The sequence below is a fragment of the Heterocephalus glaber genome, unplaced genomic scaffold, assembly GCF_053883595.1.
Source record: "Heterocephalus glaber isolate CG9 unplaced genomic scaffold, H.glaber_assembly_v1.0 deba00001429, whole genome shotgun sequence".
NCBI classification, from domain to species: Eukaryota; Metazoa; Chordata; class Mammalia; order Rodentia; family Bathyergidae; genus Heterocephalus; species Heterocephalus glaber.
The window spans coordinates 18,563,036-18,635,124 of NW_028258294.1; the positions used below are offsets into that span (position 1 = coordinate 18,563,036).

Genomic DNA, 72,089 nt, shown 5'->3' on the forward strand with positions numbered 1-72,089 from the left:
TCTGATGGGCTTTCTTTTGTATGTGATTTGTTTCTTTTCTCTCACTGCTTGTAGAAATTTGTTCTTCTGTTGGGTTTCTGGAATCTTTACTATTATATACCTATGTATAGATTTTTTTGATCAAGGCTATTTGGAGTCCTATATGCCTCACTTTTCTGTATCTCAAGCTCTTTTCTCCTGCTTGGGAAGTTTTCTGCCATCACTTCTGTGAATAATTTTTTATGTCATCTGCAGTCTCTCCTGTTTCTTCACTGACTCTGATCAGTCTTATGTTAGTCTTCTTCGCATTGTCTAGTTGCTGCTGGAGTTATTTCTTGTGGTCTCTTACTATTTTTAAGAAATTTTTCTTTTCCTGGTCACTAATTGCAATCTTATCTTCTATTTCTGAAATTTTGTCCTCACATTGGCTAATTCTGCTGTATAAACTTTCAATGGAGTTTTTAATCTCCTGGAAATCTGTTTGCATCTGTTTTATGGATTCCATTTGTTTCCTATCTTGGGATTCCATCATGTTCCCCAGCTCCTCTCTTTTTTTATCTGTGTCTTCTCTAGATTTATTAATCACATCTTGCACTATGGGGGCAATCTGCTGATATCGGAGAAATTATTCCTGTTTTCATTTATTCCAGATCCTCTTTCATTGCCAGTTCAGGGAGTACAGGTGTTTTGAGTATCAGATTGTTCCATCTTGTTTCCCTTTGAGGTTACTTTAGGTGATCTGGAAGTCTGGTTTTGAGACTTGTTTATGTGTCTTCTTATTTCAACAGTGGGGTGGTGGTGGTGGTGGTGTGCTGCTGGGACCCTTGAGGTTCACCTCCTTGGTGCTGGGTGGGGCTCTGCTCCTCTGCACTGGGGACAGTGGTATGGCAGCCTGAAAGACTCACCTCCTCGGCACTGGTCTAACTTACTTTTTAAATTTTTTTTATTTTTTATGGTACATTTTAGGTATACAATATAATGACATTCATCATTGAAAATCTGCACCTTTACATAATCTCTCTTGGTTCTTATTTTTCCCCCTTTCCCTGCCCTCCCTTCAACCCCTCCATAGCTCCCTATTTACAAAGACTTTGTTTCCATTTTTTCATTTTCTCATATTAATTTCATTCCCTTCTTTCCTTTCTCCTACCCTTCCCACTTCCCATTCCCCTTTGCCCCTTTTCTCCCTATTTCACATTATCTATTATACCTTTTAGTCCTTATTTACACTTTCAGTTTCTCACACTAGAGAAACTATTCAGCATTTACACATGTGTGTCCTATTTATTTCACTCAAGAGTATTGCCTCAATGTGCATCTGTTTAGTTATAAATGTCTCTAATTTGACATTTTTTATGGCTGAGTAATACTCCATTTTATTAAAAAAACACATTTTCTTTATCCAGTCTCCAGGTGATGGGCAATTGGGTTGCTTCCAAGTTTTAGCTATTACAAACTGTGCAGCTATGAACATGGGTTCACATATATCACTGTGGTATGATTCTTTTAGTTCTTTGGGGAAGATACCCAGCAATGGAATAGCTGGGTCAAATGGGACTTCCAGTCCTAGTTCTGTGAGGTATCTGTTGGTTGGGAGTGTCAACTGGTTCAACCACTGTGGAAATCTAACTTGCTTTTTAAGGGTACTTTGGTTACTTTAGTTTTTGAACAATATAAAAACAACTTGTAGGAAAAATTATTTAGTTTTTTTGTGGACATAAGTTTTTATTTCTATGTTGTAAATGCCCAGGAATGCAATTTCTGAGTATATGTTTAGCTTTTTTTCCAAACTGCCAAACTATTTTCCCAAGTGTGCTATTCTACATCCCCACTGCCAATGTATGAGACTTCTGTTTTTCCATATTCTCAACAGCACTGGTGTCAACACTACATTTTTATTTTAGCTATCATAGTAGGTGAGCAGCGATCTATCACTGTGGTGTTAATTTGGATTTTCCCAATGGCTATGTTGAACCTCTTCTCCTGTGCTTATTTGCTAAATATATAGTCTTTTCTGTGAAATGTCTCTTCATGGCATTTACTCATTAATTGGATTTAAATTGAATTTTGGGGCTATCTTATATTGTCTGTATATGAAGCCTCATTCAGATATGGGGTTTGCAAATATTTTTGCTCAAGTGTGTAGCTTTTTTTGTCCCATTAATAGCTTTTATCATGGTGTAAAAATTTTTAATTTTGATAAAGTTCTTGGAGGTCTTTTCATTGCACGATACAAAAGTGTACAACTTTTTTCAGTGCATTGAGTTTAGTTGTATGGATGTATAATCATTTAACTTGTCCATAAGAGAAAGACTTATGTAGTGTACAGTCAGTAATTTTCAATAATTTATAAAGAAAAACAGTTCTACAATGATTATCTATAAGTATTCAATTTGTATATGTGTATAAATCTTTGTATATCTTTTGGGTATATTCCAGGAAATAGTATTGACTGTATCAAGAGATGTGTGTATTTTAATTGCCCATCAACTACATTCCAACAGTTCATATCTGGATTATCAGAACAGGAAAATGTCAAATTCTATATTTTCATCACCAATAAAAACCAAATGAGGGGTGTCGCTTAGTGGTTGTATATGCTTAGCATGCATGGGGCCCTAGGTTCACACCCCATCACCACAAAAACAAAAACAACTCACTCAAATTGAAAAACAGATCTCAAAACTTGGATGATCTGAAGGGTTAATGAAAAATATCTCAGTCATTTTTTGGTGATATTGGGGATTGAGCCCAGGGTAGTGAGCCACATTCCTACCCCTTTTTTCACATTTTACTTTGAAGACAGTGTCTTGCCAAGTCACGAAGTTGCTTTTTTTTTTTTGAAACAAGGTCTTGCTATGTAGTCCAGCCTGGCCTTGAACTCACTATATAGCCGAGGGTGGCCTCGAACTCACAGAGATCCTCCTGCCTTGGCCTCCTGAGTGCTGGGGATTACAGGTGTGTGCCACCACACCCAGTTGAGCACAAATTTGTAATCTTCCTGCCTTATCCTCCCAGAGTGCTGGGATTGCGCCGCCATTCTTGGCTACTTTAAAAAGCTTGTTTCTTCCATTGTGAGTGTGGTTGAGCATAGATTCCTATGTAAGCCCTCCTTCCTGTGGGCATGAACTCTTCATTTCTGTCATTTGACCACTGATTTTATTGGTTATTTTCTCACTAACATAAAAAGTTATCAACATTGAAGAAGAAAACAATCCTCCATAAACAGTTTTTGTCTGTTTTCCTTTGTTTATAGTATTTTTGGCCGTATACCTACATTTTTATTTGGTCTTTTTTTTTTTTTTTTCTGCTTTCTCACTGTGAATTCTGGGGTTGTAATTTATGTAGAAAGGAAAAAAAATATTTAAAAAAATAACCCTATGTTTTCCTTTGGTGCTGTTTAGTCTATGACATCTATTCAGGTGAAATAAATCCTTTTCACTAAGTGTTATTTGGAGCCTTCCTGGGGCTCATTAGAAATGCAGAATCTCAAGTGTCCTGAATCAGAACTCCTAGTGATTCACCTGAACAATAAAATAAGCCAAACACTGGAATAGATTTTCTATGTTTTTCCCTTTATTAAAAAATTCCCAGACCCTACCAGATAGACAAAAGAGTACCTTTTTAGTGCACTGCAGTTTTCATTAGGTGGCACATGGAGAATTTTAAATAATGCTAAAGACTTGAAGGTTTAAATTCAGAAAACTATGAAAACAAAGCTTGACTTTCAGGTTCTACTCAGTGATCAGTTTTATGAGAGATCAAGAGAAACCTAACCCAGATCTATGCTTAGGAGGAAGGGACCACAGAACTGTTAGTTCTGTGATTTTGTTTTATTCTCTCTGGTCGTGGTTTTGAATATTTTCTCACTGCCAGAGCGGGATTTTTTTTCTAATAAATTCATAGAGATCTGTGAAGTCTGTCCAGCTGCTATCAGCTTTAGAAATGGGGATCTTGTCCTTGCTTGATAGGATTACCTTCTTTAATAACCACTCACTCCAAGCTAAGCTTGGCTGGTACTGTAGTTGGCTAGTCATGCTCACTGCCCTGGATTTTTATCAAGCACAGGGTAATAACTGTGTTCTTCCCTCACTCAGAGCTCAAGGAGCAAAACCAGAGGAAGTGATTTATGGCAGTCCTCCTTGGGAAAGAATAAATCAGGAATTGTCTCACAAACAAACACTTCCCATTCTTCTGACCAGCTAGTCATGTCAGGCAATTGTCACAGAGAAAAGAAGCTGTCTATTCTCATAATATTCTTCTGAGCAAATTCTCTTTCCAAGTTGTTTGTCAAATTGAGTTAATGAGGGTGTAAGCAGATTTTGGAACCCTCAGAGTTCAGGTGGGTGTTGGTCTTTTTCTGGGAAACAATATTTCACAACTGGCTTTAATCACTCATGATAGCATCCTAAATCCTCAGCTAAGAGTTTTTATCTTCTTTAGGAGTTGGGTGGCTGCTCATTAAGAAGCCCAAGTGAGTGTGAGGCTGGCTTTTACTTGATAAACATGAAGCATATGGGGACTCTTGGGCAGAGAGACTGCATGGGCAGAACTAGCTGCATTCATTCAAATCATAAAGGTAGATTTATGAAATCAGATTCATGAACAGTTGCAGAATTCGAGGTTCCTCACCTTGGTTGGCCTTGCTCTCTCTGCTCCTAAATCATTCCTATTGTAGTCACAATGGAATTAGAACAAAAAGAAATGGGGCAGGAGGTGGGGTGGGGCCATACAAACTAGCGTTGTTTTAAAAGTATGATTTCTGGACCACTAATGTCAGTATAAACTGGTGTGTTAGCTGTTTTATTGCTGTGAAAAATAGATTGGAAAATCAACTCAGAAGGAGGAAAGCCTTATTTAACTTACAGTCTTGGAGGATTTAGTCCATGGTCAACTGATTCCATTGCTTTTGGGCTTGTGGTAAAGCAATACGTCATGGTGAGAACTTCAGGCAGAAGAGTAAAGCTGCTCACCTCATGCTGGCCAAGAAGGAAATAAAAGGGAGCAGAAGCTGGGGTTCCAGTATCACTTTCAAGGGCATGCCCCTAATAATATGACATCTTCTACTAGGCCGCATCTCTACACATTTCCACCACTTGCCAATAGTGCAAGCTGAGCACCAAGCCTTCAATATATGGCTCTTTGGGATCCAAAGTATAGCACCTGGGAACTTGTTAGAAATTAAGATTCTCAGATCCTTTCAAAAGCAACTGATTCAGGAAATTCTGCAGTGGAGCCTAGTCATGCCCATTTTAACAAGCCCACTGGGTAATTTTGATACATTAGCATTTGAAAGCCACCATTTTAAAAGTCAGAGCTTCCCAAAGAAAAGCTGTAGACCAAAAGCAGCTGGAAACTTGTTAGAAATGCAGAATCTCAGGGCCCCATCCTCCTGAGGTTCTGATTTAATTGGGCTGGGATGGAAGAACTCACTTATTAATAATTTTTAAAAGCTTCACATATGTTCTAATTGTATATCCAGGGTTGAGTATTACTGTACTAAGAAACAGTTAAATGCAGATAGAAAAAATGGCCCCTTATTCATAGATATTAAAATAGGTGGATGATTTTCCTTTGTAGACTCACTGAGTTGAGCTAGAGTATCTTAGTTATCACCTCTTTCTTGAAAGAAGAGAGGGTGCAGAATGTCAGTACAAGATGGCTGGGAGGAAGGCCAGGTTTTGTCAGTGCAACAATAGTCAATCATACTTTCAGGTTCCCACTCTCAGGGGAATGAAACAAAGAACTAAGATCAAGCTACTATTAGTGTGAGGAGAAGCTATTAGCTGAAATATGGAGTAAGAGAAGGAGAGCTGAGCAATCCAAATTTAACTCCCATCCAGCCCAGGGTCAAAACCCTGCATCCAAGGGGCAAATAGATCCTGTCTCAGAGTGACAGGTGATAAGATGTAGTGTAGGTCTCCCTGAGGGCTGCCCATTAGCCAAGCAGAATGGCCCAGGGAAGGGAGCAGTACCACTGGGAGGGCATCAAGACTGGCCCAGCCCACCAGGTGGCAGCACTGGGCATCAGCTTCCTCAGGAAAGGGAAAAGGCACATCAGAGACTGGGGTGTTCAAGCTCACCTACCTGTGTGGAGATGTGAAATCCTAAGGAGTGGCAGCTCCATGCTCTGTGAACACCTGCTTTCATTAAGGCCTGCATCCAGTGTCTTACAATTCCTAGGTGACTAGTACTTATATCTTTGGGTATTAAATTTAGACAATGACCCCCTTCTTTGGATTATATAGGGCAGTGAGATATATTTTAATTATTCAAACCAACACTGTTACTTTAGCCTTGTATCTTATGGAAAAAAATGCAGGGAACACGAAGACCATGTAAGCATCATTGTGACATTTTCTATCTCAATCCAACCAATACTTCCAAGGCCTCTTCAGTATTAGACTCTGTAGCCATATAAAGATGCCGAGGGCATAATTTAAGAAGCTTGTCATGAGACTAAAATAATCCTCAACAATAGCAAAAATACAAGTTCTAAGGTTAAGATTGTTATATAGAAAAGAGCTGTAGTAAAAAGAACACAGGACCACTAGCCAAAATATCTAAATATGAATTCCATCTTTGCTTTCAGCTAATGTACATATGAGTTTTGTTCTGTGTAAGTGGATAAAATGAATTTTTTTCTTTCTGTATTTCTTCCTTATCTTAAAGGGTTATCTTGAGAACTGAATGATATCATAGACATGGAAACAATTAGTGAAATAGAAAGTTTAAATTGCCACTAGACTGCACAGTCTAGGTCCATGGAAATAACATAGAAGCCAATATTTTCAGCATTTTTATTATGGTGAGGAAACCTCAGCCTGAAAGGGTGGAGAATTGAGATGCTCGTGTTCCCCAGCACCTCTTTGACAAGCACATTTCACAGGAAAGTCTTCATGAACTGATGCAGGTGCCATAGGGCCCAGCATAACCTGGGTTACTATCAGTTGTCATTTGCTATGCTGTAGGATTGCTTAATGGGGAATGTACTGTGTCTTTGCTTTTCCTTTACACACATTGAGAAAATAAACCACAGACCTCATGAAATCAGAAATTCAGTGAAATACGTTGCAGAAGAACAGGAAACACATCGCAATGGAACCTGTTGGGTACAACGGCAAGTCTGAGGGTAAGCAGGAGAATTTGATTCTTATAGATAAACAAACAAATGGGTGGAAAGGGTCTTTGTTTTGCTTTGGGTAGTGGTAGTGAGTACAGGACATGATAGAATGTTAGAACATTCCTATTCCACCAGAAGATGGAAAATGTAAATATATGAGACAGCATTTCAATGCTAACATTTATTATTTGACCTTAGGTGAGAAAAACTCCCACGAGCATCATTTCTTCATGTGTTAACTAGCAACTATTTACCCTTTTACATTGTTATGAGGATAAATGAGATGACATAAATAGCTAAAGCATGTTTTAAGTGTTCAGTAAATGGTCATTATTATTATGATTATTTGTAAAGTAGCTTGGAACTGTTACCAGGTTTTGGAGTGCTGGAGTCTCCTTCTGGAGGTGGTTTCTAGGTTCTTTCCACCTCAAACAAAAAGTTGACTGAAATAAGCAAAATGGTGGCAGTTTCACATTTTTCTGAGATAGGAAAAATTTAAGAGGTAGAATTAGGGAGAAACTGGCTCTGCAGAGCAAGTTTGGGGAGAGTAAAAATTTAAAAAATAGGAAAAATAAAAGTACACCCTAGGGAATATAGGGTAGGCTAATGGGGGTGTGACATTAATGAACTCTTTATGCATCCTGTCGCCTTTTTATTCACTCTACACATCACACTTTCTCATGAGAATTCCATATATGGGGCTTTGGGAACTGTTGTGTGCATATGTTGTGGGATTGTGTAATGAACAGGTCACATTTACTCCCCAGCTAGCTTGGCTACACCCTACCTTACTATCTCAGAATTGTCTTTAAATAGGAAAGATAGGGGACTAAACATATCAGAACTCATTTTCTACATGAGTGTCAGTCAGAGTAGGCACTCCTTTCAGGAAGTGTGCTGTTTCTGTCACCAGGAGCTGAGTCCAGAAAGCAGGATATTGTCCTAACTGGATTGCAAGACCCTGGTGGAAAAATGTTTTTAAAGAAATATTTTCTGTAATGTAAAATTTTATTCTTTAGAATAAAAGGATTTATTCTTTTTTGTTTTTCCTAAAATATGTTCCATCCTTATGGAAAAAGGAAAATGTCAATAATGTTTATAATGCTTATTGAAAAGAGTCTCAATTGCACACAAACTAGAAACTCAGCTGGAAGACCATTTAACAGGTGGTGAGGCAGAGTTCTACCTTTTAGACAGTAAGTTTCTCATGATGGCAGTATCAAAGTTTTCCCATTTTACTAATATTTCTACATTAAGAAAAAAGGTATGATTTTAAAGAAATAAAACCATGCCTATCTTGTTGGCAAGGATGATTTCATGTAATTTTGAATGTGCTACTGTGTCTCAACCTGGGAAGTCAGGACTAGTGCTTTCCCACCCCTCTATCCCTCCTCCTGCAAAGTGTGCTCATGTTCTGGTTTTGAGGATCCAGTAGAAGGACTAAGAATGCTGGTAAATCATGCAAAAGGAGGTAGCAACCTCAGTAACGCAGAGCGTGGGGAATGACCACTCAACAGGAAAAATGTGGGCATGCACATTCTGTGGAGATTTAAAGATGTACTACAGAGTTTAACCTGTTGATTAATGATGGGGGATCAATTCTCAATTTCTTGCTTCTATCTGGGTCATCACTCGGGTGACCTATTTCAATCCCTTGTTTCTACATAATGGCCACTCTCAGATAATATATCTCCACATTCAGACTCTTCTAAGCACAAAAAACTCTAAATATCCAACTGCCTATTGGGCATCTTGATTTCCTCCTCAAAGATGTTCCTCTCTCGAACTTTATCACCTCCATGAATGGGCAGTCCATTCTCTCACTTGTTCAGAAAATAGAGATCTGGGTTACAACTGACTCTCTTCCTGTCACACTACACACCCTATCCATTAGTAAATCCTGTTGTCTCTACCTTCAAAAATAGCCTCAGATTATTTCTAAATTATTTCTAATACCGTCATCTACCATGTGGATCTTTTCAGTAGTCTCCTAACAGAACTTCTAGCTTAACTTTTTTGCTCCTGTGGTTTATTGCTCTCAAACATCCAGAGCATTTAAAAATATTGTCTCTGATTAAATTTCTCTAGATTCCAAAGTCTGTACAATGGCCTCTAAGATCTTAGATGATCTGTCTTGGTGATACTTCTCTAACTTCATCTCCAAATCCTCACTGCATCTCTGGCCCAGTTTCTCCACAGCCACAGGAGTGTCTTCTCATTTCTTGAGCTAAGCACAGCACATCCCCACCTCAGGGCCTGTGCATGTACTGTCTTCTTCCTGGAGCACTCTTTCCCCTAGGTATACTTTCCTTCAGATTTAGGTGTCAGGTCTCCACAGAAGGCTCCATGTATGTAATTCATTCTGGAACACCCCACATTTGTCGCTTTCTTTATTCCCTTACCCAAAGCATCAGTCAAGTATCAACTAGGAAAACAAAAATGCAGTGTTTGATTCAAGGATCATTTAACTCTGTAAATTAGTTAAATTTGTGATAGAAGAGGCTGAAAAGCCAAATTAAGGACACTGAGGCCACACAGGAAGTTATAGCCTCTAGGAATCCACTAGTCCCTTCCTCCCTGGGAGGGAGGGATAATAGTGTCCACATTCTTTGGCCCAAGCAGGAACCATATTGGCTGTGGTGGAAGCTGCAAAACTGAGAGACACAGCCCTACCACAGATGCTTCCAAGAGAAGGAAGTGGAGTCACAGCTGGATTCTCCCCTCCTTTCCACCTTCACTTCCCTCAGTATTTCCTCTTGGAGCAACTCACCAGAGGTGGCTGATGCTGAGGCTGCACTCTGTCTGCAGGGGGCAGCATCCACCACTCTGTTCCCAGTGGAGTCCTGGGAGGGCTGGGAACCAATCTAAGGACAAGCAAGCCCAGTACTTGCACTGCTTGTTCTATTTTTTCATCAAACAATTTATGATCTTTGACATATTTGCAATTTTTCATTAATTTTTGATGTCTCTACCTTGGCTAGAATGTGAGACCCACAAACACAGGGGCTAGCTGCTTTGTTCACGGCTGTACTCTCAGCTCCTGACAGTGCCTGACAAATGTAGGTATTCGGTAAATATCTGTTGAACTAACAAATATATCTCAGTGCATTTGACTTACAGCAACCATGTAATCAATATCTATGGAACAACCCCCAAGGTAGTTGTTATGTGAAAGATAAAAAGGTGCCATCTTAGCTGAAATCTATCTCAACAGATTTATTTACATCACATTACAACTCCTCTTCATTTGGGGTAGCTTATAATTTATAACACATTTTAATATGTGATTCCTTTGAATACCTAGTGTATCACCTGAGGGATTTTAGACTCAGAAAATTTCTATCCATCTTCATGAATTTGTCCCACTGACATGCTCCTTCTTGATTCATTTTGCTTCTAGGTTTTAAAAAATAGTTCAGGAAATCTGAAATGCCAAACTCAATTTTTCAGAAAGATTTTTTTAAAAGTAAAATAAAACAACCTTGAAAATAAATGCTTGGACTATTTGTTACTAATAAAATTGCACACTGTAATTCAGAAAATGGGTTATTAAAATAAGTTATTAAATGTCAAGATTAAAGTGAAATCTGGCTTTTGGTTAATTAAGCAATAAACACTGTAAGAAATTATAAATAATGGTCAAACTGAAACATTTCTCTGTTCTGGACACTATCCACTTTAAGAAATTCATTGTTGACACTCTTGCTTATATTTTCTTGATCTTTCCTAGATATTCAATTCTAAGTGATTTGTATCAGTAACTACTGGATTGTGGTTTCTGATGACTTTAGATAATAAGTGAATACAGAATTAAATTAGGATTTTATGACCAATTTAAGTATATTAAAGATTTTTAAGTTACTAATCTTTATTTTCAAGATTCTGTATACCTGAAGACAAACAAGAGACTGATTTTCAACCTAAAGATACATCCTGTGTTTCCATAACTTCAAGACCAAAAAAAGAAAAAAGAAAAAAATCATGCTGTTCTTCTTTGGGATAAATGATTCATTAAGGTGAGTGGAGCATTCACTTATGAAAAACAACAGAAAGGTTATACAAGGTTTTATCTTTGCCCTCAGGTAAGCAAAAATTCAGATACATGATCTCTCTGTGAATTCATTTATTCTCCACCTCAGCTACTCAGATCTCTAAAGTGAGTAATTGTCCACAGAGTTCATGCTTGTTTTTAAAGGTGTGTCTTTATTTCCGGATCGTATCACAGGCCCTCAAGAAAACCAAAAGGGACAAAGCATGTGTCCATAATGTTTGTTGTTAATGAGACTTCCTATACTTACTTTCTGTCTGCAGACACATGGTCAATTTATCACCCATCAGAATCAAGTTCGACTGAAAATCTCCCATCTTTTTGGTGAGAAATTTATGAATAGCTTTGCTAAACATTTAGCTTTGAGGGTCTAAAGGTAATATATAACTGTAAGAATTTACAAGTATGTGGTGGAATAAAGGACAGGCGTTTCTATACACAGGCTTAAACAATGCCAATATATTTCGAACACAAGGAGGAGATCCTTATATTTCTGGTACATGGTATCAGTGTGCACCAAACTCAATTTTATATTCTGTAAGGAATGGGTAAATGCAGAAGTCAATGTCTGGGAGGCTAGGGGGAACATTTCTCTTTTACCCTTGCTAGTTGCTTAATTACTGGGGAATTATCTCTAGTATAACACACCCTTCGTCTATCCAGGCTCTCACCCTTCTCTGGGAGGTGAAATAACACATGATATGAGTTCAGAACATGCATAGAGATAGGGTATACAGTTTATTGGGTCTCTCAAACTCCAAAAGACCACACAAAATTGAGTGCTAAAGATTGATTTAATAAGCGTGCTTAGTATTTAGTTATAAGACATATCTTACTTTTCCAAGTCTACAAGTATGAAATAGGCTTAATTAAAGTATAGTCAGAGGTTTTGTTTCTAGTTAATGATTTCCTGTTAAAAAAAATCACGTAGCTCAAAATGGTTGTTGAATCTTTACCTAGTAAATTTTTAGAACTCAGACTTGCAACTTGATGCCGAAGAATGGCTCCTTTCTTTTGAGGCAGAGTTCAGATTAAAAGTTTTCTTGAGGTATATTCTATGAATTTATTGATAACTATGAAGTTTTTTCAGCAGATAAAGAATACTAAACATAAACAAGATTAAACTTTCATGATATAATATCTCCACTCCTCCTGAATGTACCTTTTCTTTAATATCAAATGATGAGTTTAATGGTTCTTTACACTTGAACCAAGTATTGGTTCTCAACACTCGGTTAATTTTCTTTGCCTTAATGTCATATTCAAATTGCCTTGATCCACGGAAGAAATAGAAGAACCCTACAGACAAAGAGTCATAATTAGTTATCTTGCATAACTATAAAATGGTGCCCTAAATTTTATTTTATCAATGTAGAATAAAATAACATTATGGAGAACAAAGAAACTGGTAGAATTATATAGATACATTTTACTTTTCTAGTGCTATCAGGGAAATCCTATTATTTTTTTTTTCCCTGAAGAGGAAGCCAAGATATGAAGCATAAGTTTCAAGAGACTTACTACTTTATAGCCAGACTGTGTCTATGTCAGAAGTTCTCAAAGTAGGTTTTGAGAAAGCATCTCAGTGAGAGGGAGGCCTGTATGGGTTTGGCCTTGAACCCTGTCCTCATTTCACTAGAGCTGTTACACTTTTAATTATCTAGATTTTCAGGTTCTGTGCTAGATGGCATTAAAATAATAGATTGTGTCACCCAAAAACATTTTTAGACTCCCAATTACTCCATTTTCTAGGGCACTGTTTTTGAAAATAGAGTAGTTGGACTAAGCACATTAAACTGTCTGGATCTCTTTAAAAATTAGATTCCTGGCTCTCACCCATAATCCTGTTGCCTTAGATAGTGAAAATTTGTTTCACATTTGATCTCCGCACTATATACATTAAACTACATATATTAAAGGTCAAGAATCATTGTTTAGCTCATATGCTTTGTCATTTTTTGTACTTTAGGGAGTATCTTGGATCATTAATGAGTAAAACTAATTTTGGCACTTTTTACATAGATTTGAAATAGTATATGAGAGAATAGTTCAACAGTTCTTGATTCAGTTTGTGATAATGTCTGCAGGGTTAATGTTTATTATTTCATGTACATATTTAAGAGTAGTTAAATTTACACTAAAATCAAAATACTTTAATTTTCATGCTGGTTTCTTTTGCAAGTATGCTAACAGTTAAAGGCAATGATTCTCACCTTTATGCTGGAAAGCAGCATCAACATGGAGACCAATTCCTGGAAATTGTTTCACCACTCTCTGTGGGTAACCACTGTCCATAGCTTGAGTTGTCTCATCGTACCTGCATATGTGTGTTTGAAAGGTTTCTACTGGATCTCTGTTTGGGGGAGTTTATTTCTTCCACTGCCCAACTTAGAGTGGAGCAGGGATGTGGGGGGTAAGCAGTCCTGCTAGAAACAAATTAATGGGATCAATAATACAGAAATATTGTGAACAGTATATTTGATTGAATCATTATATCTTGGAAGCAAAAAATGACCTGGTAAAACTGGTGATATTTTAAAGACTTGTTAAATCAACAGGTTTCAACTTGCACCTTTCCAAGATTTTGACAGTATGTATTTGTATCATTCACAATTTGGTTGGCATCATGAGTTTTAATATTTTATCTTTATTTTGTAAGTTTTAGAAGGAATTTTGGGCTCATTGAAACATCTTTTAATTTGGTAAGTGTCATGCAACAGAAACTGCCTTCAATATAATTCACTTAAAGAAGACTATAGATTTGTTTTATTTTTGTCTATGTCAAAGTGATATTATTGTGGTTATTTTTCTCCATAAAATAAAGGGGTCACTTTTCTGTGAACTTACCTCCAGCACCAAATGCCCACAAAAAAGTAAGTTTTTCTTGTGTTTCTGTCACAAATGGCTGCGTCAATTTTCTTCACATGTCTTGGAAAGCCAAGTGTATGGATGGACTTGGGATAATCTGGCAAGACAGCATACCCTCTGATCATCCAGAAGTTTTCATCTGGGAAGAGAGAAAGTGATTATCCTCTGATCTGTCTCCTAGAGGGGAAAAATTATTTCTTACGAAGTTTGAGAATAATTAGATGCCCAGATCCTCTTAGTTTCCAGTGCTTAGAGATCTAGTAATCTAATTTCTCCAAGTATTTTTTTTTCTTTTTTTTTTTTTTTGGTACCGGGGATCGAACTCGGCACCTTATGCTTGCGAGGCAGGCGCCAGAACAACTGAGATAAATCCCTGGCCCTCCCCATGTGTTCTTACCACTTTTCTTAGCCTCTTATATCATTAATATTATGAAAATAATATATAACAATAGTCAATAGTGTGCCATTCCTATCAATTGCTTTTTTATCGATTGTTTTTAATTGGCAAACTGTCAAAACATGTTTGGACACGTTTTCCTAAATTTTAACCCTCAAATATACTCAAAGGCTAATAATCTGATGAAATTCATATAAGAAATAAGGTTGCTAGGTTAAATATGATCCCAGTTAAATTTGAATTTCAAATGAAAATGACTAATGTTTGGTGTACCTAAAATATTTCAAGGTGGCACACATATACTAAAAACTTATTTGCTGTCTTCTGACATTCATAGCATCCTATATTTTTATTTGCCAAATCTAAATCCTATAAAAAGAGAAGAACAAAAGGAGCTAGGTTACCTTTACCTGGCAGAATAAACAAGGACTTTTAAAGTTTTTAATCATACAAGTTTCTTTTAGTCCCTGTGAAACTGCGATGGTGTTTATCTTTGCAGCCACAGAGAATCTCCTGGATAGTTGCTCTTTTTGACAGAGACCTAAGATCAGGGCAAAAGCCTTGTTCATTTGGCTCATGCATGAAGATTATATTCCTTACACCAAAATATCCACTGTCCAGCTCAGGCATCCAGAAGAAAGAGAAAAGTCACAAAGGGAAAGTTTACCTTTGAAAACCAGAATTGTATCTTTGGGGTTTTCATAGGCAGCTTGGAGATCAGCTGGCAGAGATGGCCAAAATGAAGCAATCAACTCAAATTCCACATCAGCAATATCATAATAGATCCTCCATAAATGCCTGTGTTTTAAAAAAAACCCCAACATTCTATATATGTAGCCTACATAACTATGTCAATGACAGCATTGCAATCTTAGGCTTGTCTTCTAATTGATTGATATTTTCCTCACATAATTATAGAATTAATACCATTTCCCCCAGTACATTTAGGTGGTTGTGAGGTTATTTCTACTTTTTGAACTACCAAGGTCAGGACATGCCCTTTGTGTGTACCCAGTTGGGGAAAGTGGCTAACTATCCATAGAAATCATACAAAGAGTTCTGAATGCTCAATCACCTCATTTTTGCAGCAACACCCAACATTCTTAACACCAAGTATCCTCAGAGGAACATTTCGATGTTAATGTTTGCTGGAATGAGGAAATTTTATTATTGGCATGCTAAAATATTTCCTCAGATATTCCCATCTGGCTGGAAAATTCCAAATCTATGAATTATACTTGAGAAGTCTCTGTTACGATTTCCTCTCCTATATAGGTGACTCTTGTCTGATATCTGTAACAGGTGATCTCTGGGCTTCTGCTAGTCAAGCATGATAATAATAACCTGTTTAGGTAGTCATGGGTGAAAGTAGTCCCATTTCAATTTTTTTTTTGGCCTCTAAATACTTGTCAAGTGGATTATGTACTGATAGTTTGCTCATAAAATATGGTTCTGGTATACATAACTGACACAATGCTGCAATTAATTCCAACACATTATGTATGGTGAGAGATTTCCTACAGAAATCCAACAGAACTGTACTTCATTGATGCAACATTAAGAAATGATCAATGGTATGCAGATACATGTTTAACAACTGGGTCTCCAGTTGAGAAAAAGACCTGAATTTTAACATTTGCTCCTGTATAGTGTGTATGTACTTCACCATGGCCAGTTTCATCTACCAATATGATGCAAACTAATTTGCAAAATTCCTGAAAATTTATCAATAGGCTCCTAAAATCAGGTATAAACTGGTTCCAGTTCAGCACTGGGATTGGTGTATTATTTTGGTCAAGTAGTCATCTAAGGTAGACTCTACTTTCTTATAGAATTTAAAAATTGCTTTAGGTAATTTAAAATTAGCTTAGCAAACAAGTATAAGATATAAACATATGGTAAGACATTCAGATAGAATGTGCAATTATAAGATAGAATGATACATATTTTCATAGTCTTCATGACCCCTCTTTATTCTCAAACCTCTTGAAAAGAAAAGTCTTCTTTGAAGTTGAAGTGTATATGGGAGTGGGTTTACCTGCCTTTAAAGAACATCACTTCTCTGCGGAGAGTGGTTATAGCATCAAAAGTCAAGTTAGGGTCACAGGCATGGGGTATATTGGTTCCTTTTGTTTTGACAGGTGCTGTAGGTAGACCTCCTTTGATGAGAAAAGAAATACCACAGTGGATTAAGAAGACATGAGGAAATTTGCCCACAGAAGGATCTTACTTAAGTAAATTTTTGCTTCATAATATTTCAAGAGTAACTTTCTCAACTTCCTTTCTGAAAAGCTTCCTATTTAGTTCACATACATTCAGATTTATATTGCTCACCATAGATGGATTGGATTCCATTGATATCATCCTGAGAAAGTGGGTACTTGCTAGGATCCAGGGTGACATAATTTGGGAACATCAATGCTCTTTCATCATTGGAATGAGAGAGCCCCAGGGAATGACCAAATTCATGAGCAGCCACAAGAAACAAGTTAAATCCTTAATAAAAACAGAAGAAACATGAGGACACAAGTTGATCAAAAGGGGAATGGTTGCATCTGAGATCAAGAAGTAGCTAAGAAGAATGAAGTCTTGCTGTCAAACAATTGATTATTAATATTGAAACTAGTCATGTCACGAGAAATTTAATCCAGGGTAGGCAATTATCTTGAAACTAGTTACTCAAAAATGCATAGTACTATTTTAAAAATGAAGTCATCAGTTTTTCATTCTGCTTTACTTTATTATATGTGATTGTGTTGCTCCTACTTACATTCTTCAGAGATTCTCCATTGGTTGTAGGATAAAGTCCAAATACCTTCACATGGCCTTCCATGATCTAGCCCCTGTCTTTTTTCCAGCCTCGTATTTTATTTTCATAGTCCATGAACCAGCCATATAGAACCATTTGTATTTCTATCTGTGCCATTCATGCTCTTTTTAACCTCTGTCTTTATACTTTCATTCCTTCTTCCACTCCCTGCTATCCTGAGGGAATATAGTAAAGTGGTCAAAAGACAAACCTTTTGGAATTGCCATCTAGTAGCCTACCTAGAATTTAGTTGAGGGCAGTATTATCTCTTGCCTTGCTCTAGTAAGCCTTGCCAACGTGGAGCCCTGACCTCTTTGGGATTTTTAATAATTCTCTGCACACATCTCACTTAACAGAGAGCGGAGCCAATGGGTAAGAGTTATTACTACTAAGTGTTATATTTTAAAGGATAAAAAGATAATGAAATCTCTGGCTGATTTCTGCCTCTAGATATGATAGTAAAGACTGTCTAAGCAAGGGAGGTAATCCTGATTCTGGCAAGTTTGAGAGTATTTGGTTGTTTGGATGAAAATATTCCTCCATTGTCCTTTTGTCTATTGTGATGCTAACTGATATAGCAATGGCAGCAACCAATCTCACTTTCCCCCTCCCCCACTTCCTGAAGCTTAGTCAGTACTGACCTCCTCACATTTCTTACTAGCACATGGAAGAACAGTTGCTTCACGTGGTGGAACTGACCACAGACCATTTTGCAGAAAATGTAGAACCGACCCAGACTATCTGTTGTCAAGATTAAACTGAAGTGCATGCTTGTGTGCTGCCATCAAGAAGCACATCAAGTATATGCTTTCCTGGTTACCTAGAAGCCAGACACCAGAACCGAGATGATTGAGTCAATGACAGGACAAAAAGAATGGAGAGACATAGAGAGTCTCTGGAGCCTGCTCCTTTGTTTAATGCACATGCTGTTACTGTAGTAAAGTTTTGTTTTTGTTTGAAAAGTAATAAAACATCTCTAGTGCCAGTCAGGTTCATTAAGAGAAATCAACTTAATATAAGATTTAATTTATACTCTTGAATATAAGATTTAGGACATAATTCTTTCACACATAGGCAAGCGTTAGAAGAGAACGTTTACATTTTTAAATAGCTCCTCTATGGCCCCTGAATCCACAATCCACACACTGTTCTTTAAGCTTCTTTCAGAAGCTCAACATTATCACCTCCCTAAAGCTGTCACCTAATCCTCAAACAATAGATGACTTCTACCACTGGTACAACACATAATGCATTCTGCCTTGTATGGCAGGCACATGGGTCCAGGCCTTATACATCCACACAGGATCATGAAGTTCTGAAGGGCTGGAACCTTTAAGTTCAACTTTGTGGTCCTAGCATAGTTTTAGGCACATAGTGGACCCTCAGGCATTGTGGACATATAAATGGGTATATCCTGATCAGACCAGAAGTAGCAGATTTATGAAGGCATTGTGAGAATAAGGCTTTGAGCTGCACAAGCACTGAATAGATATTGAGCACTGCCGCAAATGTCATCTTGGAATATGGAAAATTGAGGAGAAACTGGAAAGTTTAGTGTTAAAAGGCAACTAGGTGTTTGAGTATTCTTCTTCAGAGATTCTTTGGAATGACACACTTTGTTTATCAAGAAAATCTGACCGAGCGTGGTGGTCCACACCTGTAATCCCAGCACTTAGGAGACTGAGGCAGGAGGATCACCCCGAGGACTGCCTGGGCTACATAGTGAGTTCAAGGCCAGCCTGAAATACATGGTGAAACACTGTGGAAAGAAAGAAAGAAAGAAAGAAAGAAAGTCAGACTCACCTGTTGTGTTCTTAGTTGTCCAGTTCTCGTCCTCATCAAAGTGAGTGTCACCACCCAGACCCCTACCAGGAGGAAAGGCATGGCCAAGGACTCCCAAGGGGCCATCAAAATGACGAGGACACCAACCATGGACTGAGATACAATTCATGGGGAAGAAAATCAGTTTTCTCAAATTTCCTGAGATAAAAATAGCCACAATTTTCTCTCGGTGGAAAACCTTACCTCGAGTCCTAAAGGCGATCATGATATCTGCAACCCCCTTGTAGATCTTGGTGAACATTAGTGGTGTGACCTTACTCCACAGTTGTAAAGCTTTTTGGATGGCCTGATCCACATCAGCTTGGGGCATATCTGGAGTATAGTTCATTATTCTTAAAAATTAACAAAAATATAGCAATTGTTGGTCATACAAGTATTTAGGTACACACATACTACAAACATCAGTTTTGATTTATGAGTCATGGGTGCAGTTACTACAGGTAACTTTTAGTATCAGGCTGTTATTCCACATTTGCATACTACTTTATTTAAATGAAATAGTTTTACATATTATATATGTCAATTATTTATTTCCTATGGATCAAGTATAACATTTTAACAAAGGGTGCTCAGAAAATAAATGACTTTCCTAAGATCATACCATAAGTGAGATAGAATTAAGTCCATGTATGCGTTTTCTTGTATAATGATTGTATCATAAATATATACTTTTAAAGAATTAAAATTTATTTTCTTAAATGGTTTTGAAATTCCATTTTATTCATGTATCATGTATTAAGAGTTTTACTCAAGAGCCACAAAGAATTACTCCAAGAAAGATTTCTCTCTTGTTTATATTTCCTGTCTTGGTAAGCCCATTTTTATTTCAAGTCCTAAAATTTAGTAAAATGAAGGAAAATTGTTCCAGAGTGGTGGTCAAAGTCACTTCCTTTTTCTCAGATTGGAGCCATACATCAGCTTCTATCTGGAAATGAGCCCTTTTCTAACTCTTCCTTGAGATGCCTGAAAGCAAACCCCGTAGTTGACACTGGGACCCCTCTGAGACAAGACCATGTAAGACACACACATCTGTGCCTTCCCATCTTCTGCACACAGCCTGCATCCATGCCTCTGAACACCTGCAGTCAGAGACAGGGCTTCTGGTCCTGAGCTCACACGGAGGTGGTAAGGCTGGTGATTACAGTGCATCTGTGGGATCCAGTCTCCTGGGTCACCTTGGCTATGGTAAATAACCCTTGGTGTCAGTTTCTTTGGGTTTCAGGTGCAGTACTGTCATGCCTGTATCACAGGTGCATTGGGAGGATAGAACGCATGACGTCTATGAAGTGACATGCACATGGAAAGTGTCAGTAAAATAAATAATCTTTGTTTCTTGGAGATTATAATCACCTTGCTTTGCACTAGTTGACAGAGGCATTACCTGTATGTGAGCTTGCGTTTTCTCCACCCAGGGAGAGTGTAGCCGTACTGCCCCACATCGGGCACCCCGCACCTGGGTGTCTTCATGATCTCAAGAGTGTTGGAGTCCAGTTTTCCAGTCACTGTCAATCCAAAAAATGCTTGCATTTCCTGGATTTTGCCATCTATGAGACTCCTGTTCTTGCTTTGAATGAGATGACTCCCTTCTATCTCAGTAGAGTAGAACTGGTTGAGATATGCCTGACCAGAAAGATAAAAAAAGGCACAGACTACAGGAAAGCAAGTCTCCACCTCAGGGTGAAACAAAATGGCCTGAAATCCTTTTTGACAGTGGGAAGGGAGAAAAAGGAAATAAGTAATGAAGGAAAGAAGAGAGGAAGAACACAAAGAGGAAAGAAAGGAGATACCCTGTTCTTTCAATTCCAGGAACTGGTTGATTTATGAGTAATTACAGTTAAACAAACCCACATGTTGTGTAATGAAACTTCTTCTGCCTGTTAAATGATGGCACATCATATATAATTTTGCTGTTACTGTCTTTTGGCATTTCCTTAAAGGAAATTCTAGAATCTATAGCTGATTATACATTTTGCAAATTTATTTGATAACTAAATATAGCAAATTAACTGGACTGACTTTTAGGGGGACTGTCCTAAACAATGTATGAATAAGGGGCTCCAGATGGTACAATGGGTCCACTTGGCAATTTAGAAAAGTGTCCATACAATTCTCTACCCCTTGCAGGGCTGCTCATCTCGTCTCACTGGTTCTTGACTTGTGACCTTCGTTCAGAGTTGTAGCAAGTTCTGCTGCCGTACCCTGACCCACCCTTCACCTCTCACCCAGGCCCTTGGGGTTCTTCTAGCTAGAAAAATGAAAAACAACTTCTTACATGAAAGTTCAGTATTCTCTTTAGGAATTTGCTTTTTAGGCTCCAAGAGAAGCAATAAAATGAACTTGTTATTGCTAACTGTTAATAACATGTATTGAGACAGTACCTGAGCCAGTTGCATGTTTTCCTCATTTTCCACCTTTTGGTCTGCAGGGAATGCAGAAGAAAATGTTATAAAAAGCAGAAATAGAGGCAGGAGTTGCTTCATTCCTCTTTCTCTTCAGTTAAAGCCTGTTCCTGTTTGCACAGATTTAGAAAGTAGTAGTGAGACGTGGCATGAATGGCTTATATCATCATTTAATTAATAACAGAGAAGGACACTTGCCATGAAGTGTGTCATGATTTTTTTTCTTAAATAACTTGATTTCACAACCATGGTCCATGGTTGATTAGTAAATACGTTGTTTACTATTGAATCTAATATGCTATGAAGTCAGCCTCCAAGTTACTTTTCTCCATGCAAAGTTGGTAGTTTCTCTATCCACAAATTCTTTTTTAAAATTTTTATTTATCTATTATTTAAATTTAGTTTTATTGGTACATTGTAGGTATACAATATAATGACATTCATCTTCGGAAATTCGTAACTTTACATGATGTATCTTGGTTCTTATTTTTTCCCCATTCCCCTCCCCTCCCTATTTACAAAGACTTTGTTTCCATTTTTTCATTTTCTCATATTAATTCCATTCCCTTTTTTCCTTTCCCCTACCCCTCCCACTTCCCCTTCCCCTTTGCCCCTTTTCTTCCTATTTCACATTATTTATTATACCTTTTAGTCCTTATTTACACTTTCAGTTTCTCACACTAGAGAAACTATTCAGTATTTACACATGTGTGTCCTATTTATTTCACTTAAGAGTATCACCTCAATGTGCATCCATTTAGCAATAAATGCCTCTAATTTCTCATTTTTTATGGCTGAGTAGTACTCCATTTTACTAAAAAAACACATTTTCTTTATCCAGTCTCCAGTTGATGGGCAATTTCTTTCCACAAATTCTTGAAAGTTTGTGAAAAAATTTTCTTCTGAAGGAAACCATAAAATATCTCTGTGGTGTGGTATTTTGTCAAGACAGTTGGACCAGAAATCAGATTATGCTAGTTAAGGTGAACTTCAAATATTTATCAAGCACCTACTACTGTATTTTCCTGGCACCATAAATGCAATCATGTTGGAGGATTCAGGCTTACCCAGACTGTAGCAAAGGGTAAAATGGAGGCAAGTGGTCAAATGCACAGTGTAGACTATCAACGCTGAGAAGAACCAAAAGAAGGACAGATAAGTGCTGATGGGTAGGACCCAGAGGCTGCATGATGGCACTAGGTCTTGAAGAATAGGTAGGAACTGAACCTTGCAGAGGAAGAGAGCATATGAAGGGAGGAGACCGTGGGAAGCAGATGACATAGCAGAGATGGGCTGTAGAAAATCTTCTCTGACTAGAGCAAATATGTAGAAAGCCATGGGAGATGGGATGAAAGGTGTCATGGAGTAGATAGCTGACTAGGGAGGTGAAGAACTCACAGAGGTACAGGTTATGAAGGACTTTGAAGGCCAAAAGGACCATTCGAAGTGAGGATACAGTTAGGGAGAGTCTCGGGTTAATTTCATTGTATTTTCATCTTTACCTGGCCCACTTTCAAATGAAGCAATGCTACTAAAGCCACATCTTCTCTTATTCTCCTGCTTTTCTCTACTAATTGTTAATTTTTTTCCTTTTCTTTCCAAACGTTGATTCCCTAATGCATAGCCCTTTCCAAATCTTCTTCCTTGCCTGTATCCTGAATAAAATTTTGAAGAACTTACTATAAATATTAAGTAGATATAAAATTCATTTGCCTTTAAAATATATCCAAGTTACAGGTACTGTTTCAGAAATACTATTTACTCAGTGGATATATAAAGGTCTAATAGACTTCTGGGGAGAGGAGGATGGAGGGGAGTAGGTAGACAGGATCAAGATTTGAGTTATAATGGTAGTGGGACCTGGTGTGATCATATCCATGCCCATTATATTATTCTTTTGTGGTTTTTAAATTCTAAAATATTTCAGAACAAAATTCAAAAATTACAGTTACAAAAAAGGAGAAACCACTGTATCTTGTTTATAATGAAAAACAGCATCTCTGTCTGTCTTTCACCCCTTCAAGTCCCACTCCCCAGAGATAAGTTTAATTATTTTTATAGTTTTGCCTTCATACATAATTCTGTACTTCTAAATAGTACATTTATGCTACTGATTCTTGAGTTTTCAATGTTTTAACATTTATATCAGTAACATTCTTCTGTGAAAGAGGAGGATTTGACCTTCCCCTTACTTCTTCTTCCTCTCTTTTCCTAAGTAGGCTATATAATAGTTCCTCAGTACTGGACATTAACTGGTTCTGGGAGCCTAAAGATGACCAAAATTGATGGGTACCAAGCAAATTATTTTGGCTGGAAATGGTAGCAAGTTATGAGTCAACCGACACTGACAAATTCTAGCTTGCAACTTGAGTGACAAATGAGTACCAGAAGAAAATTTTCACGTCAAAATGTGTTGAATTTCAAATGTGAAGAGTTTCAAAGCAGCCCAGCACCAAAGTGTGACTGTAGAAAAATTTTCATTAATCAGTAATCAGTGTTTTTGCAATCATGACTATGAAAATAGCATTCAAAGACATTATTACATGTCCTTTTTTGTACACCTGTTATCCTCTCTGAAGTTGATAGCTGAATTAAGTTTTTTTTGGATTTGTGAAGTCCTTTAAACTCTCTGATAGAATCCCCAAACTGTCTCAAAAGTATCCAACATGACAGGCCATACAGCTCTCCCCTCACCTCAAGTAATGCCATTGAGAGTGACTGCAAAGCTGTCACCCTGGGATCACACAGAGAATTCTTACTGTGACTCTGTTAGTTCCCGGGTTCCTGGGTTTAACTTCGATCCATTTCTTTCCTTGTTCCCTTTTTTGATGGAGCATGTATCTCAGGAACTTCCTGAGAAAGAATGCAAGGAAAACAAATATTTTGAAACTTTTCATTCTGAGAATGCCCTTTATTTTGTCCTTGCACTTGAGTGTGTGTCTTTATAGAATCTCAGGCCGACATAAACTTCCCTGGAAATCTGAGGGCACTAGCTCATTAGTGTCCAGCAACTGGTGTTGCTATTGAGAAGTCTATTATGAGGCTTGATAATTTGAAAAAATTTGGAAATTTTCTCTTTATTCAAATATTCTGAAATTTCATACTTACTGCCTCCTGTGAGTTTTCTTGTATTAACATTTCTGTTAACATTTTCTACATTAACATTTCTGGCAAGCAGGCCAATCTGATTGGAGATTAAGTTTCCTGTATCATTTCTTTCATAATTTCTTCCTATCATTTTTTGTAATCTCTTTCTGGAATATGTATCTACTGATCCTCCTGGACTGAGTTGTGTTTCTAATAACCTTTTCCATTTCCCACCTACTTTATTTTCCAGCTCACCTATTGACTATTTCACCTATCATATTTTTAATTTTATTGAATTCTTTCCAGTTCTCTAAGTAACTTTTCTTCTTTTGTAATCTTTTTTTTTTTCATCTTAAGTTTTTCTGGATGTAAAACATTGTCTTTTTTGATATTGTTAATTTTTAAATTTTAATATTTACTTTTGCTCCTTGGATTGTCTATATTTCTTTAAAGTTCCTTTTAGATCCATTTTTAACACTGGACTCTTTTTTCAGATGTTTGGTGACTTTGCTGTGCAGCCTGTTTATGAATAAGAGATGAGAAAGCTGATTAGAAGCTCTCGCGTGCATGGACAGAACTGGTGAACTATGACCTTCATTGCAGAGAGGTGGGACAGAGCCTAGACCCTAATGTGATGTAGTAGTCAGAATGAGATGTGTTTGAACACAACAGAAAACCCCCAAATAACATGATTAATAAAATTAAGATGTACTCTTCCCTCGCATACATGCTTTGGTAGTCCAGGGCTTGTATGGGAACTCCACATCCTCAGTTGCGGAGAACATCTGCCTTGCTATGCCACTCTCATAGGACAATGCCTGTTGGTCTGATTTCTCAAGCTGTAGACATGGCATCTACATTACAGGAAGCAGGAAGGGGGAAAAGAAGAAACAAAATAAAATTTCAGTCTTTTTCAAGAAGTTCCACACAATATTCAGTTTACACATTTTGCCCAGAAAGTAAAATATCGCCACATTTAGCTTTAAGCAAGGTTATAAAATGTAATGTTTTAGTTGGCTGCATTGTCACCTCTAATGAAAATTCAGTCCCCTTGCAGAGGAGGAAATGGAGAATGCATGTCACAATAGGTTACTAGCAGCCTAGGCCATACTGAGATTTCTCCAGTGTCCATATCTGTAAATCTTTTCTCTTAGGATGGTAACTTGCTCCAGAGAGGGCACCTCCAGCTTCTCATCATTTAAACCCCCCAGCAACAAGGTTGCAGAACATGCCTCTGGTGCCCTACGCCACATCTCCTTGGCATCCCTCTGATTTACCTGCAGCAGTGGTGGACAGGTTTGTACAGCTCACCTTGCTGTGACAGAGTTCAACCTTACACACTTGCTGTGTATATTTGAGCTCTACCAGAGAGATTCTGGAGAGCTTCCAGGTCAACGTGAGGATATAACCCTGAAGTGTAAGGGAGTAAGTACCCTCAGGGCCAAGCTTCAGCCTCTGTGGACTACGACTGAAGGAGGAATGTTCCAGCCTCCTGTGCACTGGAGATGTGAACAACTGAACGGTTCTGTGTAGGCCCTGGTGGAATCATTCACTAGTTGTCCGGAGCAGAAACCTTGATCCTGCGTACTTGTCTTCTATCAGCCTTTCCTTCTTCCCTGCCTCACTCCACACTTGTTTCCTCATTCTTGCTTCCTGGGACTATGTCCCTCCTCCAGAAATAATTGCACCAAGATCTTGACTTAGGCTTTGCTTCTGATAAACTCAACCTAAATAAGAAGAATTTAAAATTTTAAGCTTAAATTCTTATATTTCCTATGCCCATGTAAGACATCAGTGAGGCAGCCAGAAAATATGATATGTTGTCAAGGAGGAAATTTTAAAAAATAATAACTTTTTGGTTAAATAAGTAATATGAACTCAGTTCTCATCTCAAAAAATTGAATAGAGTAGGTTTGGATCAAGAATCTATTTTGACTAGTTTACAGAGTTAGCAGGTGTTTTGAGAAAATGTATGTTCCATTTTCTTGCCTGTAAAAATTACCATGTATAAGAAATTTTAGAAAATATAGTAGCCTGAAATTGCCTCTATGGTTAAAAATGGAATATGCAAATATACTTTTGAACTTGTCACATCAATGCAATAAATTGCGTTGATCTCTCCTTTCCCTGGCCCAGTGCCACGAACTTGTAGGTGATTAATGGATTCTTGCTGAATAGATGAGGAATGAATCAATAGAATAATAGTTTATACTAGTCTCTGTTTTCTCATCTTGTAAAATAAGTTGAAAATAACATGCTGACATATTTGAGGGAATTTTTGAGGACATATTATGTATAAAATTTTCATAAAATGTGCAAGTTATTAAAAATTATCATTGATAAATAATTCTGACAAGGGAATAAATGGCTACAAATATATTCTTTTTACACTTTGCATGAACTATGTGGTGGCACTTTAAGAAATTATAAGTAGATCACAGATGAGTCATTTAAAAATCTTTATTTTGAACTCATTTCGTAGATAATTTTGAATCAGAATAAGATGTCATATTAGTTATTTGTGTGATTTAAATACTTTAAGAGAGAAAGAATACAAGGTGTGCTAATGAGAAATATATTTTATAATCCATATATATATTGTGTAACAAGCTGCATTACACTGTAATATCTTTCAATGTAAAAGTATGATTTTGATGTCTTGACTAGACATTGAGGCCTCATGAGTCCTGAGATCTTCAACAAAAAAGAACTGTTAGCAAATTTGTGCATCAAAGCCTCACATAAAACATCAATGGGATTCATTAGTTCAGTTGCATAAGATTTTCTGAATTTTGTGCCTAGCACTATTCTGCTTGTGTGGTTAACCCCAGTCATGTCATGTATAGAACATGCCCTCTCGAGCAACTCAGAAAGTAAAGAGCTAAGGAGCAACAGATGCAGGTAGTCATTTGTATGGACTCTAGAAGAAGAGCAAGAAGGAGGTAGGAGAGAAAGTAGAACCTCTTTTATTTTCTGTTTCCCTGAGAAGATGCCCAGTAATCCTTAGCAGGGACTTAAGTTTGGCATTCTGTGTTGATTCCTTTTTTTAAGTGCAGATGTACAGTGTTAGCTTCCTAGGACTGCTGTAACAAAGTGTCACAAATTTGGTGGCTCAAACCAACAGAAATTTATTCTCTCACAGTCTGGGAGGCTAGAAGTCCAAAATCAGCAGATATCACAGAGCCATGCTGTCCTCTCTAGGGCTAGAGGAGAAAATTGTTTCTTGCCTCTTCCCAGTTTCAGGTGGTTGCCGGCAATCCTGGTCATGCTTTGTCTTGTAGGTCCATCACTGCATCCAATCTCTGTTTTTATCTTTGCATCTCTTCTCTCCTTCTCCTCCCTCTGCTGGAATTGAAGCCAGAGCCTCATGCATGCTAGGCAAGTGCTCTGCCACTAAGTTACATTCTTAGCCCTCTCTTATTTTCATAAGGACACAATTTATACAGATTTAGGGCTCACCCTAATCCAGTATGATGTCATCTTTACCTAATTACTTACATATGCAAATACCCTGGTTACAAATAAACACACATTTATAGGTGTCTGGGGTTAAGACTTCAACATACTTTTATTGGTGGGGGGGACACAATTCAACCCATAACATATATTATCTTTCTTTCCAAAAGTGAAAAATAGCACCACAGGTTTTGTAAAGAGTACTTATCTCTATTTTTTTAATAATTCTTCTAATCAAAATCCAGTGTTAAATTGAAAGTAGCAGATGTATATAACACATAGTTAAAGGGATGTAGGAATATTTGAAGTTAGACAAGCAAGAAATGAAGCAGTGAATTTTAGAAGTCAAATAAATAAGGAAATGGTGAATACTGAGGTCACAAAGAGGGCTTACTTTTCTTCTCTTTGTGATAGATTTGCTAATCCAAGACAGAATGTGAGAGAACTGAATCAGCCTCTGCCAAGGGTGGAATATTCCAAGCATATTTTTACTGAGAATATACCCAGAGAATACAGTGTTGGGAAAAAGAAAAACAAATCATTACTTAGAATTGAGAGAAGTATAAAAATGACAAGGTGATGGACATGCAAGTTGAATTTCCCTTCCATATTCAGAAAATGGGTATGATCAGTTTTTGTTTTGCTTCACCGGTATCTACAGTTAAGCCATAAATTGCTTTTACCATTTCTAGTAACTCTTTGAGCAGTGAGATCAAATGCATAGTATTTTGGTCCACTGAAGAAAAGGAAGAAGTCTACAAAGAAAAAGTTAATTTATTGAGTTAGTTTATAGAAGATCTTAGATATCTTCAACTAAAAATCTTGCCCCCATTCCAATATAACATCCAAATGTACATATGCTATTTTAAAATTTAATCAAGTTTATTAGCAGTTTTTTTCTCATACTTACTATTCTCCTGGAAAACCGCATCAACTTTACTTCTTATTCCTGGAAAGGCACTCCATAGGCATTTGGGATAACCCGGGTCCATGGATTGCCTTCGGTTATCATATCTGATAAGAATAAAAGTCACATGATTTAAGATTGATATAGATTACAATGATAATAGTTTTCTTTTAATTGTGTATATATTGACAAAATGCCTTTTCACACATTTTTAAAATTTGGTCTTTACGATATCCTATATGTTGGGATTAGGAATGGGTAATTTTTCTACCTAAGGGTACATACTTATGTATAAAACATTTGAGTATCATTAATTATAAAACAAGATTCTTGTGGCTGATACAAGGTTATTGCCAAAAACAAAAACTTAAATGTTCTAAGGATTTTACTTAACTGGTACACCTATATATGTACATACATGTGTGTATGTATAAATGTAAACAGTAACATCATCTGGGACATCAAATTGTAATGAATATGTGGACAATATTTGCTTGAGTGTGTCTGAATTTAACTCATACATGAAAATTAGTGTACATCTTTCTTTGTATGTTATTTTAGTACTTTATGAAGTTGTGCTATGTTTAATGATTCAGAATCCTTAATATTACTGTGCAGGCATTTTGATTTTATGAAAATAAATTTTCAAAATCCATAGTAATATCAATCATCTTATGAGAATGGGTATATCTTCTCTAAAACCTATCAGATCATTTAGATTTTTTCAAAATTTCATGCTTGATTGTTAATAGTTTTTAGTCAGGGCAGAGAAGCACAGAATTTAACTTCTAATTGAAAAAAACATAGTTTGTCTTACCTCCAGAACTGATTGTTTATGAAGAAGTATGTCTTTCCTTTATAGAAAACAGCTGCATCAATAGCTTGGACAGTGCTTGGAAATCCAAAGTTTGATATATCCCTGGGGTAACCTTGCTGAATGTCATAGCCATTCATTACCCAGTATTGGTTTCCTGTCAATGATTCAGGTTATATGTCAAGTAAAGTTCTTCCATTTCTACAAAATAATATATACTATTTCTTGGTCTTTGTATGCATTCAGAATAGAAATTAAAATAGAACAAATAGTATTTGAAAGATGAAGATGGCAAAGGTAAGTTGATGGGGTTATGATAACCCTAATTGCGCTTCCTCATACTTTCAAAAATTCAGTATTCAGACTTCTTAGCCTCACATTCAGGGCTGCACAACTGGATTTCTTATTTCATGTAAAACTAAATTATAACCTTGAGAAATCAAGGTTATCAAATTCTACCTGGGGTGAGGGTGGAGAAATAATAAAGATGGTCTAATGTGGTTTTAATGTTGTCTAATGTTGTTTTAGTAGGGAGAATACTAAGGCCTGAAGAGGGCACACACCTTGCTCAGAATCACACTGTGGTCCATGAACAAGAGGGAACCAAGTCTTATCTCCCTGCAAAATCCTGGCCAGCACCATGCTCTCCGCAGATCATCTTTTTCACACTAGCACTGGACAACAAAGAATCCCAACTCTTCCCCTTGTCAGGACTAAAATAAGAAGAAAACTTTAGGAAATTACCTTTAAATATGAAAACTAGGTCTTTTTCTGAATCCTCGTAAGCAGCCTGTATACCATTGGGCAAGGATGGCCAGAATAGAGAAATAAAATTGAGTTCGACCTGTTGCAGCTGAGGATGCCGTCTCCAGAAGTACCTGATAGAACATAAGGAAAGACACACAAACACATCTAAGTAGCTAGTTTCTAGAATTCTCAGGCAAGTAATGGTCTTAATAAGATTAAGATGTGTTATATACAAGTAGCAACTCCCCAGAGTGAATGTAATGTTTATATACTGCAAACATATACTCATAAAATTTTTAAATATTAAAAAAAGGTTGCTGGGAGGATACAACAATATAACATATGCTGTTTACAACACAGTGACCAGCATATGGCTAGGTTTTATGGTGATGTACATCTGGGGGCTCAGTTTCCAGAGGAGGTCACAAGAGTGATCTACATTTGGCATTGTCCCTTATTGACACATTGACAATCTTTGCTACATTTTTCATTATTTTTCCCTTTAAATGGTAAGAATATACAGTCATCGACCAAAACAACCTCACATACATTCAGCCCATGACTCTACAAGCATAAAGTAGCCAGTAGAAAAATGGAAATTTTTAGTTAGAAGATTTGCTTCGCTGGTAGTTATTGCATAGTTTCCATTTATTTGACTGATTTTGGATGGAATTGAATGATATTTTAGTGTCAGCTCAACTCAGCTGTTAAGTTCTCAAGCAACTATAGCCTATATCTATTTACATCACAACAAATATGTGAATGCTTGTGAATATTTTAGTGTTTTTTCCTTGACATTTTGGGTTACCCAGAAAAACACTAAAAAATCCAATAAGGTGCATATGCATAGAATTCAAAGGAAAAGCTAATACGTAAATTAATTAGAATCCAGTTGTAAAGTATGCTAGTAAGAAGTCAAAGGAAAGAATAATTCAATTTTATACTTGTCTTTAAAGAAAAATATTTCTCCACGGAGTGTGGTAGCAGCATCAAATGTCAGTCTAGGGTCGCAGGCTGTGGGAGTGCTTGGTCCAGTAGGTTGGATGGGGTTATTTGAAGGTCCTGAGGAGAATAAGGCTTTTTATTAAGCATAAGTCCAGTGTGACGACTGTTAGTGTACTTTAGCTGCTTGTTAGGAAGCCAAAGGTCTTCACCTAAAGAGAAATGCTATTAGACTATCCTACAAATCATTAATTCATTGTACATTTGGCCCTCTTAAAGTTTTTGCTTGTTTAATAAGAATAATGATGCTTTTTAGGGTATGTACTTCTAATTCTGTGCTTCTGACTGCTACAGATTATTCCATGGTATGCATCTAACATGTTGTACTGGTGTTTTCTTCTCTTGATAGGTCCACTAGGGACCCTCCAACTTCTCCCACAAACAAGACTTTGGTGAACATTCTTCACATGTTGCATACATGCTCCCTTATGGACCTATGTGAGAATTTCTTTGATAAATACATCTTTGAGCAGGATTCCTATACCAACAGAGAAAGTCATGTCTTTTTAGAATATATAAAATTCAAGAACATAGAAGAGGAGGAAAAAATTCCCACTATTCAGAGATAAAAATTGAGAGACATCATGATTTATCTCATCCTACCATTTTAAGGCAGAGTTAGAATTCAGTCTCCCCAGGCCTCCTTTGCTAATGCTAAATTTATTACTGGTAACTTTTAGAGTTTGATTTGAACTTGTCCTAAGGACAGAATGCAAGAGATCTCAAGGCTCATTCCATACCTATTCCCAGGTCCCACCATCTACTGCCTTATTCTTCAGATGACCTTACCATAGATGGCCTGAATGCCATTGATGTCATCTTGAGGGAGTGAGTAGGTGCTGGGCTCCCTGAAAGCATAGTTGGGATACATCAAGGCACCAGGGTCTGAGGAGTGAGAGAGCCCCAAGGAATGGCCGAATTCGTGAGCAGCAACAAGAAACAGGTTGTAACCTGAAATACAAGCATGCATGGTGAATGACTCCATGTGGATCAAGGGTGATAGAAATTCATTCTCAAGGAAAGCAACCTCCACGTCAAAGCTGCTTGGGGAAACAACCCTCCCCATGTCCATCTTTTTTCATCTTCTCTTTGGGTACCTGAAGAAATGGAGATTGGGAGAAATCAAGGTAGGAGTCATGAGTTAAGATGAGATGAGCATGAGCTTCTGTGCCAAACCTTAGAATTATGAAAAGCTGCCTATACCCCAATCCTCACATTTTATGAATGAGAACCTGATGCTTGGAGAAATGATGGCAGAGCCATGGGTCTCATGTCTCTAGGAACCTTTTTTATTGTGTGTTCCATGTTCCAGCTCCAGTTTCCCAGGGCCTCAGACTGTTAGTAGCATCTCAGTGAACAGCTAGTTAGAAAAGAAGCCAACCGGGATGGAGTAGCCTCGGGTGCAGGCTGACACACACTGTCTCCCTAACCACCTGTATCTTGGCATGCCTCTTCCCTGTTTCCAAGCTCTCCTTGTGCCCCATTTTCCCCTTTCTCTGCCTTTTAACTTCCATGAGTATAGTGCCTTTCACAATGGGGAACTTTAAAACTACAAGGATCCTACATACAGAGTTTAAACTCCTTTCCCTGGCCTTCAAGAGTTCCTCCACCTGGCTCCAGCAGATATTTGAGTGTTTGACCTCTGGTAGGAGTCTTTCAGTCCAGCTAACCTATGTGTCTCCTCTCAAACACATTGTGCATTTTCTTATATTCCTACTTGGAAAAGAATAGTAATCATAGTTGTAGAGTACCTACCACATGTTAGGCAATGTAATAATGTGCAGTCCTTACAATAATTTTATCATGTTTTATTAGTAATATTTTTACTATAAAGAAACTAAAGCCCACAGATTTTAAACATCTTTTTATTGGTCTTGTAACTAGTAAATTGTAGGTCTGGAGTCAAGACTCATGCTATTATCACAATGTTCAACTTTCTGTTGGTAATCGGAAAGTAAAATTCTACCAGTGCTTCAAGACTTGCTTTCTTTTCACCATATCCCTCCATTACACATACAGGAACATTATGTATCTTGAAAATCATCTCTAAGTGCCTGGAGTATTTTGCAAGAGGCTGTGGGGGATTTGAGTTGATTCTCTGCACTTCAGGAGTGCATAATCTAGAAGGAAAAATGCATGTGCTAACAACTTGAATGCACAGAACAATGAATAAGAACAGTTAAGAAAGAAATACAAAAGCTATGGGAATCTTTGGAGGAAGTCCTCATCATCAGTTGAAGACAAGGTAGAGGGTTCCCTTGTCATTGCATGATTAGATGAGGGAGATTTTGGAAGGTGGACTTAGGGGCATGGGAGGGGCATTTCTGGAAGAGGAAGGAATGTGAGCAAATAGAGGGGAGATGGAAAGCGCAGGAAGTAATTAGAAACAGTCAGATCATAATGTGGCTGTGTATTCGAAATATGAAAACAAGCCAAGAAAGATGAGGATGGATAGTCACTAAGAACCTTCAATTCTGAGTGAAGACATTTGGGCCTGATTGGTGGAGACTATGTATAAACACTGAAAACTTTTAAGCAGGAGAGTAATATCATCCAAGATGGACTTTCCAAGGATAAACCTTGCTGCAGTGCTACAAAAAATGAGAGAGGGCAGTGAGTGGAGAAAGGGAGTTGAGATAGGAATCTGGACACATCATCACCTTAATTAATGGGGGGTATAGGAATAGTGGCCACTATTATTTATCTTTGTGTATGCACAGTTCCTAGCACAGGGGCTTAGGTGGAGTATATACTCACAACTTAGACATTGAGAAAGTGGTAAGAGGAACAGGTGTTAAGCAAGCAAGGCAGAAGTTACTTTTCCCTTTATCATCTAAAAGGTGCTCTCTTGCTCCTATTAATTTCTGAAAAACACACATTGTGATCCTACAGCCTTGTGAAGTACTGCATTGTCTGATATACGTGCCTTCACTTCTTTTCTTCCCTCCAGACAGCCCTGCCTTTTTTGTTATGGAGTTTTTTCCCTAAAAGTAGTGGTTTGCTGCATAGGAACATAGCATTGAAAAAGAGATCTATCAGAATGAAATAACTAAAGGAGAGAATGAATGTGGCTATTTTTTCCTAGTAGGATAACCTTCCAAATTATCCTATTATTTTGGAAATCCAAGTATTTCTGAATTCACAAAAAATTTAAAGAATAGGCCTTTTCAAACATCGTTACATTTGAGAATTTTTTTAAAAAAGAAATGACCTAAACCAATGAACATCAAACTTTTTAGACTTTGTGCTTCTCTGTAACTACTGAGCCCTGCCACTGCAGAGTGAAAGCAGGTACAGACGAAACATGAACAAGTGAATGTGGCTTTCCTACAGTACAACTTTACACAAGCAGTGCCAGACAGGATTTGATCTGACCCTGCCTGCTATGATTTGAATGTATCTCTCAGAAATTCATGCATTAGAAACTTAATCCCGATGCAACAGTGTTGGGGGTGAGAACTAACCAGAAGTTTAGATTAACATCACTGTAAAAAGGACTTGAGGCTGAATTTTCTCTCTCTTGTCATGCCCTTCTGTCTCCTGCCACGTGAGGATGCAGCAAGAAGAACCTCTTTAGATGTCAACACCTTGACCCTGGACTATCCAACTTCTAAAACCATGAGGAAATAAATTTTTCTTCTTTATCAATTAGTCAGTCTCAGGAATTCTATTATAGCAACACAAATGGACAAAGAGATTATCTTAGGAAATAAGGCCAGTCATTAGCTTTGGGGTATTTTAAACATAAATAATTTAGTATCTTGAGGTGGAAAAGGTTTTAAGTGATCTATTTGTGTGAATTTGAAATATTACAGTAATTTGTTATATCTGTGTGTGTGTGGACATGTACACACATGTGGGCAGATTGTTGTGTGGACAAAGGTAATTCAGAAGCTGCATGTGGATATAATCTTGGTTAATTTACCTTTTGAGCTTATGGTCCATGTTTCTTCTGCATCAAAATGAGCGTCTCCTCCAATACCTTGACCTGGCTGAAAGGCATGAGCAAGGATTCCATTGGGTCCATCAAACGGAGAATTATCACCATGGTCTAAAACAAGATAATTTGTGTTTATTCCTTGTGGTGCCTTAGGTTAGCTGGGAAAAACAAAACAGCATGGCTGCTTTGAGCCCACCTCTTTGGACAAAAGCAATATTGATGTCTGCTTCCCCCTCTGTGGTTCTGGTGAAGGTCAGGGGTGATGCAGCACTCCACGTTTGAAAGGCTTTTTCAATAGCTGTTTCCACATCAGCCTGAAACAACTGTGGGGTATAATTTCGAATCCTTTAAGACAAGATACATGAAGCATTTGTTATTACTTAGAAAAATCTTCCACCAGCAGACTGAGTTGCTTTTGTTGGAGTGAGTTGCATTTGTGTAGTCCTACCATCGGAGGGGAGTAAGGCAGCAGTGCAAATCTCAGGGTTGAAGATGGAAATGGGTCTGGAAAAATTACTATGTGTCTTTAAACCTCAGTGTCCTTACTTGTAAATCAAGATGATAAAATAGGATCCCTCTCATGGAGTTGTCGTGGGGGGTTAAATTCATGTAAAGCATTTAGTTCAGTATTTGGTAAATAGTGGTCCACAAATATGGGGTATCATTATTATTACCAAGATGTATGGGAAGTGAGGCTAGATTCCCTAAGCTTTATTTTGGTCTTACAGTGAGTGTCTAGAGAAACAGTTTCACATTGCCATAGGCTTGTTTAGTTTGTTTGGAGAAGGAGGACAAAAATGACAGGGGTTGGATGAAAAGAACCTATATGGTCTCTAGCCTTTCTTTCTCATACTTGTTTACAATTCACATTTTATTCATTTGCTATTCATATTCTCCAAGTTTAGAGGTATTTATCTATTTCTCCCTGGCATATCCTATGTCCTGAAACATTGTCTGCATGTCATTAGAGCTCTGTCACTACTAGCTGACTGAATGAATTCTCAAACCCTGGAAATATTACCTGTAGGTCAGGTCGGTGTTTTTCCACTTGGGGTTTCCTGGGGTCATCATATAATTACCAATATCAGGCACTCCACAGCGAGGTTTTTTCATTATCTCCAGAGTTTCTGCATTTGGCTCTCCTGTCACAGTCAACCCAAAAAAGTGTTGCATTTCTTTAAGCTTTTCAACAAACATACGAGTGCTGTTCCAATCTGGAGATCGAAAATCCTCCCTTTGCAAGTAGAAGAATTTTTCCAGGTAATTCTGGACAAAATAAGGATATACAGGTCTTTGCTATGAAATTACCTTCAGTTCTCTGGGCATTTTGCAATCTTTTCTAAGTCATTGCAGAGCTCCAGTGAGGACTAATAACCTGACAGCCACGGGTACAGTAACAAATTTATAGTTTGACTTTGAGGGAAAAATGCCTATTGGAAAGAACATTCCCTCCATTCAGTGCTACAATTAATACTTATGCATAAAAATAGATGTTTCATGAGGGATGAAGATCAAATCACACATGCAGACTGTTAGTTATAGTCAGGTTACTGCCTTATTTTTTTTTTTTAAATTAGGGCTAGCATTTAAAAATGTCTGTTGGAGTATTAGTTGAACCAATGCAGACTTCCTTTTTAAATCCTCTTTTACTACTGGAAAGAAGATTTAATCATCCTCATGAAGAAAGGGGAGCACACAGAAGGGAGCAACTTACAAGGCGACAATTCAGGTCCCAATTTGCCATACTGCTTCTCAAAATAAAATTGATCATTTCCAAAGAACTCCAACTATGTTTTTTGGATAATGGTAGTATCATTGATATTAGAATTTTATTCACCAAATAATTTTTTTGGAATGGTTCAACATTCATTTGCAAATAAAATTTCCAAGGGGTATTAATAAACCAATCATAAGATTTCATAATCTCACCTTATGAAGTCTGAGACTACCTGTCACTTTGTAGGTGACATGAGACAGAGCACACACACTTGGATCAGATCTTGGCTCTGCCATGGATTAACTGTGAGTAATTGTACATATTACTTATCTGATTTAAAATTCACTTTGGCCCCTGTAAGGGACTTAGTAATCACAGGGATATCATGAAATTAGCAGGGTGCCTTGTACAGAGTATGTGTTTGATAGGCTCTAGATATTAACTAAGGGGTTATATTGCCATTGTAAGAAAAAAAGTATAAAGAATAATGCTTCTCCAAAACTGTAAAGATAAGAAAACTATGCATCAGAAATTGTTGACAGCCTCCCCTTGTATTTCTTAAAGCTTTGGCCTTTCAAACTATAAAACAATGGGGGAAGAAAGCTATTGGGTTTGTTCATAGAATGTTTTCAAGAGTTTATGAGGTGACAGCCTAGTGCTGGGAAATCTGATTACACTATTTACTAATTTCTAGTTCATTATAATCTGCCATCCACATGCTGTCTTCTACATCTAGCAGTTTTGGTTGCAAAGCAATGTCCATATAGGAAGCAGTAGACATGTAACAACTGGCTTACAGACATACTAGAAGAGAAAAACATAGGTAAGAAAGAAAATTGCTTAGTTTTATAAATATAACCATTCTTTCTAAGGGTGTTTCCAGGTGGATGCATTCTGCATCAGTGTATTCCCAAGCTTTGAAGAGTTCCACTTGTTTCATGACTAGATTTTAGAGGGTCCAGCTTTGCCAGCTTGGAGCCCTCCAAATAACTAAAAGAAGATGTTAAACCTCTACAAACCACACAGATAATTTCTTTCAGGCTATTTAGATTAAGAGAAAAAAACTCTCAAAATGTCCTAGTAATCAGGAAGCACCACTCAACTGATATTAATTTACCTGAGCAATCTTTGCATTTTTCTCTTCTGAGTTTTCAGAAGGTATGGGAGAGGTCTTGGCAGGCTGCACGTGGAGTAAGAAAAGAAACAGAAGTGTCTTCACACACAGCATGACCTTTTCTTCAAACACAACCTCCTTTGGCCTTCTTTTCTGCCCCTCTGGGTAGGGCCAAATGGGTACTGTGGGGTAATAGTACCATGTATCACTCACTGCTCTCTTTTAGTCCCTTATAAAGCCATGTCTCAAACTGTTGCTGCATCAGGAGTATGAAGCAACACAAGTTAATTATACTCTGACAGTTTTGAAACTTTGAAATGTGATTTAGTACCTCCAAAATGAGGGAGTCTTTCAACATAAAAGAAAGCACAGTTTGCTACTCTTTGCTTTGGGGTTTTAGACATTTAGTTTTGCAAAATTGTCTGGTCAAGGAGAAGGAAGACTAGCTTGATCTTGAAGCTATGGGGTACATATTCTGGCTTTGTAAGGTGTTCAATCGGTATTGATTTATGCAAAAGAATATCATCAGATTAGTGGTAGGTATCCTGGGACCAAGAAGCTCAACTATAAAATCTCTGTACTCATCCACCCTCACTGTCTCTGAGGAGACTACACATGCCTGAGTGGGTTGTCACAAAGGAGGCTGCATATGAGGTCCCAGAGTAGCTTTTGGAAGATGTGATTTTGGCATCAATATAGAATTGAAAATCCCCAATCTGTAAACTGAATTTTCCAAGAAAAAGATTAAGATAGGAATACCGATGACGATGACAACAACAACAATTGTAACAATAATAAACATTGTTAAATACTTATGATGTCCCAGAGATATCTACTGTGCACATATTACCTCAGTCCATTCTCACACAACCTCCAGAGGGATTTAGATGACTTGTACAAGACACATGCTTAGCTTGTAGAGGAGCCAGGACTCAGCCTCAGTGGCATATTGAGGGACAGAGCTAGAAGCTTCATCACGCTTTGCTCCCTCTCATTTGAGTTCTATGTCGGCTCATATTGGAGCAGTAGCTCTAGGCCTAGATTATATTCATGGAAAAGGAGACAAAGGAGAGGGAGGATTAAATTTTTGTATGTTCCCAAAGAAGAAAGATGCTGAAAGAGGAGTTCCAGACAATGTCTCTACACAGATGGCTGTATTAGTCAGAAACCTTTGGACTTGCTTTTCAAAATTATATAGAGTCCTTTATTCTGACTCCACATGCATGTTGACATACAGTCTTTGTGCATACATACATACATATATTCTGCAAGGGCCGGTATCCTTGCATATAAATGCATATGTAAATACATATTGTAAATGTGTATGACAAGTAATGCATTAATATGTAAACAGGTCATTGCTTGACATGCTCTGAACAGGAGTTCAGTTGCTTCCTAATGTTTCTGAGATGCTTTGTAAACAATTCAAAGCAATATGTTCTGGGTTAGAACATATTTAGATAGCAGATTAATGTTCATGATGTAGATTCCTTTACTCACTCAATAAACATTTCCTGCAACTGCTATATGACAAGTTGTAGGATGGGTCCTAGATTGTTGGAGACAAGTTAACAGAAGTTCAGATGAAATGCTATGGGATTCTGAAGGAAAGTGAAATTATGGGCAAAGAGAAACCAAGATAGGCTTCATCAAGGAGGTGGAATTTGAACTGGGCCACAAGCAGAGGTAGACTATGGACATGCAGAGATGTGGCAATCAATTCTGTATATGAATGTGGTGCTCCTCCCCCAACCAAATTGCTCAAGTTTTTCTAAGATTAAGGTTGCTATTCTGGGTATACAACTGAAATATAGTTTCCTTCATATTAAGCCTTTAGTAAAAAAAAAACAACTCTTTTTATTGAATGAAAATGCCTTAATGCTTAATATTTGTCTGCTCCTACGTTAAATTATTTTAATGATCTACAATGTTTAAAGGGTTTTAAATTATACATTCTTCTAAATGTAATAGCAAGTGATTTAGATGAGAATCCAAAACTTTGGCATTTGTGCTTTAAAAATAGAATTATTGGATTTGGGTTTTCAACAATAGTTCCAACCCTTATGCAGTGCTGTGAGTGTGTGTGTGTGTGTGTGTGTGTGTGTGTACCTCAATGTTGAAGGATGAGTAAAAGTTTGCCAATGTGGTATATGACCCAGTAGAAGAAATAGCACAAATGCACTAAGTACAGAAGTATACCCAATGAAACATATGGTTTACTGGATTCACTTAATTTTGCCAAGGCAAAATGTCTTCTGCATTATGCCTTTTGGAACTCTAATGAACAGAATGGATATCTATATACTCTGATATAGTTAACTAGGATAATAGTTGGGGCCACTTGTGATGAAGAGTAAAGAGCACTGGAGTAGAAATTAAACTAAGTGGGCTCAAGTTGTAGTTCTGCCACTTCTTACTTATGCAACTGTCTGCAAATCTTCCACATTCTTTTGAGATTCAAATTCCACATCTATGATATGCTACATTAACATCTCCCAGAGGGCATCAGAGATAAAATGAGATCATCTACTGAAAAGCTCTGGGTAAGTGCACCAATGTGGTATTCCCTTTGTATCATAAATATGATTTAAGTTATGGCTGTGTTATTCATTGTGTGAATGAATTAGCAATGTTGACAGTTCCTCTTTACCGAAAAGAAGAGTACTTCAAAGTTAAACCACCGTGTGATGAAGCAAGGTCTATGAGCTTTCTTTAACAATGAGTACTCACTTTAGCCAGGGAACATGTACGTGTGAATTACCCTTTTTACACAGAGCATAGAATCTCATAAGCCATTATGTCTTACACCCTGTGCTAACCTGGCAACTTATTTGTGAGGGCAATGTGTATTAGGTGCTTACACTTTGTAGAAGTCTAAGATGTCTAATATCTATTATATCCCTTAAATGTTGTAACTATGGTTATTATCCTCATTTTAAATAGAAGTAAGACAGCTGTGTAGTCAGTTCAACCAGCATGAGCCTGATTGTGTGCCGACTGAACAGCTGTGATGGCCCCACATATCACTGAGGATCCAGTCAGCCCAGACATTTGTGTTTTATCCTCTCCTTCTGCTCCCCTCACAACTGGAGGTTGTTGAGATAAGACAGAATAATGAAAATGACCAACCCATTGATAGTCACTGTCCACAAACCAGTTTGACAATGACTCATGAAAATGGACCACGGAGTGATCAGCATTTCCATGCAGGCAGCTCTGTTTCTGGGATTTGCCAAGACTCTCCTCACTCCACAGCTCACCTCACATCCCTAAGTCTCAGTGTCCTCAGATGTACAACGGTGGCAGCAATAGCACTGACATTGTGGGTGTGCTGTGGAGGGTAAGTATGAATATGCATAGGTGGCATCTGGCACACAGCCTAGCACAAAGTGCAAAGTAGTATTTAAGAAGGACGGTTCTTTGACAATCAGTTATGAAAATACCTTACAGGATTCTGTGGGCTCCAACATGCAAGTGCTTGAAAAGCAATACCATATAAGGTATGAAAAATCATTGCATGGCTTTATTTTGTATTCAAAATCATTTATTTTTAAGTAGTCTAGTCAAGTGGTAATACATGTTAATTTATAAAAAAGTCATTTCAAATAGTCAGAAGTATGAAAAATAAAAGAGAAACATAAGGTGCTTAGACTCTTTAATCTTCTATATTTGAACATGGGAAGGAAGTCTGACTAGAGGCTGGGCCCCTGTTGTTCTGGGGCTCTGATCCCACACATTAGGTGGCCCCTGCTGGTCAGAAGATCAGTGGCTTCTGGATGAAAAGAGGGTTTCTCCCCCTCAGGCATCGTGTCTCTTTATTATAGCACTAATTCCACGCTTCTTCGCTCCTCTACACAGAGCAGAGCCCCAGAGCTAAGCTTGACATTGTCTCCTTTTATCCAGAGAAGAATCTCATTTCTGGGAAGTTAATTGCTGTTTTTGGGTTCTGAGTTAGGATTTAAGATAGGAATCTGTGTGGCTGTTCTCAGGACATCCTGGTGTCTTGCATGGGACATTTTCCATTCTACAGTAATGCAATAGCTTCTGGTTCCTTTTCTGGTTATTTAGTGACCCCTGCTGGTCTCAAGGAGATTTTACTGCCTCTTTTCCTGCCCTCTTCTTTCTCCCCTCTTCTCGCCTTTTCTCTTTTTTATTTTCACATTTGCTGATTTATTCTACAGGACAACACAAAGGATACACACAAGGTGAGTGATCGAGGAGTGCAGAGCTTCTATGCTCTCTCCGGGCTTGCCCTCTCCAGGAACCTCCACATGTTCAACTATCCAGAAGCACTCCAAGCCCCATCCTTTTGGGTTTGTCTGGAGGCTTCACTGTGTAGGGATGGTGCTAGTTGACTGAGTGGGGAAACTCAGCAAGGCCTGTCTGTTCTGATTCTTCTTGGCCTTTGTGCAGCGTGCCTCCCCCTAGGTCTCTGGAACAAGGAGGGTCTTATGACATCTAAGATGTTCTACCTTCTTCACAGGTCTAGTTTCCTGGTATAGAAGATCGGAAGCCTGGGCATACCTGGACACAAAGGTCTTTCTCTGCCTCCTCTCTTCATGAAGTCTCAGACCTTTCTCCTCTTTAAATGGGAGGCAGGTTTCTCTGTTACCCCTTTTAACAATTTGGTCCATTTATTTATCCATTTGCTTATATATCCACAATTCAACAGATATTTACTTAATATCTTTGGTATTTCTTCCAGCCTCTTAGTGTTGGGAGAGAAGTGGGCCACTAAGTTATTCTTGCTACTTTTAGATTGTGCTACAAGAGATTTGCATACAGTGCTATAATTACATAGAAGACAGAAATATTAATTTCCCTGGACGACTCAGGCAAGAGGAGACCATGGAGTTAATCTGGCCCTATCTTTCCTGACCTAAATTAACCTTGATGCTTCTTCCCTGATGTTTGGCAGATCTGCAAATCCTCTTTTGTCTTTACATATTTGTTTCTGAGTGCACTTATATTTACAAAGTGGTATCATTTGTGCAAATATGGATATTCAAATATGGATATTCAGATCACATGAATTTGAATATATAGATATTAAAATGAAAAAATGTAATATATTATAAAGTAATCTTTCCCTTTGGGAGAAACTGCTCTATCCTGATATGTATTTTTCTCTGCTGCATGAATCTCTTTACTTGAGAGCATGATCTTGTTACACAAAGTAGAGATCTCATTACACCAAGTAGATGGGACATTCATGCTGAAGTTCCCCCTCTTTTCTGTGGCAGGGCTGTCTCCTCTTTCCTACCACGTCAATTTGATTAAGCAGAATTTCACACTTACAAAGTCTCTGTTCTCTATCCAGTGATTTTGACATTGCCTTGTGCACAACAGGGATGCTCATGTGATCTGTCAGCATTCTCCCCTGTCAGTGTAAGTAATCTTGATCCACAACTTCCTATCTAAATGGACTATGACATGAATGCAAGTAAGTAAGTGAATTTCTTAGAAAAAAATCATATCCTCTCTTTCTGATACCTACAGAGTCAAAGGAAATCATAGAAAGAAGTATTTTCTAAAACAGTTGGAATACAAGCCAAGTTTTTCCAGCCAAAGTGAGGCACAAACTCCTGACCACTTAGGAAAACTTCACAGTGTGTGAAGTACCTGTAACCTCAGCACTTCTAATATAGATAGTACAATGGGGCTATGGGGCTGCTCCCCTTCATCCACTAAGGGACCCTTCTCCTCCACACACCTGAACCTGGGCAACACTCCAGGGCCAACTCTACAACCTACTACCATAAGACCTACTACCCAGAGGTGGAGATAAGAAAAACAAGGACCCCTGAGCCTGAAAAATTTCAAAGTCCCAAACCAGGATGCATGCTAAATCCTCCTGCATGACCTACAGTAACTTTCTTCACCTGGAGCTTATTGAAGATTCATGAATATGAACTCTCATGCACCCAAGTATAAAGAGTGAAAGTTATGGGAAAGGACTTGTACAGAAAGTACAGCTGACATGACTTAGAATCCTGTCAATCACATTGTCAGTCATGCCCTGGAAACCCCAGTGAGAGGTGCCCTAGACCCCATGCAACAATATAAATACCTAAACCCAATCCTTCAGTGCTTGTGCCACTTTCTTTTCTGCTGGAACGAACTTACTCACTCTGAGCATAATGTTGCCTGATTAAAATTTCGCTGCTGTTTCCTTACTGTTGTGTACCACATCCAGTTCTTTGTCAAGCACAAGAACCTAAGAACCTGTCTGGGACCCTATCATCCACATAACACTTCCGCTGCTTTCTACAAGGGGTCACCAAGTCACTCAACGTTCCAGTGACACTAATGGGAATTCCTGGTGAAACCAAGAAAACAATGTTGGGACCATTAGGCTTGAACAAGAAATCACAGACAATGTCTTCTTAATAAGGGAATTAGAGGCTACTGAGAATATTGTCTAACAACTAATTTTCTAAATTGGTATACACTTTGCTTCTACAAAAAACATTGTGCATGTCCACCATAAAGTTCAAATTAATGGAGATTTGCTCTAATTGAAGTATAGATAGTTCCACCTCTAGCCTCTGATGTATAGGGAACTGTGCCTGACAAGTACAAATTTATAACCACTGATCTAGTACAAAACCCACATTTTTCTACAGAATAAAGGATACAAATGAATCATTACTTGCTCAGGGTCATGTACCTCACATCAAGTAAGATTGTAACAAAAACCACGGTCCCCTGTCCCTCAGTCTTGTCTGCAAGATTGCTGCACTCAGAATTGCATGGCATTGTAGTGAAACTGTGATGTATTGGATTGTATGATCTGTCACATAGCCTGTCATTACATTCTTTGTTCAAATGACAATGCACTTTAAGTTAAATTTTGTTTCATTGCCAATGATTAAAGAATGAATTTAAACTTGAAATTTTGGGGGGATGCATCCATGGCAGGACTTACAATGTTATACATATAAAATTCTTTCTAGTTGAAGTATGTAATTCTTCAGGAGAATAAAAAGGGAGATCAAATTAATATAAATCAAAATATAGCCTTACCAATTCCCATAGTGTCTGGAATTAGTATATTTTTTCAAAACCTCAAAAGACACCATGAATTTGATTTATTCTTCAAGTCAGTTTACATTTCTCTGGGTACTTCTACTTTCCCTATACCTTTATTTTCCTTTCCCTATTTCCCTATATCTCTATATGGCCTTCCACCTTCCTTTTCTTCACTCTTCTCTTTGCCTCAATCTCTGAGATAACTGCTGGTCCCAGAGAGCCTACTATCCTAGGGCATCCAGTAACTGCTATTTCCACATATAACCAACTAATATTCAGTCTGTCTTTAGTCTTGGTATTCTTCATTGGTAGCAGTGTAGAAACTCTCACACAGTCTTCCTCTCATACTATACTCTCCATGCTTAAATAACCATAAAATATATTTTTATGCTTAAAAATTCAGATTAACTTGGTTCTGCTTCAGATTTTCAACTCACTTTGAGAATGAGTTTAACTTCTAATTATTTTCAGGAGATCTTGGCAATAGTCTTTAATTGGAAGCATGAGTTATTTGATGTTTGTTAAAGAAGCTCCACCCCATAACATATTGGTTTATTTTCTATTACTATAATAAAATACCTGATGCTGAGAGACTTTAAAAAATAGAGGTTAATTTAGCTCACAATTTTGGAGGCAGAAAGTCCAAGTAGCACAATGCCACCTCTGGTGAGGGCCCCCCCCAGATGTATTACCTCATTATATATGGCATTGACACAGGAGCATTTCCTATTTCCTTTTCAAATAGGACAGACCACATAGTGAGATAGGAAGCTTGGGAGATAGAAAGGGCCAGTAGTGCTCTTTTTATAAAAACTCAGTCTCATGAGAACTAACTAGGGTTCCATGGGAATTACTTAATCCCATCTAGAGGCAGTTACCCAAGGACTTCCCACTAGGACCTGCTTCTGAAAGTTCCCATCTTCTCAGCACTGATATCTGAGACTGAAGCCTCCAACACAAGGGCCTTGGAGGACAAACTCTATCAAAACCACAGCACATATCAACAGTTAATACAGCACCTAGTACACATCAGATGCATGTTGTGTGACTTTGCATGTATTGTGCACTTAATTCTCATGGTACTCAGCAGATAAGAAATGGAGGTGACTCATTTTTACAATTGTAGAAAGCTATGCCCAAACAGGTTAAGTCAATGATCTACAATCTCACAGAGGGTAAGATGTGAAGGTTAGTGTTGAGTCCTGGCCAGTGTGACCCAAGAGTTCTGATAATTTCATTATGTTCCAATCTTCCTGAGCCTGCAGATTTTCTAGATCTTGCTCTTAATTGGTGATGAGTCTCACAAGGAATGAAATTAGCATGATTACTCCCCAAATTCTTGTGAGACTATTGAAGAAATCTTCCCAGGGAACCAAAGATTGATGCTGTGTATTTACATCATAGAGTCCCCACTAAGTTTTTCTTCAGATGGTCTCATTTCAGGTTTTCTTATTGAAATCCCCAGTGAAAAGGGGTTACTTAAGAAATGAAATCACAGAGCCAGTCCCAGCACCCAAAAGAAAGCTCCCCCCCCACCATTCCATGCTCCTAGGGCAGAGAAGGCGAGCCAGTCCCAGCACCCAGAAGGAAGCTCCCCTGCCACCATTCCATGCTCCTAGGGCAGAGAAGGTGAGCCATGTGGGTGCCAGAAGCAACCCCTCCCACCTCCTGTGGAAATGAGAAGACAGGTAAACAAGCTTCAAAAACAGACTTCTAGATCACCTACAGCAACCCCAAAGGGAAATGAGATGGAACAATCTGATACTCAACCACCTGGTCTCTCTGAACTGGCAACAAAAGAGGATCTGGGAAAAATGAAATGAGAAATAATTACACAGATAACAGCAAAGATTATGTTCATAGTGCAAGACATGATTAATAAATCTAGAGAGGACACAGATAAAAAAAATAGAGGATCTGAGGAACATGAGGGAATACCAACATAGGAAACAAATGGAATCCATAAAACAGATGCAAAAAGATTTCCAAGAGATTAAAAACTCCATCAAAAGCCTGCACAGCAGAATGAACCAATGTGAGGATAGAACTTCAGATATAGAAGATACGATTGCAATTAGTGACCAGGAAAAGAAAAATTGCTTCAAAATTGTAAGGGACCATGAGAAATCAATCCAGCAGCTACTAGACGATGCAAAGAAGAATAACATAAGACTGATTGGAGTCAATGAAGAAAGAGGAGAGAGTGCAGATGACATAAAAAAACTGTTCACAGAAGGGATGGCAGAAAACTTCCCAAGCAGGGGAAAAGAACTTGATATACAGATAGGTGAGGCATATAGGACTCAAAATAGCCTTGATCAAAAAAAAATCTACACATAGGCATATAATACTTAGGATCACAGAAACCCAACAGAAGGACAAAATTCTACAAGCGGTTAGAGAAAAGAAACAAATCACATACAAAGGAAAGCCCATCAGAATCACAGCAGGCTTCTCAATGCAAACCCTCAAGGCAAGAAGAGCTTGGAGTGATGCATTTCAAGCCCTTAAGGAAAACAGCCTCTAACCCAGATTGATGTACCCTGCAAAACTATCTTTCAAAATTGATGGAGAAATAAGATACTTTCATGATAAAGAGCACCTCAGGAACTTCATGAATACCAATCCAGCACTCCAAAAAATTTTAGACAATATCCTAGGAAAGACAATGAGTATCACAACCCCAGGAAGGCCAGCAGAATGAATCTATTGGGCATGACAAATTAAACACAAAGGGGGAGAATCCAACAAAAAGAAAAAGTCATGACAAGGCTTTTAAAACTTTTAACTTCATTTCCCTAATGAGTGTATAATTCAATCTTGTTATTGTACTGATTAGTATTTTCCTGATTCTAGAGTTGCACACCTTTCCTTGTGCTGTAGTGGCTATTTATCATCTTTTTATGTCTACTTTTTAATTGGGTTGTCTATTAATGAGCTGTAAGAGTTCTTTATATATTCTGGTCATAAGTTATATGCATTGTAAATGTGGTCTGTTTAAGGACTACTTTTCATTTTAATGATGTTGTTTAAAGTTCTAAATTGTGATGGACTCTCATTTATCAATTTTTTTCTTTTATACATCATGTTTTTTGTATCCTAGGTAGTTCTTGCCTGCCGCAAATTCATAAACATTTTCCCTTATAATTTCTTCTTAAAGTTTTATACTTTTAGGCTTTCATATTTAGGTTCATAGATCCCTTCAAGTTATTTTTATGTATGGAAATAAAGGGTTGAGGTTAATTTTTTTATATACAGATACCAGGTTCTAATGCCATTTGCTGAAAACACTATTGTTTCCTCAGCTCTTGAATTGAGTTTATATTCTATAAAACGTTAATGTTAAATAATCTTTCAAAATGCAGTGGACCATATATGTGTGGTTCTATTTCTAGATTCTATGTTTTTTTCAAATGATCTATATGTCTTTCCTTACACCAACACTGCCTTGATTACTGTAGCTTTAGAAGAAGTCTTAAAATTAGGTATTAAACATCTTCCAACACTGTTTTTTTTGTTTTGTTTTGTTTTTTACTTTTCTAAATCCTTTGTACTCCTACATAACTTTTAAATTTCAATATCCAATTCTTCATTTATAGCAAGTAAGACTTGCTATATAAAGTATAACCCTTGTGGAATGATTGCTTTTCAGAAGTGTCTTCCAGACCTGAATTTTTATATATACCTTGAATTTTCTAATCCTGCTAAATTCAAATACAAGTTCTAGGGGCTCCTAGAGATTTCTTAGTATTTTCTCTGTGGATGATCATTTCATCTACATAAAAAGATTTTGCTTCTACCTTGCCAATCTTATCCTAATTGTGTCATTTTATTGCCAGACTATTTTGTTTGGGTCTATGTTTCAAAGTTTAATGGACAGATAAAGAGTAAGCATATATGCCCTTGTTCCCTACCTTGGGCAGAAAGCATTGTATCTTCTTCATTCATATAAGGCATTTTTGCTGAAAGTATGGAGTACATGTGTTTAATCTGTAGAGAAGTTTCTGTTTTACTTCTAGTTTCCTGATAGCTTTTACCATGAACACCTGTAGAATTTAGTCCAATACTTTTTCTCCAACTAGTGACAGGATCATATGGCTTTTTCCTTTCCTCTGTTAAAATGATGACTTTTGGGGGTGGATCTTCCAATGCTGAACCAACACTGCCATCCCTATAACAAAACCACTTTCTACATACTGCCAGATCTGACTTCTAAGAGTTTGTTTTGTTAAACAAATTTCTATCTATGTTCATACTTTTTTCTTCTACTATCTTTATCCAGTTTTAGGATTAGCATAATGTTGAGTTCCTAAAATGAGGGGAGAAGTGTTCCTTTTTTTTCTGCTTTAAATGTATGATATAATTTATCAGCTAAAATGTATATGAGCCTGCTGTTGTCATATAGGTCAGTTTTCAAGCTAGGTGCTATTTAATAGGTGCTATTCAAATTTTATATTTTATATTTTATATTTTATATTTTATATTTCCTCCAGAATTAGTTTCATTAATTTTTTTATTTATATATTAATTGGTACATTTTAGATATACAATACATTTACATTTATCATTGGGTGTTTGTACCTGAACATGATGTATCTTGGTTCTTATTTTTTCCCCCATGACCTATGCGCCCTTCACCCCCACCACCCTTCCCTATTTACATAGACTTTGTTTCCATTTTTTTTTCTTTCTTTTAATTTTTCCTTCCCCTTCTTCCCTTTCCCCTTCCCCTCATGCCACCCCTACCCCTTTGGACCTTTTCCTATTTCAAATTATCAATTATTCATTTTAATCATTTTCATCCTTATTTACACTTTCAGTTTCTCACACTAGAGATACTATTCGGTATTTACACATGTGTGTCCTATTTATTTCACTTAAGAGTATGGCTTCAATATGCATCCATTTAGCTATAAATGACTCTATTTTCTCATTCTTTATGGCTGAGTAGTACTCCATTTTATTAAAAAACTCACATCTTCTTTATCCAGTTTCCAGTTGATGGGCACTTGGGCTGTTTCCAAACTTTAGCTATTACAAACTGTGCCTCTATAAACATAGGTGCACATATATCGCTGTGGTACAATTCTTTTAATTCTTTGGGGAAGATACCCAGCAGTGGAATAGCTGGGTCAAAATAGGACCTCTAGTCCTAGCTCTTTGACTTATCTCCATACTGATTTCGACAGTGGTTGCACCAGTCTGCACTCCCACCAACAATGAAGAAGGGTTCCTTTCTCTCCACACCCCTGCCAGCATTTGTTATTGGTTGATTTCTTGATAGCAGCCATTCTTTGTGGGATGAGGTGGAATCTCAGTGTTATTTTCATCTGCATCTCTCGAATGACCAGTGATGTTGAACATTCTTTCATATATTTATTTGCTGTTTTTACTTCTTTGTTTGGGAAATGTCTGTTCATTTCAGATGCCCATTTTTGAATTGGGTCTTTGAATTTGAGGGGTCTGATTTTTTTCAATTCTTTATATATTCTAGATAGAAGACCTTTGTCTGAGGTACAGCTGCTAAAAATTTCTTCCCATATTGTAGGTTGTCTCTTAGCTCTGTGGGTAGTTTCTCTTGCAGTGCAGAACCTTTTTAATAAGATGAGATCCCAGTGGTTGATTCTTTGTGTTAGCTCCTGTGCTACTGAAGATTTGTTCATAAAGTCTTTTCATATGCCAGTGTCATTGAGAGTTCTACCTAACTTATCTTCCAGCAAGTTTACTGTTTCTGTCTTGATATTTAGCTCTTTAATCCACTTCGATCTTAGTTTAGTGCATGGTGATAGGTATGGGTCTAGTTTTAATCTTTGGCAGGTTGAAATCCAGTTTTTCCAACACCATTTATTAAATAGGCTATCTTTTCTCCAATGAGGGTGGTTAGCTCCTTTGTCAAAGATGAGATGGCTGAGTATGTCTGGAGTTGTTTCTGCATCTTCTAATCTATTCTACTGATCCTCGGGTCTGTTTCTTGGTGAGTACCATGCTGTTTTTATCACAGTAGCATTGTAGTATAGCTTCAAGTTGGGGATTATGGTACCCCCAGCCATGTCTCTGTTGCCTAGAATTGCTTTTGCTATTCTAGGTCTCTTCTGGTTCCAAATGAATGTTTGGATTGTTTTCTCTAGTTCTGTGAAGTATATTGTATTTCAATTGGCATTGCATTGAATCTACATAGTTGTTTTGGAAGTATGGCCATTTTCACTATATTGGTTCTTTCTACCCAGGAACAAGGGATATCTTTCCATTGTCTTATATCCTCTTCGATCTCCTTTTTCAGGGTGCTTCAGTTTTCAGTGTAGAGGTCTTTTGCTTCCTGTGTTAGGTTGATTCCTAGATATTTCATTTTTTTAGATGCTATTGTAAAAGGAATTATTTCCCAAATTTCTCTCTCAGTAGTTCTGCTATTTGCATATAAGAAGGCTATTGTTTTTTGGGTGTTGACCTTATATCCAGCTACTCTACTGAATCTGTCAGTTAGGTCTGGAAGACTTTTGACTGAGTTTTTTGGGTCTTCTATGTAAAGTATCATATCATCAGCAAATAATGACAGATTAACTTCTTCCTTTCCTATCTTTATTCATTTTATTTCTTTCTCTTTTCTAATTGCTATGGCTAATGTTTCCAGAACAATATTGAACAGGAGTGGTAATAGTGGGCATCTTTGTCTTGTTCCTGATTTTAGCATGAAAGTTTTCAGTTTTTGACCATTTAGTATGATGTTGGCTGTTGGTTTTTCATAGATAACCTTAATCAGGTTGAGATAAAGACCTTCTAGTCCAATTTTCTGTAGCTTTTTTATCATGAATGGGTGTTGGACTTTGTCAAATGCCTTTTCTGCATCTATTGAGATGATCGTATAGTTTTCATCCTTGACTCTGTTAATATGGTGTATTACATTTATTGATTTAGGGATGTTGAACTATCCTTGCATCCCTGGGATAAATCAGACTTGGTCAGGGTGTATGATGTTCTTGCTGACATTCTGTATTCTGTTTGCCAGTATCTTGATGAGGATTTTTGCATCTATATTCATTAGGGGGATTGGTCTGTTGTTCTCTTTTTGGATTGGGTCTTTCCCTGGTTTTGAAATCAAAGTAACACTTGCTTACAGGAAAGAATTCGGAAGCCTTGCTTCCTTTTCAATTTCCTTGATGAGTTTAAAGAGTAATGGTGATAGTTCCTCCTTAAACATCTTGTAGAATTCACCAGTGAACCCATCAGGACCTGGGCTTTTCTTTGTTAGTAAATTTTTTATTACATTTTCAATTTGACTCATTGCTATTGGGGTGTTCAGAATTTCTACATCTTCTTCATTTAACTTTGACAATTTGTATGTATCTAGGAATCTGTCCATTTCTTCTGTGTTTTCCATTTTATTAGAGTACAGGTTCTCCAAGTAGGTATTGATGGTCCTCTGGATTTCTGCTGGATCTGTTGTGGCTTCACCTTTTTCATTCTTAATTGCATGGATTTGAGCCTTTTCTTTCCCTTTTTTGATAAGATTGGCTAAAGGTTTATAGATTTTATTTATTCTTTCAAAAAACCAGCTCTTCAATTCATTGATTTTTTGTATCATTCTCTTAGTCTCCATTGCATTGATTTCTGCTCGGATCTTTATAATTTCCTTTCTTGTATGAGCTTTGGGTTTGTTTTGCTCTTCTTTTTCTAGGAGCTTGAGGTTCTGCATTAGGTTATTTAACTGAGTTCTCTCTGTTGTCCTAATATGGGCATTCATTGCTATGAATTTCCCAAGTAGAACTGCTGCCATTGTGTCCCTCAGATTCCTGTATGTTGTACTGCCATTATCATTTACTTGTAGAAACTGTCTAATTTCTTCTTTAATTTCCTCTGTGACCCATTGGTTGTTCAGGAGGGTGTTATTCAATTTCCATGTGTTTGTGGGTATTTCACGGTTTCTTATGTTATTGATCTCCAATTTTATTGCATTATGGTCTGATAATATGCAGGGGATAACTTCAGTTCTTTCATATTTACTTAGATTTGCCCTATGAGCTAACATGTCATCTATTTTGGAGGATGGCCCGTGTGCAGCTGAAAAGAATGTGCATTCTGATTTTGTGGGATGGAACACTCTATAAACATCTTTAAGTCCATTTGTTCCATAGCTTGGTTCAGTTCTAGAATTTCATTGTTAAATGTTTTCCTAGGTGATCTGTCTATTTGTGATAGAGGGGTGCTGAGGTCCCCCACAATAATTCTGTTATTGTTTATTTGGTCTTTCATGTCCATTAATATTTTTTTTGTATAGTTGGGGGCATTCGTATTTGGTGCATAAATATTTAGGATTATCATCTCTTCCTCTTGGATTGTTCCCTTCACAAGAATGTAGTGATCATCTTTGTCTCTCTTAATTAGTTTTGGTTTGAAATCTACTTTGTTTGCAAATAAGATTGCTACCCCTGCTTTTTTCTGTGTGCCTGTCATGTGGAGAACTGTTTTCCATCCTTTTACTTTCAGTCTATGAATTTCCTTTTGAGTTAGGTGTGTTTCTTGTATACAGCAAATTGCTGGGTTTTGCTTCTTAATCCATTCTGTCAGTCTGTTTCTTTTGATTGGTGAATTGAGGCCATTAACATTGATAGCTATAATTAACAGATATTGACTCATCCTTGTCATGATGTTTTACTCTTGCTGGCTCTTTTATTTCTTATTTTTCCCCCTTTCCCTTTGGAGCCTTACCTTGCATGGTGTCTTCTCTCTGTTGACCCTCACGGAGTTGTGACCTTCATTGTCTTTTTCTAGGATATTGCATAAAATTGTTTGGAGTGCTGGTTTGGTGTTCATGAAATTTCTCAGGTGTTCTTTGTCATGAAAGTATCTAATTTCCCCATCGATTTTGAAAGATAATTTTGCCAGATACAACAGTCTAGGTTGGAAGTTATTTTCTTTTAGGGCTTGAAATACTTCACTCCAGACTGTCCTTGATTTGAGGGTTTGTGTTGAGAAATCTGCAGTGATTCTGATGGGCTTTCCTTTGTAGGTGATTTGTTTCTTTTCTCTAACTGCCTGTAGAATTTTGCTCTTCTGTTGGGTTTCTGGCATCTTGCCTATTACATGTCTAGGTGTAGATTTTTTTTTATCGTGGCTGGGTTGAGTTCTATATGCCTCACTTATCTGTGTGTCAAATTCTCCACCTCTATCTGGGAAGTTTTCTACTATTATTTCTGTGAACAGTTTTTTATGTCTATTGTACTTTTTCCATTTTTTTCGTGGACTCCCATCAGTCTTATGTTATTCTTCCTTGCATCATCTAGCAGCTGTTGGATTGATTTCTCATGGTCCCTTACTATCTTTAAGAAATCTCTGTTTTCATGGTCCTTAACCACGATCCTGTCTTCTATGTCTGATATTCTGTCTTCATATTCTCTTAGTCTGCTCTGCATGCTTTCAGTGGAGATTTTTATCTCCTGAATACCTGTTTGAATCTGTTTCACGGATTCCATTTCTTTCTTATGTTGAGCAATCATGGTTTCCATTTCTTTCTTATGCTGGGCATTCATGGCTTCCAACATGTTTCTGATCTCATCTATTTTCTTATCTGTTTCTGTTCTAGAGCCTCTAATCATGTCTTTCACTCTGTTCACCATCTCTGTATTTATCTCGGAGATTATTTCTGCTTTGAATTTTTCTAGAGCCTCATGCATCTGCTTTGTTACTTCCTGTGCTATCAGTTCAGGGTGTCCAGGTTGTTGATTATTAGACTTTTCCACCTCATTTCCCCCAGAATTTCCTTTTTGTGGCATGGAAGCCTTGCTTAAATGTCTTCTCATTTTTGTTTTTGGTACTGCCCTTGGTTTAATTCTGGGTTGATATTTCAAAATTGCTTAATGCAGGTATCTTTATCGCTTGTGTTTAAAACCCTTGTGGAATGATTGCTTTTCAGAGGTGTCTTCCAGATATGGCTTGTGTTTAGGTTTTGAGGGTCTAATGACTCTGAGGCTATTTTATTTTCCTTATATTGGGAAGGAAAACTGATTAGATCAATCACAGCATGTTAGGCCAAATGATACAATCAGCAATACCATAGCATCAAGCACAGCCTAGAAAATGACAATTTGTGGTAGTTATTAATATATCACATTTAACTATGTAAAGTATAATCCCCTGTGCCTCTGTAGTGTGGGACCAGGTAGCAGAAGAACAGGGGCAGGGGGTGAGTGGAACTGGGCCTTGCAGGCACCCGCGCAGCCAAGCAGAGCGCCGGATGGAGGCGAGGCTCCAAGTGGCTCCTGGGACCTCACCTTGGCGTGGTCAGGAACCAGGACACAGCCAAGGAGCTTCACGCTGCTTCAGTTTCATTAATTTGTCTTCCAAGGTATTTCTTAGAAGTTGTCAAATTTATTTCAAAACAGATTTTTGAAATATGCTTTCTATGTCCTTTTAAATTCTGTAAAATCTGGGGTAATGTCTCCTAGGTCTTGATATTTTAATTTTTAAAATGTATAATTGATATTGTATAATAGGAAGCAAAGGTCTAAAGGAGCAGGGGAAGTGGGAGAGGTAGGGGAAAGGAAAGAAGGGAAAAGAAAAAATATGAGAAAAGGAAAAAAATGGAAACAAAGTCTTTGCAAATAGGGAAGGGTGGAGGGGGTTAAGGGAGGGCAGGGGAAGGGGAAAAAAATAAGAACCAAGATACTCATGTAATGGTACAAGATCCCAATGATGTATGATCTAAAATTTATCAATAAACTTAATGGGGGAAAAAAATGAAATCACATTTGATGTATAATGACATGGGACAGGAATTGAAGAAGGAAAAATGAAAAGACATGACATTAGTAACTGTATTGACTTTGGTTGTTTCCACATTTTACTAGCATTGTGATCTTGGGGAAGTTAGGTCTAAAGTAGACATCATGAAGACATTGGTGTGGAAGGTACACCATAAATTGTAATTTCCTTCTCCTTGCCTTTCCTTGTATAATGTGTAGTATCTCAGGCTTGTTCAGACTCAGAACACATAAACACAGTTCAGACTTACTCTCCAAATTTTAGCTTGTCTACACTGCTCTTTTTGCCCTGGGAAAGCCTCTCCTTTCTTTAATATTCAATGCAATATTATTTGGGCAGCAAAGTCTAAAATTTTTTTTCTTCCCAGCCTTGTCCACCTGAATTCAAAGTCCTAAATATTGTCATATATTAGGTTCCAGTAATGGAGGTTTTTATATTTACAGAATTTTATTTTATTTTTGAAGCAAAACATTTATTGGTACATTTCAGATGTACACAAAGATAACACTCATCATAGAGACTTTGCACCTGTACATGATATGTCCTGCCTCTTTGTCTTTGTTTATTCTGTTTTTCTGCAGTATGGGGGATTGCACCCAGGGATTTTGCAATGAGCTACATCTCCAGCCCTTTTAAAAAAACTTTTTGAAACAAAGTCATGCTAATTGCCAAATTGCCCAGCCTGGGATCTAGTTTGTAATTTTCCTGCCTTAGCCTCCGAGAGTGCTGAGATTAAAGATATGTACCACCATGCCCAGTTCATTAATGGAGCATTTTATAAATGTTTCATGTAATCATGTAACACTCCTTATCACTCTTTTCTCAAGAAAATAATTGTTACTTACATTTTTATGCCCCCATAAGTCTTTGTAGTGGTCATTAAGATATTAAGTGGAGAAATTAATATCTATCTAGGAAGAGATTCATGCAGATGCAAACTTCTTACCCCTCTCCTTGGTATCTAATCACTCTGGCAACTTTTAGCAAAAATCCTATTGGGTTTCTTTAGCAAGAAATTTATCTGAGGTTTAGCCAGAATCCCCCTTTCTCCTAATATTTCCTCTTAGTGATTTTCCATCCTATTACTCCCACACTGCTCTTTGTCTACAAATCTCCACTTGCCCATGCTGCATTTGGAACCCAGCCCTGGTTCTTTCTGATGTCTCTTTTTGTCTATTTAATGGCTCCTTAATAAATTCTGTACTTATTGCTTTAATTGCTGTCCGGGTCCGGTTTTCTTTAATAAAGAAATAGCACCACAGGATGGCGTGTGGCCCCTCAAAGTGGGTTCCCACTAAAGCCCCACGATTCCTTGGAGAAGTGGCAATAACTGAGCTTCTTGCATCTAGGATCTTGGGACTGCACCACTGTTGGTGCCAAAAGAGTTCTGATTGGCATTGACTGTGTCACAGTCCAAACTAGGTAGACTTGATGACCTGACTTTCATTGAGTCACCTGCACTTTCCAGCTGTAGTGTAAATCACCTGGTCTCCTCCTTCCTGTATTGTCTCACACCATCAGGAGATTTTCTTTACGCATTCATCCAAAAGCAGAAATATTTGTGTTCCTCTGATTCACCACATTTATATCTCCATTTCGTCCTCAGGGTGCTCACATACAACAAGCAGTCAAGTTGCTTGGGTTCCCCAGAATCGGCAGTGTTATAGAAGATTTTGTTGTTATTTACATTTACTCTGGTCCTTTACTGAATTGCCTAGCTGCTGCTGTTGTTTTTCCTTTACTGTTTCATTAATCACCACTTTTCAATGGAAGTTGTTTTTCTGCTTTGCCCTTATCATTTGCTTTCCTCCTAGAAGTAACTTCCTGGGATCATATTTCCCCTTCAAGCTTTATCTTTATGTTTTTTCCTTCATCTCAGTTTTTTTTTTTCTTTTTTGCTGGGGAAGTTTATATTACTTTCTCCATTTTCCTGCTTTGCTTTTAGGAGCTAATCCATAATTGTTGGTTAAATGAAGGAACTGATGAAGAGACGAATACTTCAGGCTTACTTTTTAAACTATGATAGTGAGAACAGAAGTGTATGGTGAATGAATATTTTGAGAGAAACATTTGTAATTAAGGATTGATATAACCTGCTAATATAATTTCACCCAACCTTTGACTGTATGTTTTGGTCATCTGCATATTTCCTCTTTTGTTAATTTATGAAATAACTGATAAGATATGCAGGCTTATGGCACACCAATAACAAACAAGGAGCACAGCTATTTTACAAATGCAGCTCTTCCTAAGAAGTTCAAACCAGCGAGGCTTGTAATGTGGCTCAGGGAGAAATAGGCAGGACCAAACTTTCCCTGCCTCCATTCCTGGCACCTGGGTTTGAGATGTACCAGCCTTCTCTGGAAATAATCTATGAGATCATAGGCAGTAATGCCCGTACTGTAACACCCAGACTCTGACTTTCTGTGTTTCTAATGTACATTTATCTCCTGCCTTCAGATCATTTTTGTGTGAATCAGGTTTAAGTTATAAATCAGATTATGTTCTGTTTTTCTGTATTTGCGTTTATTTTCGACAGAGAAATTTTCACATGACCTAAAGCCTACAGACTTTTTATGCACATTATTTTTTGTTTTTCTAGATTATTCATCACTATACCTCTAACCTATTTGTGATACCAACTGATTTGATCTTATTTAGTCAATCAGCTCTTGGTCAAATGGGCACTGGCCAAAAGAACAATATTTAACATCTGTGGGGCTTGACAAATTTTACAAAATTGATTTTATTTTCTTTGCAACAGTTTTATAGAGCAATTAGGCAGATGCTGTAATCCTCTTTGAGTCAGGGTGACAGCATAGATCCTTATAGTAATTAAATGACTTGCCTCAGACCACACAGCAACCAACTAGTGGAAAAAGATCTGGAACTCAGGTCTCAGGTCAAATGAAATGGGGGGAAGTCCATAATGCAAATCAGTGAACATACCAACATGTTAGCTTCTGACTGAGTTGTTAAGGAAAACAAACTGAAAGAGTGACTGATAGATCTTTATTAAGTATCAATGCATAAATCTTCAAACTAAATAATGATGCTATATTTTATTTTATTGCTATAGACTTAGAACTGGCCTTGTATTATAGAGTGGGTACTGAGGATTGACTGCTTTTAATTTTATTTTACTTTACTTGAAAGATCAAATCTCATTTTGAGCCTAGTCATTCAATACAAAGTTGTATTTTTGTCCAGAATTAGCTCAAATTATAATGGTGGTTGATATTGTCTAGTCTTTAGGGAAATCCATTTGGCATACTCATAAATGAGACACGTGGTCCTATAAGCACACAAGATCAAATGAGAATATCTGAAAATTGAAATGTTTCAAAAACTAGGCTTTATAGTTACTCTAATGTAAGCACCCAGGCACCTGCCTAGATATTTCAGGAAGTTACAGTCAGCTCAGCTCATCTTGCATTCATTTTTATCACCCACGAGTGGAGAGATATTTGTATATCTGTGTTACCAGCTATGTAGTGAGTGATTGAAGTCATGTGTGTGGGGGTGTGGGGGTGTGTGCTAGATGGGGGTGAATTCCATTTAAACATGCTGAAAGTGGAGAGATAACCATTTCTCTCAAATTGGCTCAAATTGTCTACAACTACTGGTGGGGAAAAGAGGGAGAGGCCCTAGCTTCTTTGGGTCTGATTCACAAGACCTGTATAAGATTCTTCCAGGGTTTCTTAGTTCATTTTTTGTTGCTGTAATAAAATACCTGAGGCTGGGTAATTTATAAATAAATTGGTTCATGTTTCTAAAGTCAAGAGCATGGCACTGGCATCTGTGCAAATTTTGGTAATGGCCATGTATGGTTCCATGTGTGGTAGAAAAGCAGAAATGGAAGCAGGCTTACGTGGAAGGGAGGAACATGTGTGAGAGAGAACTGGGATGGGTTGTTCCAGTTTCACTTTATAACAACGTGCTCTTGTAGTAACTAGTCTAGTTCCACAAAGATACCCTATTCTTTCAAGGCCTAATCCAGCCTGGAGAGACCTAATCCAGTCTCTCAAAAAAAAAATTAATCCCATCATGAGGGCAGGGCCCTCATGACATAATCACCCCCCAACACCATCACTTGGGAATCAAATTTCAACATGAATTTTAGTGGGCAGAAAACGTGTCTGAACCATACACAGTACAGGAGTAGCTTCTTTCAAATTGATGTGGCATTAAAGCAAATGTTACTATCTTCTCTGCTTGAATATGGCTCAGCTTTTAATTATTAGGGGAAAAATGGATGGATGAGTCCAAAATTCTGCTTTCAATCAATGTTGGGAAAATATGAGAGCAAAGCTGAATGGTGTGAGAAATGGTAGAATTCAGCTATCTAGTTGTAAGAATAGATCACAAGAAGTTTGTTAACTAAGAGAATTGAGTCGTTTCTGGGAAATTCCACCTGTCTATTTGTCAAAAGAATGCCAGAAAACTTTGAGACCTTGTAAAAGTCTCACAGGAGAAAAACAGGTTTTCCTAGTTTTCTTATTTACCATTGCCCGGGATCAGAGGACCTCGACCCAATGATTCTATGGGTGGTAAGAGACATACGACTCACTATGCACATCTGTGATGTTTATGGTGGGCCGGTGGGCTTGATTTTGGCTGAAATCGTTCTGCTCTCTTGATACTATCTGATAAGAAGAGGGCTGCGGTGTGCTCTTTGATGTACGGGATTGGTGAAGGGAAACAGGGGACTTGTGAACTCGCCTGTAGCTTTTATGAGTCACTTAAAGTCACTGGTTATCATCAGAGGTGACAATCAGAAGGGCAATAGCCAGAATAACTAAGCTGCTTTCCTACATGTATAAAAGCCTTGCTTCTTTCCTTTGTGATTGTCGAATAGTGCCAGAGGAATTAAACTGCTGTTCGTCCCCCAGGCTGTCTCCTTTTCTTTCTTTAAAAGTCGGTGCTTTCTGGGGTCTCAGGTCTCCCTCTAGAGAGACCATCAACAAAGGGCAGTAAGTGAGTAAAACAGTTGAAAAATGAAAAAGAGGAGAGGGGACAGGGAAAGAGACAGTGAGACAGAAAGAAATAGAGGGCAAAGAAGAAAGGAAAGAGACTAGACAGCACCATTTAAATCAAACATTGTTTGATGGAAAAAAACAGAAAAATGGCACTTATAGTAATGATACAACATGCAAACTTAAATAAAATTAGAACTAGGAGTTCATTTAAAAAAATTCCCATGTTACCATTTCTCAGAGACCATATATTTTATCTCCCTTATGTTACTTTATCTGTGTTGAATTTTATTCAGCTTCTTTAGTTTGCTCATGACTAATAGCATATATATATATATATATATATATATATATATACACACACACATTAGATTTAGTTCCTATTGTTGACCAACCACGATCTACATTTCCTAATTAAAGTTCTCTAAATAAAAAAAATATATATATTCATCTGTAGGTTTTCCCATTCCCATTGATCAAGTTTCCATTTCTGGCCCTCTCATCTGTGATCAAAGAGGGTAGGTACTAGAGCTAGTTAAGTGAAATGACAATGGCCATTCAAGCCAGCCTCTTCAGCAAAGATTGTGGGCAGAAGTCAATCCAGTAGAAGAGGTATGAAGGTGCAATAAAAAAGTGTACCAATAGAACCTCCTTTTGAGTTGTGATTTATCCATTCTCTCTTCATTTAGTAGTAAATGCTGCTTTTCCTCACCTTTATTACTACTTATTTTTATTTCAGTCTTTCACACTATGCTGTTCTCTCAGAGAACTCTCTTTATTTTTCTCAGCCCCAAATTCAATTATTGTTGTCCTTGACTATCTTCAATGTCTGGTCATTGTCCTTATTTGGCTTATGAAATTTTGTAATTTCCTTCTCTCTCCAGATTTTTCTGAATGTTTCCTGTGCTACAACCTCTTTTTCTAGAATGTAGGCATTTGTTACTGCTATTTTTCTATGGACATACCTCATTTTTCTGAAGAAAATTTTACAAGAAAATCTCATCCACTAACTTTCTTCACCTCATTCCCTTGAAAAGTATTCTCTGATCCTGAGTCCAACCTCACTTCTCCATAATCCCAATTCCTTATTTTCATCCACTTAAAAACAATATATCTCTATCTTAGTTACTCTCTTGTTCCTGGGACAAAACACCTGACACTCACAAGTTAAAGAAGAAGAGTATTATTTTGGCTCAGTTTGTAGAGGTTTCAGTCCATAGTTGGCTATGGAGAAGCTATGAAGCTATGAACTCTTCATATAGCTTTGAAGAGCTATGAACTCTTCAATGGACCAACCCACTGATGAGTATCGTTTCTTCAAGATCCAATCATCTCCCCTATGGGGAAGATTTGTAGATATAACCATCAAAGTCTCCACCAGGATATCTATGGTAACCTCTAAAATCCTTCATAATCTGCACTTATCCACTTCCTTTAAAGACAAAACTACTACCTCTTTACTATTTTGCTTTAGACATAAAAAATAATGCCAAAATATTTGTATGGAATAGATTTACATGCCATCTCTGCCAATTATGAATGAAATGCTCTTGAGTAAATTATTCAACTTTTTGACTCCTTAATTTTCCCACATGCAAAATGGGTAAATAATAATTTTTTTCTCATAAATTTGTTGTGATTGATAAGAATTAATATTGTCAATTCTTAGCATGCTGACCCTTATTCAATATAAATAAACAATTACTTCTTGGCCTTTTGGCTAAGATCAAGTGCAATACAAATAAACAAATAAATGTCAGCAATTATTTTTATGAATAAATCACTCCATTGATTGCTCAATGCCTTTCAAGGTAATTTCCAGTTCATCTTGGTATCCAAAACTTTCCGTAGTCAAATCTCAAAATGTCTTATAAGCTTGGCATTTTTTTTCCTACTCTATTTTCAAGAAATAATTAAGTAAATAAATATATGAATAAATAAGGAAATAAACTGAAACTACTCATTCCTCAAATGTCTCTTCAACTTTATTTTCCTGCCCTAATTCATGATCTGCTTTCCTCTTTACTGTACTTAATGAAATTCTTGCCTTTCTTCAAGGTCAAGTTTAAAAGTGACATTATAAAATCTTAACTGGTAATCTTGAGCAAAATAGGTACTCCAAAGGACTGGATACTTTCCTTAAGTAACTGCTAATATTCTGTGTGTATATTTGTCTTATTTCCCTTTCTAGATGAAAATTATTTTTACATGACAGAAATCACAACGTTGTGTACAAACTAGACATTCTATATGTAGAAGGCTATGCTGAATTTAAAAGAATCAAACAGGTGGATCATTAATAACTTTATGCAAATGTATCTTTGGTGATTGTCCCAACTAGAGTTCTTTTTTTTTAAAATTTTTTTATTGGTACTTCTTAGGTATACAACACAGTTACATTGTACCTTTACATGATGCATCTTGGTTCTTATTTTTTCCCCATTCCTAGCCCTCTCTTCACCCCCTCCACCCTTTGTATTTATAAATACTTTGTTTCCATTTTTTAAATTTCTCATAATTTTTCCTTTCCCTTCTTTCCTTTCCCCTGCTCCTCCCACTACCCCTACCCCTTTGGACCTTTTCTTCCTATGTTGCATTATCAATTATTCATTCTAATCATTGGTACATATTAGGTATACAATATAATGACATTCATCATTGGAAATTTGCACGTTTACATAATCTCTCTTGGTTCTTATTTTTCCCCCTTACCCTGTCCTCCCTTCAACCACTCCATCCCTCCCTACTTACAAACACTTTGTTTCCATTTTTCCATTTTCTCATATTAATTCCATTCCCTTTTTTCCTTTCCCCTACCCCTCCCATTCCCCATTCCCCTTTGCCTCTTTTCTTCCTATTTCACATTATCTACTATACCTTTATGTCCTTATTTACACTTTCAGTTTCTCACACTAGAGAAACTATTTGGTATTTATACATGTGTGTCCTATTTATTTCACTTAAGAGTATTGCATCAATGTGCATCCATTTAGCTATAAATGTCTCTAATTTCTCATTTTTAATGGCTAAGTAGTACTCCATTTTATAAAAATGTCACATTTTCTTTATCCAGTCTCCAGTTGATAGGCATTTGGAGTGTTTCCAATTTTTAACTATTACAAAGTGTGCTGCTATGAACAAGGGTGCATGTATATCACTGTGGTATGATTCTTTTAATTCTTTGGGAAAGATACCCAGCAAGGGAATACCTGGGTCAAATAGGACTTCCAGTCCTAGTTCTTTGATGTACCTCCATACTGATTTCCACAGTGGTTGCAACAGTCTATACTCCCACCAGCAGTGGAGCAGTATTCCTCTTTCCCCACAGCCCCGCCAGCATTTGTTATTGGTTGATCTCATGATAGCAGCCATTCTTTCTGGAGTGAGGTGGAATCTCATCATTGTTTTCATTTGCATCTCTCAAATGACCAGTGATAATGAACATCTTTTCACGTATTTATTTGCTATTTCTACTTTTTTGTCTGAAAAAATGTCTGTTCATTTCAGATGCTCATTTTCAGATTGGGTCTTTAAATTTGGGAAGTCTGATCTTTTCAAGTTCTTTATGGATTCGAGATAGTAGAGTTTTGTCTGAGAAAGAGCAGGTGAAGATTTTTTCCCACATTGTGGGTTGTCTCTTCACACTGCTGGTGGTTTCTCTTGCTGTACAGAAGCCTTTTAATAAGAAGAGATCCCACTTGTTAATTGTTTGTGCTAGTTCACAGGCAACTGAGGTTTTGTTCATAAAATCTTTTCCTACACCGATATCTTCAAGGGTTCTACCTAATCTCTGTTCCAACTGCTTCAGAGTTTCTATTTTAATATTTAGATCTTTAATCCATTTTGATTTTAGTTTAGTGCATGGTGAGAGATACAGGTCTAGTTTTAATCTTTGGCAAGTTGAAGCCCAATTTTTCCAGCACCATTTATTAAAGAGGCTATCTTTCCTCCAATGAGGGTGTTTGGCTCCTTTGTCAAAGATGAGATGGCTGAGTGTGTCTGGACTTGTTTCTGCATCTTCTAATCTGTTCCACTGGTCCTCAAGTCTGTTTCTTTGCCAGTACCATGCTGTTTTTATCACAATAGCTTTGTAGTATAGTTTCAAGTTGTAGATTGTGATACTCCCTGCCATGTCTCTGTTATGTAGAATTGCTTTTGCTACTCTGGGTCTCTTCTTGTTCCAAATGAATTTTTGGATTGTTTTCCCAAGGTCTGTGAAGTATGCTGCTGGAATCTCAATCGGAATTGCATTAAATCTATATAGCAGTTTTGGAAGTATGGCCATTTTCACTATATTGATTCTTTCTACCCAGGAGCAGGGAATGTCTTTCCATTTTCTGATATCATGTTCAATCTCTCTTTTCAGAGTGCTATAGTTTTCAGAGAAGAGGTCTTTGATTTCTTTCATTAGGTTGATTCCTAGGTATTTCAGTTTTTTGGATGCTATTGTGAAAGGAATTATTTGCCCTATTTCTCTCCCAGTGAGTCTGTTGTTTGTGTAGAGGAAAGCTATTGATTTTTGTGTGTTGACCTTGTATCCAGCTACTTGACTGAATTTGGTTATTAAGTCTAGAAGACTTTTGGTGGAGTTCTTGGGGTCTTCTATATAGAGTATCATGTCATCTGCAAATAATGACAATTTGACTTCTTCATTTCCTGTCTTTATTCCTTTTATTTCTTTGTCTTGTCTAATTGTCATGGCTAATGTTTCCAGAAGTATATTGAACAAGAGTGGTGATAGTGGACATCCTTGTCTTGTTCCTGATTTCTGTGTGAAGGATTTCAGTTTTTGACCATTTAGTATGATACTGGCTGCTGATTTTTCATAGATGGCTTTTAAAAGTTTGAAGTAGAGACCATCTATTCCATTTTTTGCAGGGTTTTTATCATAAATGCATGTTGGATTTTGTCAAATGCTTTTTCTACATCTATTGAGATGATCATATGGTTTTTGTCTTTGGCTCTATTAATATAGTGTATTACATTGATTGATTTGTGCTTGTTGAACCATCCCTGGATCCCTGGGATGAATCCCACTTGATCAGGGTGTATGATCTTCTTGATGATCTTCTGCATTCTGTTTGCCATTATCTTATTAAGGAATTTTGCATCTATGTTCATTAGTGAGATTGGCCTATAGTTCTCTTTTTGGATTGAGTCTTTCTCTGCTTTGGGGATCAAGGTGATGCTTACTTCCAGGAATGAATTCAGGAGTATTGCTTTCCTTTCAATTTCATTGAAGAGTTTAAACAGTAGTGGCAGCAGTTCCTCTCTAAATGTCTTGTAGAATTCAGCAGTGAAGCCATCAGGGCCCGGGATTTTCTTAGTTGATAAGTTTTAAATTACGTTTTCAATTTCATTGGTTGATATTGAGTTGTTTAGAATGTTAGATCTTCTTCGTTCAACTTTGGTAATTCATATGTATCTAGGAATCTGTCCATTTCTTCTGTGTTGTCCATCTTATTGGCATATACATTCTTGATGCTCCTCTGGATTTCTGCTGTGTCTGTTGTAATTTCACCCTTTTTATTCCTAATTGCATGGATTTGAGCCTTTTCTTTCCTATTTCTGATAAGGTTGGCTAAGGGTTTGTCAATTTTTTTAATTCTTTTTTTTTTCTTTTCCCATTAAATTTATTGGTACATTTTAGGTATAAAATACAGTTACATTCATCATTGGGATCTTGTACTATTACATGATGTATCTTGGTTCTTATTTTTTTCCCCTTCCCCTGCCCTTCCTTCACCCCCTCCACCCTTCCCTATTTGCAAAGACTTTGTTTCCATTTTTTTCCTTTTCTCATATTTTTTCTTTTCCCTTTTTTCCTTTCCCCTACCCCTCCCACTTCCCCTGCACCTTTAGACCTTTTCTTCCTGTTACACAATATCAATTATACATTTTTAAAATTACAATATCAAGATCTAGGAGATATTACCACAGATTTTTTAGAATTTAAAAGGGTATAGAGCGCACATTACAGAAATCTGTTTTGAAATAAATTTGACAACTTCTAAGAAGTACCTTGGAAGACATATTAATGAAACTAACTCTAGAGGAAATATAGAATTTGAATAGCATCTATTAAAGAAAGTATATTCCTAGCTTGAAAACCTACCTATATGACAACAGCAGGCTCATATACATTTTAGCTGATAAATTATATCAAGCAATTAAAGCAGAAAGAAGAAGGAACACTTCTCCCTCATTTTAGGAAATCAACATTGTGCTAATCCTAAAACTGGGTAAAGATAATAGAAGAAAAAAGTATGAACATAGATAGAAATTTGTTTAACAAAACAAACTAGTAGAAGTCAGATCTGGCAGTATGTAGAAAGTGGTTTTATTATAGGGATGGCAGTGTTGGTTCAGCATTGGAAGATCCACCCCCAAAAGTAATCATTTTAACAGAGGAAAGGAAAAAAGCCATATGATCCTGTCACTAGTTGGAGAAAAAGTATTGGACTAAATTTTATAGCTGTTCATGGTAAAAGCTATCATGAGACTAGAAGTAGAACAGAACCTTCTCTACAGATTAAAGACATGTACTCCATACTTCCAGCGAGAATGCCTCATATAAATGGAGAAGATACAATGCTTTCTCCCTAAAGTGGGGAGCAAGGGCAGATATGCCTACTCTTCATCTGTCCATTAAACTTTGAAACCTGGGCCCCACCAAAATAGTCTGGCAATAAAATGACACAGTTAGGATAAGATTGGCAAGGTAGAAGCAAAATCTTTATATGTAGATGAAATGATCATCTACAGAGAAAATACTAAGAAATCTCTAGGAGCCCCTAGAACTTGTATTTGAATTTAGCAGGATTAGAAAACACAAGGTATATATAAAAATTCAGGTCTGTGTATACTTGCTATAAATGAAGACCTGGATATTGAAATTTAAAACTTATGTAGGAGTACAAAGGAACCAGAAAAGCCAAAAACAAAAACAAAAACAAAAACAGTGTTGGAAGACGTTTAGCACCCAATTTTAAGACTTCTTCTAAAGCTACAGTAATCAAGGCAGTGTTGGTGTAACGAAAGACATATAGATCATTGGAATAGAACAGAGAATCTAGAAATAGAACCACACATATATGGTCCACTGAGTTTTTAAAGATTATTTAACGTTAACATTTTATAGAATATAAACTCGATTCAAGAGCCAAGGAAGAGATATTGTCTTCAGCAAACGGCACTAGAACACCTGGTATCCGTATATAAAAAATTATTCTCAACCCTTTATTTCCATACATGAAAATAACTTGAAGGGATCTATGAACCTAAATAAGAAAGCCTAAAAGTATAAAACTTTAAGAAGAAATTATAAGGGAAAATATTAATGAATTTGTGGTAGGCAAGAACTACCTAGGATACAAAAGACATGATGTGTAAAAGAAAAAAATTGATAACTGAGATTCCATCAAAATTTAGAACTTTAAATGACATCATAAAATGAAAAGTAGTCCTTAAACAGACCATATTTACAATGCATATAACCTATGAGCTGAATATATAAAGAATTCTTAGAGCTCATTAATAGACAACCCAATTAAAAAGTAGACATAAGAAGATGATAAATAGCCAGTACAGCACAAGGAAATGTGTGCAACTCTAGAATCAGAAAAATACTAATAAGTACAATAACAAGATTGAATTATACACTCATTAGGGAGATGAAGTTAAAAGTTTTAAAAGCCTTGTCATGACTTTTTCTTTTTGTTGGATTCTCCCCCTTTACATTGAATCTGTCATGCCCAGTGGATTCATTCTGCTGTTCCTCCTGGGGTTGTGATTCTCATTGTCTTTTCCTAGGATATTTTCTAAAAATTTTGGAGTGCTGGATTGGTATTCATGAAGTTCCTGAGGTGCTCTTTATCATGAAAGTATCTTATTTTTCCATCAAATTTGAAAGATAGTTTTGCAGGGTACATCAATCTGGATTGGAGGCTGTCTTCTTTTACGGCTTGAAATGCATCACTCCAAGCTCTTCTTGCCTTGAGGGTTTGCATTGAGAAGTGTGCTGTGATTCTGATGGGCTTTCCTTTGTATGTGATTTGTTTCTTTTCTCTCACTGCTTGTAGAATTTTGTTCTTCGGTTGGATTTCTGTTATCCTAACTATTATATGTCTGTGTGTAGATTTTTTTTGATCAAGGCTATTTGGACTCCTATATGCCTCACTTATCTGTATGTCAAGTTCTTTCCCCCTGCTTGGGAAGTTTTCTGCCATCCCTTCTGTGAACAGTTTTTTTATGTCATCTGCACTCTCTCCTCTTTCTTCATTGACTCCAATCAGTCTTATGTTATTCTTTTTTGCATCGTCTAGCAGCTGCTGGATTGATTTCTCATGGTCCCTTACAATTTTGAAGCAATTTTTCTTTTCCTGGTCTCTAATTGCAATCTTATCTTCTATATCTGAAATTCTCACATTGGCTCATTGTGCTGTGTAGGCTTTCAATGGAGTTTTTGATCTCCTGGAAATCTGATTGCATTGTTTTATGGATTTCATTTGTTTCCTATGTTGGGATTCCATCATGTTCTTCGGTTCCTCTCTAGATTTATTAATCATGTCTTGCACAATCTCTGCTGTCATCTGAGAAATTATTTCTGATTTCATTTTTTCTAGGTCCTCTTTTGTTACCAGCTCAGAGAGTCCAGGTGGTTGAGTATCAGATTGTTCCATCTCATTTCCCTTTGGGGTTGCTGTAGGTGATCTGAAAGTCTGGTTTTGAGACTTTTTTATGTGTCTTCTCATTTTGACCTGGGGGGTGGGGGGGCTGTTTGCACCCACTGGGCTCACCTCCTCTGAGCTGGGAGTGGTGGAACAGTGGCTCAGAAGCCTGATCCTCTGAGCTGGGAGCAGCGTGATGGAAGGTGGCCCAGAAGCCCCTTCCTCTGGGCTGGGAGCGGCAGGACAGACAGTGGTCTGGAAGGCCCTACCTCTGGGCCATGAGCAGCAGGATGGGCCCAACTAGAGTTCTTTGAAATATCTGGAGGCAAATTATTCCTGGGAGGGCTGACAATATACTTGTGTTGATTATTTTGAGTTGTCCTGCTTTCTTTGAACAACACATTACACTGGTCCAGTACATTGAAAAATGTTCTTAATTAGATCCGATGGGGAGGAAGTAGCAAGTACAGTAAATGCCTCACTAAGATAAATGAGAACTAGACAGTGGGAGATAAAAACAAAAATGCAGTGGTTTGTCACCGAGGTTTGAAAGTACAGAGGGTTCAATGTTCAGGAACGTTTTGGAGTTTCCCTTAGGAGAGACATAAGTTGCTGCACCATATAACACCTATCATTTTAAAAGACGCACATGTGTAAATATTGAATAGTTTCTCTAATGTGAGAAACTGAGAGTGCATATAAGGATTAGAATGAATAATTGATAGTTTGAAATAGGAAGAAAAGGTCCAAAGGGGTAAGGGAAATGGGAGGGGAAGGGGAAAGGAAAGAAGGGAAAGGAAAAATTATGAGAAAAGAAAAAAATGGAAACAAAGTCTATGTAAATAGGGAAGGGTGGAGGGGGGAAGTTGCCACAGGTAATGGGAAAAAGATAAGAACCAAGATACATCATGTACAGGTACAAGCACCCAATGATAAATGTAAATGTGTTGTATACCTAAAATGTACCAATAAAAGAATTTAAGCCAAAAAAAAAAAAAAAAAGGTGGTTTAGGAGGATGTCAGGGACTTGAAAGAAAAGGATTGGAAAATTGTTGACAAGGAGGTCTGGGGAATAAGTGAATTGCTGGATCTCTCAGAATTGCACATACTCTGAAGATATTTGTGGTATAATCGAATGCCCACCAAAAGGCATCTGTTGAAGATGAAGCTTTCAATAATCAGGTAGACAAAATATATGATCTGCAGATATTATCCAGTCTCCATATCCAGTCATCTCAATGTTTGCTCAGTGATCCCATGAAAAAGTGATGACGGTAGCAAAAATAGAGTTTACACATAAGCTCACAACATAGTCTTATCCTTATTAAGGCTTTGGCTAATTTTACTGCTGAGGACCATTCTGTTATAAGCAAACCCCAACACTAAGCACCATCCTGATATCATTTCCCCAGGAATTCAGAGATCTACCCGATGCCACACTGACTGCATTGGACCTCCTTGATAATGTGGAGAAGAGTGGAAAGAAATTCATCTTCCCCGAAATTGATCTATATTTTGGACAAGGCATTGAAATCTCCAGCTGTAATACATCTGCCATCATCATCATCATCATCTTCATCATTTGTAGACCAGTGTAACAGCATTTCTCCACAGCATTGCTTCAGATCAAGTAACATCTCATTATAAAGGAAGTTCAGCAATGGCTTTATGCCTATGGAATTTTACACTATCTGGGAGAGCTAGGTTGTCTGAAAAACTTACTTAAGACTAACTTAGGAGAATGAATGTTAAATGGATGAGGTTTTTGTCTTACACAGTGTAGTACATGCTTTTGAATTAGATGATTATATGGTACTTACAGTAGGTCTAGTGGGGAGGACGTATATCTCTTAGTAGAATTTTTGCTTTCTTCCATGGTCACTTTGAGAGCTACTGGTGTGAATGTCTCTGCCTTATTCCAAAGGAAAGGAAGCTTCAACTATGAACACAATTGTTTCATTGAACAAGAATATGAGACTTCTGCCTGATTATTAGGGACTCTTTATGCACTGAACCAAGAAGAAAAAGGGATTACTCTACTGTATGTATGAGGTATGATCAAAAGATATGGTGAATGTTTAAATTTGAAAATATTATCACAGTAAAAGACATATTGCTGTTGATACCCCTCAAAATATTGCTCTGTACTGAAGACACACTTATCCCATCATTGTTGCCACTTTCTGAAGAAGTTCTGGAAGTCCTCTTTCATGAGTATCTTTGTTGCACTATTGTAACTGCCTCAATATATTGAATTGATTCAAATCACTTACCTTTTATGATCATTTGATTTTGGTGAAGAGTTATAAGTCACATGGTGTCAGATCTAGTGAGTGAGGTAGATGAGGGAGGATATAACATAATGTTTTATTTGACAGAAAATGCTGAAGATGTTTTGTGGCAACAAT

General features: G+C 37.3%; 2 protein-coding genes across 5 annotated transcripts; both read right to left on the reverse strand.

Annotated features, from left to right (window-relative positions):
- Window positions 1-11,594: 11,594 nt before the first annotated feature.
- On the reverse strand, window positions 11,595-21,609 carry Mmp27 (matrix metallopeptidase 27). 2 transcript variants are annotated; one of them, XM_004870811.3, is made up of 10 exons: window positions 21,445-21,575; window positions 20,448-20,686; window positions 19,250-19,398; window positions 19,028-19,159; window positions 16,750-16,911; window positions 16,454-16,574; window positions 15,083-15,213; window positions 13,998-14,157; window positions 13,364-13,467; window positions 11,595-12,449 (listed from the first exon to the last, which is right to left on the reverse strand). In XM_004870811.3, exons 1-10 carry the CDS (start codon window positions 21,544-21,546, stop codon window positions 12,214-12,216), a joined length of 1,536 nt encoding a protein of 511 aa, XP_004870868.1. In that variant the 5' UTR covers window positions 21,547-21,575; the 3' UTR covers window positions 11,595-12,213. The 2 variants fall into 2 exon arrangements, with proteins under 2 accessions (XP_004870868.1, XP_087068461.1); XM_087212335.1 differs by lacking the exon at window positions 19,028-19,159 and having other exon boundaries at window positions 11,599-12,449; window positions 21,445-21,609.
- Window positions 21,610-27,658: 6,049 nt separating this feature from the next.
- Mmp8 (matrix metallopeptidase 8) lies at window positions 27,659-38,456 on the reverse strand. 3 transcript variants are annotated; one of them, XM_087212336.1, is made up of 11 exons: window positions 38,253-38,450; window positions 36,440-36,684; window positions 35,615-35,763; window positions 35,404-35,529; window positions 32,268-32,429; window positions 31,421-31,538; window positions 30,474-30,607; window positions 29,733-29,886; window positions 28,919-29,022; window positions 28,692-28,763; window positions 27,659-27,897 (listed from the first exon to the last, which is right to left on the reverse strand). In XM_087212336.1, exons 1-11 carry the CDS (start codon window positions 38,361-38,363, stop codon window positions 27,839-27,841), a joined length of 1,434 nt encoding a protein of 477 aa, XP_087068462.1. In that variant the 5' UTR covers window positions 38,364-38,450; the 3' UTR covers window positions 27,659-27,838. The 3 variants fall into 3 exon arrangements, with proteins under 3 accessions (XP_087068462.1, XP_021104687.2, XP_021104686.1); XM_021249028.2 differs by having other exon boundaries at window positions 27,700-27,897; window positions 36,440-36,560; window positions 38,253-38,456; XM_021249027.2 differs by lacking the exon at window positions 27,659-27,897 and having other exon boundaries at window positions 28,093-28,763.
- Between the last annotated feature and the right edge of the window lie 33,633 nt (window positions 38,457-72,089).

Coding starts and splice junctions, on each gene's coding strand:
- Mmp27 (XM_004870811.3), bottom strand. CDS start 21,546: ATGAAGCAACTCCTGCCTCTATTTCTGCTTTTTATAACATTTTCTTCT. Junction 19,399..20,447: donor AAACGCAAGCTCACATACAG/GTAATGCCTCTG, acceptor TTAATTTTTAAG/AATAATGAACTATACTCCAG. Junction 15,214..16,453: donor GTGATGTTCTTTAAAGGCAG/GTAAACCCACTC, acceptor TTTAAAACACAG/GCATTTATGGAGGATCTATT.
- Mmp8 (XM_087212336.1), bottom strand. CDS start 38,363: ATGCTGTGTGTGAAGACACTTCTGTTTCTTTTCTTACTCCACGTGCAG. Junction 32,430..35,403: donor ATGGACCATAAGCTCAAAAG/GTAAATTAACCA, acceptor CTTGTATTTCAG/GTTACAACCTGTTTCTTGTT. Junction 31,539..32,267: donor TGGCATTCAGGCCATCTATG/GTAAGGTCATCT, acceptor TATTCTCCTCAG/GACCTTCAAATAACCCCATC.